This window comes from Sus scrofa, chromosome X (assembly GCF_000003025.6).
Source record: "Sus scrofa isolate TJ Tabasco breed Duroc chromosome X, Sscrofa11.1, whole genome shotgun sequence".
NCBI lineage: Eukaryota > Metazoa > Chordata > Mammalia > Artiodactyla > Suidae > Sus > Sus scrofa.
Window position 1 is genome coordinate 63,275,908 of NC_010461.5, and position 72,089 is coordinate 63,347,996.

Sequence of the window (72,089 nt, forward strand, 5' to 3'; positions counted from 1 at the left end):
AGCTATGTAAGCTTGAACAGTCCTCTGAAGTCTTTAAATCATTTGTGTTCTATTATCATTATATAAGAAGAGTATAATAACTGCTCTACTTAAACAAGACATATGGAAGGCAGAGGGAAAGAAATAGCAATGAGACTCATGGGGAGACTCCTAAAAGGGAAGATGGATTGGAAATCATTTATTGGGTATTTGATTAATTACTTCAGAGGAACAATGGCTTTTTCAAATGGAGTACCAGCAACTCAGCTACTCCCTACATAATGGTGAGGGGAGCATCTGATCACTACCACATCATTTGAATATTGCTAAGCTAATGGAAAATGGGCTTGAGGTTATAGAAATTCAGTTGATGTTATGATGATCTGGAAAGGTGACCTTTGTTAATTAAAAGGTCCAAGCAGAAATTGACTCAACACTGTAAATCAACTATTCCCTAATAATTAATTTTAAAAAAGGCAATTGCTGGTAAATACTTTCAAGTACCTTTGAGGTAACACAAATTAGAAAGCAGGTCAATAGTAAAGACTTTATTTGTTGCTGAGTATAATTTCCAAAGCAGAACAACTGGGAAAATGGACTCAAAACATGTAGGCACATTGCAGATTGGATATAGTCAATACAACACATGGAATCTGCACAGCCTAATTAAGAAGAAATATAAATAACCCATTTGGGTGTGGACATTTTGCTCTGATAGATTGATTCGAATTAATTTCCTGTTCCCCAATCAAAAGGATCTTCAGAAAAACCTTAATGTTAGAAGGAGTGATAGTCTAGTTCCCTAAGCCAAGAGAAATTTTCTCCCTATTTATCATTCTTGATCTTCAACTGTATATGAGTAATCTATGGAGACTACATCTATAAAAGACTACTCCATATATCCCAGAAAATAGAAGCATCTTCATAATCTACCAGCCTCTGCCATTTTAAGTCAGACTGGGGTGCAGGACAAGAAAATAAATCTACTGTGGCCTCCCGTGGCCCCCCAACTAGACCCCCTAGACTACTGTCACCTTCCAGAGTTCAGCACACACACAGATAATATTGCCTATGAACTTCTCATGCTGAAACATGTCTATTCACCAGCTCCACCTTTAATCTACTTTCCTTCTTCCTTTCCCAGCAAATATTACCCTCTTTGTATTATTTCTATACCTAGTACATAAGTATCAATCCCTATTCCATTTGTTCAGTTGTTAATTTGTTTTTACCTCGTTGTTCTTGAACCAGGACAAGATATTCCCTAGCTGTCAGGATCACACCTCTTGGTTCCCTCAAAATCCTGATATCCTGATATAGTAAATTACATATGGAATATATAGAAGTACAGACAACTCCTAAAACAAGCATATCAATTTAAGGATCGCAGACATAGGTTTAGGGAATTTTACCTTTTTGAATATTTATCTTCTTAACCCTATCTGGCTTAAAATAAAATTCCTAAGTGTTTTGTATCACAGCAATTTACTATGAAGTTAGATGGCTTAGAAGTGTTATTAAGGAGTTTCAACATGCTAGTTTTGATTTTAAATTATTCCTTGAGTGACTCTCTTATTCTCCCACCTATCCTAGCCCCCTTTGCATACTGTAGTATAAAATAGTTGACCAGTCTTCCCTTCCATGGAAGATATTCTATGTCAAGTCACCCAATCACCATCCTAACCTCTTTATAGCTTGGCTTCTTGTACTATTAAATGTGGAGAACTAAATATATATGTGTGTGTGTATATATATATATATATATATAAGAGCTAGAAATGGCTATGTAGTGTATAAGGCTAATTCTTTGTCTCTCCTGGAGATCTAGTCATTTATCTAATGATCTTTAATATATTCCTTTTTGCTAAATTGAGTCAATTTTAAAGTGTCTACAAGTAAAACCCTAAATTATATAGCTTAAACTTCCTACCCCAACCACAGTCACTATATCTACTTGAAAATATATTAGGTTAATGATGTGGGGCACAGAAGACTTCCTTGCACTCATTTAAAAAAGCTGTTTTGGCATTCAGTCTACAGAGTTCCTGGTCTTGAGTACATCCGGTCAGGTCTTTCCCACAGGTATGAAATAGGTGAAAGACAAATACATATCTTATTTAGAAAGAGAAGGTGGTGGACAGAGATTATTTGGGTTACAGTATAAAGTACTGAACCAAAGTTGAGAGATTAGATTCTAGTCTTAGATTTTCTACTTCCTAGCTATGAGAACATGCACAAGTCCCTTACCCACTCTGGGCCTTAGTTTCCTTCACTGAAAAAAAAAAATGAAATGAGTGATTTTTATGATTTTTGGGGCCATGGACTCTCAAAACGCTTATAAAATCTATGGGGCCTTTTCCAAATAAAATACACTCTCTCTCTCTCTCTCTCTCTCTCTCTCTCTCGCGCGCGCGCGCGCGCGCGCGCGCACACACACACACACACACACACACACACACATGCACACTAAAAATTTTTCATACAATTTCAGAGATTCTTTAGACTGAAGTACCTAAGCTTTATTCAATATTTCCTTTCCCTTTGCCACCTCTCCCCTTCTGTTATTACTCAGAGATGAGAATACCAGCTTAACCCATAAGTTTACATACCTAGTATACTGAGCACCTTTTTTTCCACCCACAGTGACTCTTACAAAGGAAATATTAAGGGGAACAGAGGTTGGGAGATATTATTTTTCATTAAACCCAGAATAATTTCCACTGAGATCATCCTGATTATACTGTATTGGACAAGATTTGTAAATATCTTGGCTTCAGTTTCCTCACCTGTAAAATGAGGAAGTTGGGCAGATCAGTGGTTTGTAACCATTTGGGGGGTTACTATCTGAAAACCTTCAATCAGTAGGCTCTTCCTGCCAGCTTGCACTTCCTGAGAGCAAATGGTCTGAGGTAGCCTCTGTCCCCTTCAAAAATCAGGTTAAAATAATGGACTTTCTTCCCCAAAGTGCACATGTGATTGCATGAAAAAACATTATAAATGTTTTCAGAGATTCTAGGACTTAAGTCCGTGCATGACTCACTAGTAGAAATTGATGTAAAGAAAGATGTTTAAGAATTATTTTGTTTCCAATATTTTGTGAGTCTCATGTGATTAGCATGTTTGGCCCAGGCAAAATTATGCGGTGGATACTTCTCTACAGCCTTCCCATTCCTCTTCAGCATTCCTTTCCGGTTGATTGTCTTGAAACTGCCATGGTCTCTACTGAGAGTAGATTTACTTGATAAACTTACACTAAGGAAGGGATTTGAGGCTATACATGTTACTCTACTCAACAGAGTTTGTTTTTACAAAAAGGACACAGAAGGGGAAGAAGAAAAACAAACAAAGAAAACACTTTGGAAATGCTGACTTTTCGAACCTGGTGGCAAGTATGTAAGTGAAATTTAGGGGGCTATAACATTTGTGCTGTGTATAATATTGTGTTAGATAATTGACTTTCTAATCTGTTTATGGATAAGGGTGTTTGTTTCTCCCTCTAGTGAATTGTCCAAATGTGTATATCTGAAGCTGTAAAAAGTGACATTTGTGGGATTAAGCTGAATACCCTATTACCAAAGGTCTAGTAAAATAGATAACCTCCTTATTTATGCTAATTATAAGGGCACAATAAGTAAAAATATAGTTACTCTTGCCTTGGATTCTGGTCTGGGCATGTAGAATCTTGGCTCTATTCACTTGAGGGCTATTTTTGATAGGGAAATCCAATGCTCATTTGCACTTACATGATGACTTTTAGTATAATGTTCTTAGACATTTTCGAAAAAACAAAATGGGCTCCCTTCAAGCCCCAAACATGCCCTAATTCATAATAACCATTATTTATTATCTTAACACTGTGTTCTGGGCCATTTATCTATATTTTCTAGATAAATAATAAAAATTCAATAAACAAATTAAACTTTACTATGTTGGTTGTGTAAATGAGTATGGTATTGAGTAAACTGTCTCTTTGTCCACTGGACTATTTTTTTCTGGAATAGAAACAACCTTCCTCTAATTCCTGTCTACTTTCTTCCTGGGTTCAGTAACTTCTTGTAAAGTGAATTATGTTTTCTCACCTTCTTTCATGATCAAGTCAGAGATTCTGCCCCAAGGAAAAATAAAGATACAGCTATAAGATATAAGTGAAAACTGTCAAAGAAAGGAGTTAAGTAGGTAGTCTACCTTGGGACTGCTTGAAAGGTTGGCATTGAGAGATATATCGAATTCCATTTAGGGCTATGTGGCTGTTCCTTAAATATGGAAATTTTCCTGTGCCTTAACCCCATAAACCCAAAACTATTAGAATTTCTCTTTTGGCCCTGAGCATTTCCTGAATATCCATTTATAAGTTCTTCTTTTACAGTCTGTATATTTACAATGATCAATAGATTTAGTTAAATAGTATATTTTACCAATAGGTACCACTATATCCTGAGAATCAATAATGATGTTCTCCACCTTGAAAAATTTTAATTTCTAAACTCCAAATCAATCCTCAGTATTTCTCGACCACTATCAAAGCTTGTAAATTGGGTAAAGTTACTTAACATCTCTGAGCCAGTCTTCTTCAGTTGTAAAGTGGGGACAAATAGTACCCAAAACATAGGGTTGTTTTGATGACTAAATATACTATGAATGTAAAATAAGTAGCACAATACCTGGAGGATTGCCAACTCTCAGGTCATGAAATACCCTCCCCTTGCACACCAAAAAGTGCTTTACTTAAACTAGGAGTGAGTATAATTAGTACTTTTGACAGGGATGGAGTAAGATAGTTACATAGATAGTTGTAGAGGTCCCAGTAAGGGACCATAGATAGAGAGAGAATCCTAGGGAATTTGGGGAGACCACTGTAAGTTAAGAATCACTCAAGAAAACCATTAGAACAAGGCAGGCTTGATTGCCTAGTGGAGGTGCTGCATGAGATAAGCCTTAGGTCATTGGATGGCGAATAGGCTGAGGCCCACATTCAGGTTCAGACCAAGGGCAAGATTTTAAGGACCACTCTTCTGCTGATTTGCATAAGCACTATGATAGTCCTAGTTTGAACATATAGGGTCAAATGCTCTCTTACTGGATATGAAGGAGGAGATATAACTTGAAAAAAGAAGAAGTGGTCTTTTCCCACCCCCACTCCACTTGGATTATAAAACTGTATCCCAACTGATTTTAGGGGCAGAGCCTCCTTGCCTGTCACTTGCCTCTTTCACAAGGGTCTTATCTTAATAAATCTATTTCTTGCCTATCGCTGCATCTTTCACTGAATTCCTTCTGTGGTGAGGTACAAAGAATCTGAAGCTCAGTTAGTCCAGACACTGGGTGAGTGATTCTAATTTAAAAACCATGGGTTAAAATCCCAATCTGGGTTTAGGCTGGTTTCGAGTCCCAGTATGTGGTTTCAAGTCCCAGTCTGGGTTCTGGCTCTATTCAAGTCATAAGTGCTCTCAGTCTCACTTTAGCTGGTAAATCCCTAAAGAAATCAATATAGGCAAGCAATGCAATGTATTTAAATCTGTTAATTGCAGCACTCTGATATTTTTAAAATGATGATGTGTTAATTCTATACAATTACATAAAAATGCACAAAGCATTTTGGAGATTATAGAATGCTAAGCAAATGCTAGTCATGATTAAATCACAACCAAAAAGAGTTAGGGCTATATCAAATTTTTGGAAAGGCAGAATCCCTTGTATTTAAAATTGCAAGCCTGATGTTATAAACATGTTTAGAAAAGTTATAATAATGATAATCTATATTATACCATGTAATATTTTATGTACAACACAACAAATAAGTTGAAACCTAGTAATTTTGGAATCTTGAGGCAAATCTTAGATGATAAAACATTTATTAAAATGAAAATTATCTCCTCAAATTAATAAGAGCTCAAACATTTCCTTAATTTCTACTTTAATATATTTTATATTTAAGAATTAAACTTTAGAGAAAAGATTAAGACTAATATTGATCTGTAGATCTGTATCCTTAAATTGAATGGGATTGACCTTTTTTTTAAGTAGATCTGAATTAAGTCAAATGCTAACAGCCATAAAGGGAGAAATAGAGAGTAACACCATAACAGTGGGGGACTTTTAACACCCCACTTACATCAATGGACAGATCATACAGATAGAAAAATGCAGACCTTAAATTACACCCTGGACCAGATAGATTTAATTGATATTTATAGAAAATTCTATCCCAAAGAAGCTGAATATACATTCTTTTCTAGTGCTCTTGGAACATTCTCCAGGATAGATAACATCTTGGATCACAGATCAAGCCTTAGTAAACTTCAAAAAGTTGAAATTATATGAAGCATTTTTTTTCTGACCATAAAACTTTGAAGCTAGAAATCAATTACAAGGAAAAAAAAAAAAGCAGAAAACAACAACTCCTGGAAACTAAACAGTATGCTACTAAACAACTAATGGATCACTGAAAAAATCAAAGGAGAAATCAAAAATTAGAGACAAATGACAATGAAGATAAGATAATCTAAATACCTATAGGATTCCTTTTTCTCCGCACCCTATCCAGCACTTATTGTTTGTAGACTTTTTGATGATGGCTGTTCTGGCTGGTGTAAGGTGCTACCTCATAGTGGTTTTGATTTGCATTTCTCTAATAATGAGTGATGTTGAACATCTTTTCATGTGTTTTTGGCCATCCATATGTCTTCTCTGGAGAACTGTCTGTTTAGATCTTCTGCCCATTTGTTGATGGGTTTTTTTTTTTTTTTTTTTTGGTATTGAGTGGTAGGAAGTATTTAGCAATTTTGGAGATTAATCCCTTGTCAGTCTCTTCATTTGCAAAGATTTTCTCCCATTCTGTGGGTTTTCTTTTCGTTTTGTTTAGGGTTTCCTTTGATGTGCAGAAACTTTTAAGTTTAATTAGGTCCCATTCGTTTATTTTTGTTTTTACTGTCATTACTCTAAGAGGTGGATCTGAGAAGATGTTGCTGTTGTTTATGTCAGAGAGTGTTTGGCCTATGTTTTCCTCTAAGTGTTTCATAGTATCTGGTCTTATATCTAGGTCTTTAATCCATTTGGAGTTTATTTTTGTGTATGGTATTAGGGAGTGTTCTAATTTCTTTCTTTTCCATGTGGCTGTCCAATTTTCCCAGCACCACTTATTGAACAGGCTGTCTTTTCTCCATTGTATATTCTTGCCTCCTTTATCATAGATGAGTTGGCTGTAGATACAAGGGGTTAATTCTGGGCTTTCTATCCTGTTCCACTGATCTATATTTCTGCCTTTGTGCCAGTACCACATGGTTTTGATGACTGTTGCTTTGTCATACAGTCTGAAGTCGGGGAGCCTGATTCCTCCAGCTCCATTTTTCTTTCTCAGGATGTCTTTGGCTATCCTGGGACTTTTGTGTTTCCAAACAAACTTTAACATATTTTGTTCGTGTTCTGGGGAAAATGTCCTTGGTACCTTGATAGGGATTGCATTGAATGTGTAGATTGCCTTGGGTAGTATAGTCATTTTGATAATATTGACTCTTCCGATCCATGAGCATGGTATGCCTTTCCATCTGTTTGTGTCTTCTTTGATTTTTTTCATCAGTGTCTTATAGTTTTCAGAGTAGAGTTCTTTTGTCTCTCTAGGTAGGTGTACTCCTAGGTATTTTATTCTTTTGGATGCAGTGATAAATGGGATTGCTTCCCTAATTTCTCTTTCTGATCTTTCATTACTAGTGTGTAGAAATGCCATCGATTTCTGTGTATTAATTTTGTATCCTGTGACTTTGCCAAATTCATGGATGAGCTCTAACAGTTTTCTGGTAGAGTCTTTAGGATTCTCTAGGTGTAGTATGATGTCATCTGCAAATAGTGATAGTTTTACTTCTTCCTTTCCAATTTGGATTCCTTTTATTTCTTTCACTTCTCTGCTTGCTGTGGCTAGGACTTCCAGAAATATGTTGAATAATAATGGTAAGAGCAGACATCCTTGTCTTGTTCCTGATCTCAGTGGGAACTCTTTCAGTTTTTCACCATTGAGAATGATGTTCGCTGTGGGTTTGTCAGATATGGCCTTTATGGTGTTGAGGTAGGTTCCCTCTATGCCCACTTTTTGAAGGGTTTTTAATCAGAAATGGATGTTGGATTTTGTCAAAGGCTTTTTCTGCATCTATTGAGAGGATCATATGGTTTTTATTCTTCAGTTTATTAATGTGGTGTATCACACTGATGGATTTGTGGAATTTGAAGAATCCTTGCATCCCTGGGATAAATCCCACTTGATCAATATGTACAATCCTTTTAAGGTATTGTTGGATTTGGCTTGCTAGTATTTTGGTGAGGATTTTTGCATCAATGTTCGTCAGTGAAATTGGCCTGTAATTTTCTTTTTTTACTGTTGGTGGGATTGTAAATTGGTGCAGCCACTGTGGAAAACAGTATGGAGTGTCCTCAGAAAACTAAAATTAGAACTACTATTTGATCTAGCAATCCCACTCCTGGGTATCTATCCAGAGAAAACCATGACTCAAAAAGACACATGTACTCCAATGTTCATTGCAGCACTATTTTTAATAGCCAAGACACGGAAACAACCTAAATTTCCATCAATGAGGAGTGTATCAAGAAGATGTGGTACATATACACAATGGAATATGACTCAGCCATTAAAAGGAATGAAATACCAACATTTTTAGCAACATTTATGGACCTAGAAATTATCATGCTAAGTGAAGTCAGTCAGACAACAAGACACCAACATCAAATGTTATCACTGACATGTGGAATCTGAAAAAATGGGCACAATGAACTTTGCAGAACAGATACTGACTCACAGACTTTGAAAAATTTATGGTTTCCAAACAAGACAGTTTTGGAGTGGGGGTATGTGCTTGGGTTTGGGATGGAAATCCTATAAAATTGGATTGTGATGATCATTGTACAACTAGAAATGTAATAAATTCATTGAGTAATAAAAAAACCTATAGGATGCAGCAAAAGGAGTTCAGAGAGGGAAGTTTATAGCAATAAAAACTTACCTCAGGAAACAAGATGAAGTGCAAATAAACAACATACCTTACACCTAAAGCAACTAGAGAAAGAACAAAGCCCAAAGTTAGTAGAAGGAAGAAATCATAAAGATTAGAGCAGAAATCAATGAAAGAGAGACAAAGAAAACAATAGAGAATATCAATGAAACCAAAAGTTGTTTCTTTGAAAAGATCAACAAAATGGATAAACCTCTAGCCAGACCCATCAAGAAAAAAATTGGGAGAGGAACCAAATCAATAAAATTAGAAATGAAAAAGAGAAAGTTATAACTGACACCACAGAAATATAAAGGATCAAAAGAGACTACTAAAAATAATTATATGCCAGTAAAATGAATAACCCAGAAGAAATGGACATAATCTTACAAAGGTAGCAACTACAATGACTGAACCAGGAAAAAATAGAAAATATTAATAGACCAATCACAAGTACAGAAATTGGAAATGTCATTAAAAAAACTTCAAAATAACAAAAGTCCAGGACATGATGACTTCACAGGGGAATTATACCCACTATTCAGAGAAGAGTTAACATTTATTCTTCTGAAACTCCTCCAAAAACAAACAACCCAATCAAACAAAAAAAGGAGGAGAAGATATAAATAGATATTTCTCCAAAGAAGCCAGATGGCCAAAAAACACATGAAAAGATGCTCAACATCTACAATTATTAGAGAAATGCAAATCAAAACTACAATGAAGTATCAACTCATACCAGTGTAGAGAAAAAGGAACCCTCCTACACTGTTGGTGGAAATATAAATTGGTGCAGCCACTATGGAGGACAGTATGGACATTCCTTAAAAAAAAACTAAATATAGAAATTCCCTATGATCCAGCAATTCCACTCCTAAGCATCTATCTGGAGAAAAAACATAATATGAAAAGATACATGCACCCCCCATGTTCATTGCAGCACTATTTACTTTTTTTTTTCTTTGCTTTTTAGAGCCACAACTGCAGCATATGGAAGTTCCCAGGCTAGGGGTCTAATCAGAGCTACAGCTGCCAGCCTGCACCACAGCCACACTGGATCAGAGCTGCCTCTGCAACCTACAACACAGCTCACAGCAACACTGGATCCTTAACCCACTGAGTGAGACCAGGGATCGAACCCACAACCTCATGATTCCTAGTCGGATTTGTTTCTGCTGTGCCATGATGGGAACACTATTGCAGCACTATTTACAATAGCCAAGACATGGACTCAACCTAAGTGTCCTTCAACAGAGGAATGGATAAAGAAGGTGTGGTATACATATATACCACACACACACACACACACACACACACACACACACTATTACTCAGCCATATAAAGGAATGAAATGTCATTTGCAGCAACATAGATAGACTTTGATATTTTCACACTGAGTGAAGTCAGAGAAAGACACATATATGATATTACTTACACATGGAATCTAATAAATAAGATACAAAAGAATTTTTTTTTAAATAGAAACAAATTCACAGGTTCAAAACCAATATTATGGTTCCCATAAGTTGAAACTGTTGGTGGGAGGAAAGAATTGGGAAGGTGGGAATAACATATACACACTACTGTATAAAATAGGTGATTAACGAGAACCCATTGTATAGCACAGGAAAATCTACTCAATAGTTTGCAATAACCTATATGGGAAAAATAGTGGATATTTTTATATGTATGACAGATTCACTTTGTTGTATACCTGAAACTTATACAAGTTTTTCAATCAACTACACTTCAATAAAATTAATTAAATAATAAAAATAAAGTAGATCTGGGTCAAATATTCACCCCTTTTATATATAAAAACAGAGTCATAAAACTAATTTTTTACTCTATTTCATATTTGACCTTTCTTCTGTAATTAAATAAAACTAAGTCTTGCCACAGATGACATAACTGCAGATATATCAACCATTTCACAGATGACACTAGACATTTCATAGATAGAAATGACTTGGTTAGTACATTATCTTAAAATTCAAATAACCCAGGCTTAGGCTCCAGCTTTATCATTAATTCACTGTGAGACATGGATTGAGTTTCTTCTTTCTTACTATCCTCATATTTAAAATGAGAGCTCAGACTAAAGTATCACTCATTTCTCTTTTAGCTCTGATATCTTATTATTGTTCGACCAATTTGGGGTGGAATTTAATAATGTTCCTATAGGGAGTATTCTTTTGATTCTAATCAGCTTTAAGTTCCTTGACCTAAATAGTAAAAGTGCAGTCTAGCTCAGGAAATCTCAGCACAAGTTGTTTTATTTCAAAATGAAGATTAGCTGCTATGAATTCTGAGGCATCAGGCTGAAAACTCAAGGTGACCAATATGTCTGCACCTAGAGCTTATTTGGTTGAAGTAGACAGGAGGAAAATAACGATACTGAAAGGTGAGCCTGTAGAGCACAGCAAAATGTATGGGTTTTTAGAAATCCAAATAATATCTTTCTTATTGAAATCCTTCCACTCTTAACAGGCCCAGCCCAAACTCTCCTTATCCTGGAATACATGCCTGACTTCCACCCTGAAATTCCAGACCTCCAGAATCCCTGACTTCTGCTATGAAATCTTATAACACCAGATATGACATTCTTAAGCCCTTATCACATATGTATTGCTTTATATTTGAGGCAATTGCATAGTGTCTTATCTGGTTAACTAGATTGTAAAAATATGCTGGGAGGTAGCACCTTTCCCTTTACTATCTGTCCCCTCCCACACTTTCACCCTCATTCTCTCCTCCTCAGCTCTATTTGATCCACTGGTCTTCATTTAGCTGTTATTTAATAGATGCTCGCTGAATGGAGTATGAAGGGAGAGACCATAATGTAAACTCTAGTGAAACCAAAGCAAGTAGGAAATTTTTCTTTAAATAAACTAAGCATTATTCCCATATTTTGCCAGACCTTGGAGAACAGAATAAGAAAACAAAGCAGGGGTGATGCATTTTGATCTGCTGCCAATGTACCCAATAATGCAATTTAGATTACTTTACTCTTTGCCCCCTTATATTTTCCCCAGCTTGCACAGGATTATTCTCACCATAGCTATCCTAGTACAAAATCATTAAAGATTGCTTTTGGCAGCTCGGTTTTCCCACGCTGGGTTCTTTTTAGTTTTCCTTTATGACCAGCTCTCACCATCTACTCCCATCTTTCCAATTCTAATCAACTCATTCACACCAAGTTTGCAAGTAAGTGTATTTTTAGGGGAGCGTCAGGATTTAAAAATCAAGACTTCAGGAAGAATGGAATGCTTACCGCCAAAGGAACTGGAGTTTTAGGCATTAGTAAAGGAAGCATTTTGTAGCAGAAAGCCCTACAGGTGCTCTCTATAATACATCATTCAGGTATTTCCTGGTGTGAAGTTGTACCTGCATACTTCTTTTTCCCAGGGCCTATGTGAAAAATTCCCTCACTCTGATGTAAAGATACTATTCAAGTCTTGGGAATTGCCTTCATCAGCCTCTTATTCATCTTCCAGTGGTGCTGATGGTGATAGTGGTAGTAGTAGTGGGGTGTTGAGTGTAATGCTGGGCTCTGGGACCTCAAGACATCTTGGAACACCATCTTCAGTAGGCTGTGGCTGAGTCTGGGCTATAGAAAACCAGCCTCTTTTCACCCAATCCTCCCTAAATACTGAAAGGAAATGGGTGCTTACCTCCATTTCCTGGTCACAAGGACTCTGAAGGGAATGTGGAGTGGGTGGACAGGATATGGTGGGTTAAGTATTTCCAAATTCCCCTTAAGGAGTAGGGTATTTATTTCAATGCAAGGAGTTGGGGAGTTTAAGCTGAAAGAAATATCCTAGGCAGAAGTTATCCCCACCTTGACCTCCCCTATTGGCAGCCATCTAAGGAATCCTTCCATAGGGTGTGCCCACTTTGGTACACAATAACTAAGCTCTGTGAGAAAGGATAACAGCGAAGATTGCATTGACACACTATCTATGGATGGGACTAGAGAGCACCTAATTTCAGCAAAGGGCTCTATAAACAAATAGGCTGTGTATTACCACAAACTCAAAGCTGGGTGCAACCACAGGATTGAAGACAATTCACTGTTGCCCTATAAATAGAAAAGAGAATTTCTTTGATAAGTGTGAAGATTTGCAGGCTGTATGTACAGCTCAAAGAAGCAAAGCGGTAGCCCTGCATCATTAATCAGAGAGAGAGAGAGAGCAAGAGAGAGAGCAAGAGCAAGATCAAGCTGCCCCCTAGAAAACGGAAATGTTCAGTGTTCACAGAGCGGCTGGCATATTTAACTCTGACATTACACTACCATGTTTTCCAACATGGTAGTAGTTAGGTAATGCTGAAAATTTTATTTTTTTATTTTTCTGCTTCCTTAATTTTTTTTTTGTTTTCTTTTTACTCTTTCCTCCAAACCTCTTTCCCTCCTTGCTTCTTTCTGTCTTTCTTCCTTTCTTTCTTTTTTGCTTTCTTTCCTTCTTTCCTTTTTTTCAGGTGGGTAGTGAAGGGGGACTGGATATGTTGTTCTCAGAACAGGGAGCTGGAATTGATGCATAGATCAGTAGTGTCCTTGTTGGAGTGCATGTTGTGTAAATACTTTGGAGCTCTCTGGAGAAAACCTAAAAGGATTGAAACGGTAAGCACCAGTTTTTAAATGCATATTAGCTATTATCTATGCCTTTCACTTCTGATATCTTGAATTGATCTCTTCACAACAGATTCTGGGTAACCTGTCAAATCTAAGGGTGGTGTTGTGGATATAACAAACCTGGATCATCTTCATATGTCACTTCCTTGGTATTTGCACAAACAAAAATAATTATATGGCTGGCTGCCTGAGGTGGGAGGGGGAAGTCACTTTTGAACTTGGAGAAATGTTAAGTTTGACATGGAGAGGTTTTTCATAATATGTTTCCATCAATTGATAGTGAATAAAATAGCTTTTTGAGTATTCATGATTTAAGCAACTCTGTATTAAGTAGAGTTATTTACATGAATGTGTAGAACACTTTTTATTTACTTTTTTTCTATAACCTCTTTAGATATGATATTTTTATCTGCCAAAAGATTAAAATGGTTGATTTTTTGGTTATTTTCAGAATGGAACTATAATAAAATATATGAGGGTTATGTCTCAGGACCCTTACAAATGTGAATGTGTGCTCCTATTGGACTTTGTTATATATTTTCACTTTAAAATGAATAATAATTAATGTTAGCTATAGAGAGTCTGCTTTCAAAGAAGGCACTATAGAAAGGAAAAAAAAACATGTTTTTAATGAGACAGGAAATAAGAAAGATAATATACACAGTTGTTCATAGATAAGCTGCATCTATCAGAATAATCAGTACATTTTTAAAAAATCAATAATGGATAAAATAACTTTGAATTAAATTCACATTTTTAGATATTCATAACTGACAACTTATTTTGACAAAATGCAAGTGAAATTGTTTTATGGTTTGCATGTTGTTTTCATTCGTGTTCAAAGAGGAAAAATGTTAAGGAAGCGGCCTTCTAACTTTAACCGATGAGGCTATCAATAGCATATAACTACTAAGAACTCTATTCAAAGATTAAAAGAAAGGAAATGATGGATTTCCATGGTGCAACATGACCCAAGATTAAATCTCAAATAACTTTCCCACTCCTTTCTCTACTGTCAACAGTGGTGTGCATGGATTTCACATTATGCTATCATAATCTTTCCAGGCCAAAAAAAGTTATAATTTCATTCAACTAGCAGAGCCACATTTGTTAAAGAGCTTTGTGTCATTCAGCAAAGAGTATATCTGTCTGAATATTTTAGCTGCTTTAAATCTCAGATATGGTGACAAAGAACTAACCTTATATATGGGATTCAAATTTTTCAGCCCAGGGAAAGACTCCACCAGCCACACTAGCAAATATTTGGAATACTTAAATGCATTCCTCCAAGAAGTCTGTGCCAGGGAGTTTTTTTTTTAATTAAAAATTTTCTTTGCACTTGTGAACACATGTGCTACTCTACCTTGCTAATGTTTACAGTAATATTTCTGTGAGACAGGATCCATCTATTGCATCTAGTCTATTGAGGCCTCCATAATATAGTACAGAATATTGTAAAGGTGAATAAATACAAGTGGGACATTGACTTTGCAGGAAAGCTTACTGAATTTTTACCTAGGGATCCCCCTTTTTCTTGGGTAACTGAATGAAAATGAGAAAGAAGCATCCTTTCTGTTATCCTCTGATAGACACTTTTGGCACCAATCACATGCCCAGAACAAAAAAGGGAATTTAACTCCTTTATCTGAAACTCACCTAATCCTGAGAGGGGCCACAGATAGTCCTGTGCCCCTTGCCCATAAAAGTGACCTCCCCAAAGCCTATCTCTTGTGCCGTAAGTCACAAGAATCAGTCACCAGAACCCTTGTCAGAGAACAAGAAATTATGAGAGACAGCTTTGAATCTTGTCATTCACAGGAGCAATGGTGAACATCTGAGACCCTTTTATGCTTTGGGAAGTGATACAGATTATCAGTTTGCATTTTACAATGGGAAAACACACCGAGGCCCAGAGAGTTGAAGTGAATGAGTTAAGCACTTCTGTGAATTTGTGACATAATAAAGGCTAGAATCTAGTGACTCTGTCCAATGCCCATTTCACTTTACTGCTTAACAAGTCTTGTATTGTTGTTGTTGTTAATATTTTTTTCCCCTTCATCCTAATATTTTTTTTAACTCTGAAAGTACAGCAGACTTCTCTCTTTTCTGAGGATGCTAGCTGTAAAACTAGGTGGTAGTGATTTTTAATACTTCACAAAATTAATTAAGTGTAATAAAGGAAAAATTCAGTCATTTGACTTAGCATTAATCTCTCTGAGGAAGAGCTATTGATGATAGAAATATCTGGTTATCAAAATTAGGCAAAGTCCCTGAGAAGACATCTAGCACAGCAATGTCTTTCCCTATGGAAGTCTAAGACCTCCATATTTTATCAGGACTAAAAATAAGTGATTTGTATTAATTTCACTTCAATGGATATAATAAATTCACCTTAGTGATGATCTACCCAGCTGAAGCACAATATGAATATGACAGATGATGAAGTTTCCTGTATAGATAATCAATATAAGTTAATTGGGGAAAGTAGGTTTGAGGTCTGAGTCATCCAGAATGAGTGATCATCCATTGGATTTTGGGCTTCTCAGCTTTGCTCTGGCCACTTGCTGAAAGGTCGTTTGGGTCACAAAAGATAGAGTAAATTTTATTTAATTTTGGACCATGAAATTTGATTAAGCAAAGCTCTGTAAAGATATTTTTTGATCTGCAGAGACAACAATGCTGTTTTTTCCAATTCACTGAGTATGACCTGGATCATATTTGGCATAAAATTACTTGTTAATAACCATCTTGATTCAAAGTTACAGTTGTAATAATTGAAATTTGAGAAATGTCATCTGTGTGTCTGTTTGAGTCTTTTCTAGGGGGAAAAAAATCACTCAGGAAATTTAAAGCTGCCGACCTCTGGGAGTTAGTAAATTTGAAAATCCCTGTGACATCAGTTCAATAGGGAAGAGATATTAAGGTTGATTACCCTAGGTTTTAAGTTGCTCACTGCTGGGACTTAGGCTAAACAAATATAACCAGAATAAAAACCTAGGCTAAACTGGTATCTGGAAAATATTGACGTGATGGGTAATCATGCTGGCTTCTACCCAAACACTGTGGGTTCTCCAATATGCAAGATGCTTTAATATACTGGATAGATATACAGTCTTTTACCCAGGCTTTTCACTTAGTGACACATTTGGAAACTTGTAGGAAATATTTTGGATACTGTAAAATGAAAATTGATGGTGAACCACCCTAATATACCCCCCCACATCCAATACTGTATGTTGCTTTGGAAATTTTAAGTCCAATCTAGTAATGCATTCACACATTAACCCCCTTGTCAAATGGGCCCAACAAATATGAAATATTTTTAAGTAGCAATGATCAATTCATCATCTTTTCCCATAAAATTTTAGCAAATTTATTAAAAAGATGGAATTAATTTTTATGTCTAAAATATGTTTTAAAAATAAAGTTTTAGTTTGCCATACCCTTTTGTGGGTATGGAATTATTTTAGGTTTGAAAAAATCATTTTGGAATATAAATTACTTTTGAATATTTCAGTGTCAATCCTAATCATGTTGGCTTAATTTTCCTATGGAGAATTCTGAGTCCTTGGCCTTGTTCTGTCTCACAACTTTGGGTAACCAGTCCAGTTTTTATAGGGAAGGGAAAATAATCAGAATGTGATTTACAGGTTTAGATCTACATTTAGTGGTTCCATAATCCTCCTCTAAGCTCAATATGTGAACTTCAAGGCAGGGCCAAAATCCTCACCATGGACTAAAGGTCAGCATATATTCAAGCCATCACTGAGCTGTTTTCTCCCCAAAGAACTGATGCCCTAGTAGAAATCAAGATTATTCCTAGTAATGACTCCAGAAAAAGCTATTAAATATCTAAGAACCTACCTTTTAGTCTAGGATTTACCAAGTTTCAGAGCTTATCTACTATAAGCGCTAACTTTGGTTTTGGATTCTCTACTATAAAAAATAATCATGATTATTAATTATTGTGTACTTAATGATGTACTAAGCATTGGTCAAGATCTCCTGCTTCTTGACGATAGCTCTATTATTTTCCATGTTTTATAGGTGAAGAAAAATGTTAAAGAATTTCGATAACTGTTCTAAAATTTTACAACTGTCTTGTCTGAGTTTCAAACCCAATTCTGTTGGCTGCCATAACCTTTTCCATTATGTTATCCTATCTCTATATGATAAAATCACATCTTATTTTTTGGCCCCGTGTGTGTGTGTGTGTGTGTGTGTGTGTGTGCGTGCCAGTGTGTTTTATTTTGGTTTGGGTTTTCTGGCTGTGCCTACAGCATGCAGAAATTCCTGGGCTAGGGATTGAACTGCACCACAGAAGTGACCTGAACCAGATCAGTGACAGTGCCTGATTTTAACCCATTGGGCCACCAGGGAACTCAATACTTTTCACCTTTCTATTTGAAAATCAAGGGAGTTTATAATAGAGGGAATCAACATATTATACCAATTTCAAAATAGGTTGTTCTTTTATTAGGTTTGGGCTGGGTGAAAGAAATAGGGGGATTAAAACACATAAAATGAGGAATAAAATTGGGGATCATAAAATATAGATGAAGTATTTTAATTATCTGTAATGAATCTTTATGGTCTGATTACTATTTTTCCAATGTAATATGGGTAATAATAGGATTCATATAAGATAAAGTCTCTACCCTCATGGAGCTTATATATTTGAGTAAGATAAAGTAAAACTGACTTAGAAGAAGATATTTGGCTCCATATAAATTTTACCAAAAACAGATAATCACCATCCCCATTCACATTTAAGCTCATGTGACACAAAAAGGAAATAATATTAAAGATTTAACAAAAGATTTGCTTTTCTGTCCCTCACCTAATCTGTCATGCTAAGGTCAGAGCAAAGGTTCTGAAATCCAGGGATAAGGCCATATCAGAGAATAGGACAGAATATGCAAGTTAAAGTGAAAGCAAGGAAAGGGCTCAAACAAAAATTTACATAGAGACTCTCCTAAACAGGCCTGGGGAATAAATTTACTTATGTGTATAATTGTTTCCTAACTTCCTATTACAGTTCCTATTGCCTATGGGACATCAGTATTGAAGGGAAAAATATGAGATCACTCATTTTAAAAATTGAAATTATATGCCCACTAACAGAAGAGAAAGTAGGGCTATATTTATATTTGTGTATTTTTTTATTTCCTTGAGACCAAGGTCTTGGATGCCTGTCCCAGTTTCAGAGCACAATCTATGTCTATATTACAGAAAGAATTAACTGGTATCTAACTCACAGACTTAAGTTTAGGAGTTCAGTGTTTTAAACATCTGACTCACCTAGTTATAGAAGTCTGGGTGAAAAACCAAACAAACAGGAGTTCCCATTGTGGCTCAGTGGGTTAAGAACCCAACTGGCATCCATGAGGATGCAAGCTGGATCCCTTGCCTCACTCAGAGGGTTAAGGATCTGTCATTGAAGCAAGCTGTAGTATAGGTCACAGATGCAACTCACACCTGGCATTGCCGTGGCCATGGCATAGGCCAGCAGCTACTGTTCTGATTTGATCTCTAGCCCATTTGATCTATTAAAAACTATTGTGGGTCTGTACTCTAAATGTACTCATAACTTCCATATGAGCCTGGGAACTTCCATATGCCGCAGGTGCAGCCCTAAACAGGTAAAAAAAATAAAATGAAAAGAAAAACTAAACAAACACAAGAACATGAAGTTCCTTGGTGGCCTAGTGAATAAAGGATCTTCCATTGTCACTGCTCTGGCTGGGGTCTCTGCTGTGGGATAGGTTTGGTCCCTGGCCTGGGAAATTCCACATGCTTTAGGCATGGTCCAAAACAAGCAAACAAAACACACACACATGTACACACACAGGAACAGGTTTTAAGACAGTCCATTTCCTGATAAAATTGGCTATTCTCCCATGTTTTCCTGCTCTCTGCAATGTCCCCACCACCACCACCCCATTCACATCTGTGCTTCTTATCCAAGAGGAGACAGAGGAATAAACTTGGGATATCCATCCCAAGTAAGTATGATATAGAAAAGAGTTCAAAATACTTTCAGCAGGCACCAAGTACAGGCTTGAGTTTCAAGTCGTGTTCCTTTGAGACTGGCTTTGGGTATAAACATAAGCAAGGCAGCATCTTTTCTCATTTTTCAGTTTCTCTATTTGTGAAAACAGTGTAATTGAGGGCACCTCTTTCTAAATCTCATGGATCATCATGCTAATGTGTAATAGGTACTTTGCATTTCTTTAGTCAGAGTTCCCCTGTACAATTTGGAAAATGCCACGTGTAGTTGGATTAAAATCACACTGGGAAAATTAAGTTGCACCTGTCTTTCACCTGCCAGATTTCCTTCAGCACATGGGATCATTATGCTTGGTCAGGCTTGCAACTTGAAATGCTTATAAGGAGGGTAATAGTTATAATGCTTGCAGCAGGATAAATGTGAAAGAGAAGTATGAGTTTTATGGATCAGTGAAATCGCTGCTTTTAGAAATGCTTTATGGAATGCCCTAACCACATTAAAAACTATTGTGCGTTTGTACTCTGAATATATGGCAGATTTCTACAGAGCTCGGCATTTGAATTTATCAATTTAGCAGTTAACTTAATCATTTCTCTCTTGTTTTGTCTATTGTGTCACTGCTACCAGTCTACAATTTTTCCAGGAGAGAAGTAATGCCTCCTTTATTTTTATCTATTGTGACATGTAGCATGGTGAGTTGATTTACAACACAGTATTGCTCATCATTTCATCCCTTTGTCCTAGACTGATAATTTACTAAATTGTAGCTGTAGGAAAAAGTACATTTGTCTCATTTTCATTAATTTATTCCCGTCTTATATGCCGGCAGAAATAGATGTCTGAATGTCTGTATTTCTGTTTGGGAGTGGGATTGGGAGGGAGATGTGGAAGAGCTAAGAATAGATATTGATTTTTTTTCACACATAGTATAGAACACTGATTTCCATGCCACTGCAGACAGAAAAAAGGGGCAATTTTTTATGGTGACCTATACACTCATGGTGATTTAGAAAGTTGACAGCCTTAATAAGATAAATATTTCATCCACGTGATTTGACTATGTAAGGGAAGATAAATACATGTGGGTACACAGATATTAGAGGATTTATAGTTGGGAGGAAACGTAATGTAGATAAAGGAACACAAGTCTTTTGAATAAAAATTTAGGTTCTAGTCCTGGCTCTGATGTTAACTTGCTATGTAACTCAGGATGAATCCCTTACTTTCTCTAGCCCTCAGTTACTTTGTTTGTAAAAACTAAAGCATATCTAGGGATTAATTGATTGTTAATAGAGATTTAATAAATATTAATATTCTAATCTTTATTTTAAATCCTCAATCACTTCTGCCAGAAATTGGAAAATTATAATAATGCTCATTGAATCATAATGATATAGTATTTGGACTTATCAATGAAAACAGCAGGCTACCCCAAGTGCTCAATAAGTATTTTCTGTCTGAACTTGAATTACTTACTCCATGTGTAGGCTGCTTAGCAGGCTTCCATGTATGATATGATTAAAACCTCTCCCCTACTCCCTCCTGTTGTACTATGCTTTTCTGTGTTTTCTTTGCTTGGGTCTGCAATAGTTCCCATAATTTATTAAAAATAGGCTGCTGGGAAATTGTTGGCATGCTTTTTATGAAGGACCCAGATGATATCTTCTAGCTCTCTGTCATTAACACATTACCTTAAATTTACTTAATCTTTAGCTTAAAAGTAGAGATACCCTAAAAGTGTTTTGATGAGTAGTAGTCAAGGACAGGAACAAGTCTGTGCAAATTATGAAAGTTTGCCTGAGATTATGGTCTTGAATTGGATATGGAGTCCAGATAGTTAGGGTTTTGATGTGAGAACTCTTGGTCAGACTGAGGGAATGAAGTACTGGAAAGGAAGGACACAGAATTTCTTCATATTTTTTCCAATTTTTATCTAGATTGGGTCTATTTGCCAAATCAAACATTCTACTAGAACCCTAGGGTTAATTTAATTCCTTCAATTTACAGATGAAAGACTGAGTCCCAGAGATGGAAGGAACTTTCCCGAGGTTATACCTCTAATTAGTGATATATCCAAAACTAGAAGCCAGGTTTCCTGTGTCTGACTAGTACCCTTTCTCCTACATCCAACTCTTCTCTCAGCTTAAATGGCCTATTTTAAGAGTTGAAAGCCAGCAAGTAAAACAGAATAATCTTAGGGCTTATGGCTATTCTAGAAGAAATTAATAAGTGACTCCTAAACCAAAAGCCATTTATTAATACATTGCCTGACTCCTGTCCATGAAATACAATAAGTTACATGACTTAAAAAATGTTTCTGAGAATAATCACCATTTTAATAGAATCTGCTTCCAGCCAGCTGGATTTGTCTCATGGAGTTTATGATTTTATCTGTGACCCTGCTCAGACACCGAATTCTATCTCTATGGTTTATCACCATAGTTTGTCCTCAAATATCTGCCTCACTTAAGTGGTACTTGCATATTTCTAGCTCTACTGTCACACACAACAAACTACCAGTAGAGATCATATCTGTAACTTCCTGTCTGGGCTTAATTTCATAGCACCCATGACAGGCTTCTGTGGATTCTGAGATATCTGGGAATGCACTTGTGTTACTCATTCTCTTCTAAGGATTATTTCTTCCACATTGTTACCTTCCTTTAAAGACAAAGCACTTTAGAAAGAACTTTAGTCTATTTTATCCTCAATGCTAATTTTATTCATCTGATCCCTTTGAAACATACATTGAGAGGTTCCTGTGTGCTTAGCACACTGTATACCATGTCTTAAGAGGTAAGAAGAAAATGACAACATATATTGACCATCTATTATGTGCCAAGCATGGTCTTAGTGATTTTACCTGAAAAACCTCATGTAATCTCAACAATACACCTCAGGAGTAGGCTCTGTTTATTGTACAAATTTTACAAGAGGGAGAAACAAAGAGGAAGTGGTTCAAGATTCCGTAAATGAACCTGGCACTTGAATTATAGGCTCTTTGAGAAAATTCCCTTCCCCAAGGAGCTTGCAGTCTAGATAAGAAAAGATTGTTAAAAGGACTAGCTTGAAGCAAACTTATTTAGGTAGTAGCTGCTGTTAGTTGCCTGCTTTCTGTCATTCCTGCCCTCTCCTCCCCTTTGTTGAATTCTCTACCAATACTTATGATATGATCAGGCTTCTCAGGTACTCCTACCATATTGCAACACAAAGGCTATCTGCCTCTATGTCCCTTTACTTCCCTTCATCTACCAAGTAAAACATATGTCTGTTTGAATTTATCTCATTCACTTTTTAATGGGAAGACCAGCTTATCTGATTTATTACAGTTAATGGGTTAATGTGAAAATCCTCCTTTTAGTATTTTCAACTTAATAGGAAATTCTTGAAGACAAAGTGCCTTAAAGATTGAGTCTATAGTGATATATTTCAGGCAAGGTTGCATGACAACAGAGAGGAGCAGCTGTGGAGTGTGTTTTATTGATGCCCACAAATCACCCGACATAGGAAGACATCTATTAGGAATTGCAAGTGGCCAACTGTGTCTCCTTCCATGTGTATTCACTAATCAATTAAGTAGTTGTGGTCCTGAGAACACAGAAAAAGTCCTAACTGAGAAAAAGTCAGTTTCTACATTCCAACTGTATTATGAGTTTGACAAGAAGCTGTGGGGTTTTTCTAGGCTAGCTCATCATAACAAAAATCTCCTTGTAATTCTGGAGCCTGCTACTGATATCTCTACCCACTCTTGCCCTTTCCAAAACCTGATAAGTCAAAGAGAGTTGTCAGATGGTAGTAAATGGATTCTCACTCACATTATTTTGGTACCACTAAGGCCTAGGTGTAACGCTTTCCATGCTGTCCTTCGACCATGACAATCCATTTCCGGGGTCTCAGCATCCACTTGCCAAAATTTCTCAGCCCTCTGTGAGCACGTTTTTCATGCCACACTGATTAATGTCTTTCTATGTTATTTTAGGCATGAATGAACTAAACCATGAAGATTCCTCATGGCTTATTCAGGAGACTCTATGGCTCTGATTAAAGAATTTCACAGCACTGGAGCAAACAGCAGGTACTCAAATGATCTTGACTTATCTTTTGACATCATCCCTAAAAGAGTGCTCTTTCACTCTGTGGGCCCTGGGAAAGCCCTGAGAGCCCTCACTAGTCACCTGTCCCATATTTCCTGGTCCACTTGATAAATTACCAAGTAATGGCCAGGTTCTTAGTCAATAAATGTGATTCTGTAGAACACGAAAGAATGTGGTTTATGGGGAGTTCCCGTCATGGCTCAGTGGTTAACGAATACGACTAGGAACCATGAGGTTGTGGATTTGATCCTTGCCCTTGCTTAATGGGTTAAGGATATAGCATTTCTGTGACCTGTGGCGTAGGTTGCAGACACCCCTTGGACCCTGAGTTGCTGTGGCTCTGGCATAGGCTGGAGGCTACAGCTCTGATTAGACCCCTAGCCTGGGAACCTTCATATGCCACAGGTGCGGCCCTAGAAAAAGACAAAAAAAATGTGGTTTATGGAGTATTTCGTAGAATATGATTTTTATTAATATTGCCTTATTAAGTCATATTGAAGCCTGAGACAAAGTGAAAATCATTTTAAATTATACATATTTAAGTTATATATATATATCACTCAGTACATACTGGCCACCCTGGTAGTACAATAGAGGATAATATATAATATGAGTGTGTTGAAGGTTGAGGAAGGTGAAGATTACAGTAGTTGTAGGTAACTCACATGAACATTAGGCAAGTGTCTATTCACCGACTGCTAAGCTTAAAAGTCAATGAGTCTTAGGTTAAGAACACATTTGAGAGATGGAAAATGTTTGCTTTGCTTGCTTTTGGCTCCTTTGTCTTGATGCCTATTCTTAGAAGAAGGGTATTGCTGAAACACCAGCCTAGACATCTAACAATCAAAAGCGACGTCTAATAATTAAGCTCAGTTTAAAAAGTCATAAGTATAAACCAAATTGACAAACCTTCAGCTAGACTAATCAAGAAAAGAGAGGACTCAAACAAAACAAATGAAAGAGAAATTACAACCGATAGCACAGAAAAACAAATGATAAGAGACTACTCTGAACAATTATATGCCAAAAGTTGGACAACTGAGAATAATAAATTCCTAGAAATGTATAAACCTATAATCGTCCAAGACTGAACTATGAAGAAATAGAAAATCTGAATAGCCTTATTACAGGTAAGGATATTGAAACAATAATAAAAAAAAAAATCCCAACAAACAAAAGTCCAGGATTAGATGCCTTCACTCATGAATTCTAAAAAGCATGCAAAAAAAATTAACACCTATCCTTCTCAAAATTTTCCAACAAATTGAAGAGGAGAAAATACTTCCAAACACATTTTATGAAACCAACATTACCATGATATCAAAACCGGACAAGGATACAGCAACAAAAAAAATGAAAATTATGGGACAATATTATTGATAAATATAGATGCAAAAGTCCTGAACAAAACTTTAGCAAACCAACACCAACATTATACCAAAAATGTTTATATACCACAGTAAAGTATATAATCAAATAGTATTTATTCCAGAGATATAGGGATGGGTCAACACAGACAAATCAATCAATGTGATATACCACATTAACAAAATGATGGATAAAAATCATATGATATGCTCAATAGATGCATAAAATTATTTGAAAAAATCCAAATCCATTTATGATAAAAAAAACTCCTCCAAAAATAGGTATAGAAGGAAACTACCTCAATGCAATAAAGACCATATATAAATAACCCACATATAACATACTCAACACTGAAAAACTTTCCTCTAAGTTTAGGAATCCTCTAAGATGAGGATTTCACTCTCCAGTTTTATCCAACCTAGTATTAGAATCCCCAGCCACACAAATTAGGCAATAAAAAGAAATAACAAGCAAACAAAGGAGCAAAAGTCAAATTGTCACTATTTTCAAAAGAAATAATATGAACAGAAAACACTAAAAACTGCACCCCAAAACTGTTAGAAATAAGTGAATTCACAAAACTCACAAGCTACAAAATCAATAATATAGGAATCTGAGGAGTTTCTATACATTATTAGTGTACTATTAGAGGAATTAAGAAGGAGTTCCCGTCGTGGCACAGTGGTTAATGAATCCGACTAGGAACCATGAGGTTGCGGGTTCGGTCCCTGCCCTTGCTCAGTGGGTTAACGATCCGGCGTTGCTGTGAGCTGTGGTGTGGGTTGCAGACGCGGCTCGGATCCCTTATTGCTGTGGCTCTGGTGTAGGCCAGTGGCTACAGCTCCGATTGGACCCCCAGCCCGGGAACCTCCACATGCCACGGGAGTGGCCCAAAGAAATAGCAAAAAGACAAAAAAAAAAAAAAAGAAAAAATTCACATTTACTATTGCATCAAAAATAATAAAATACATGTGAAAAAAATTAACCAGGGAGGCGAAAGACCTATACACTGAAAAGTGTAAGACATCGATGAAAGAAATGGAAGACAAAATTAAATGTAAATATATTCCATGTTTATAGATTGGAAAAATTAATATTGTTTAAATGTCCATACTATCCAAAGCAATAGTATAGTCCATACTATAGTATGGTTCATACTATAGACTGAATGAAAGACCTATCAAAATTCCAGTGGTGTATTTCACAGAACTAGAACATGTAATTATAAATTTGGATAGAACCACAAAAGATCCCGAATAATCAAAACAATCTTTAGGAAGAAGAACAAAACTGGGGTTTCATGCTCCCTGAGTTCAAATTGAACTACAAAGCTATAGTAATCAAAACAGTATGGTACTGGTACAAAAACAGATATAAAGATCAATGAAATAGAACTGAAAGCTCAGAAACAATCTCACACATAAGGACAATTAATTTAAAGAAAATGGACAAAGAGCATGCAATAGCAAAATGACAGTCTTTTCAATAAATGGTGTTGGGGAAACTGGATATCCACATGCAAAAGAATAACAGTAGACCACTATCTTACACAATATAAAAATTTAACTTTAAATGAAATAAAAACTTGAATGTAAGATCTAAAATTATAAAATTCTATGTTTATATATATACATTCTTTTTTCTCATACTATCTTCCATCATGTTATATATATCCCAAGAGATTTTGTACAGTTCCCTGTGCTGTACTGTATGACTATGTCACTATGGTATACTGCAGAAATTGACACAACACTATAAATCAACATTACACTAATAAAAAAATAAAATTTAAAAAAATTATAAAATTTCTAAAAGAAAACATAGGTGGTCACCTCACTGCCATCAGTCTTAGAGTGATGTTGTGGTTCTGATTCAAAGGCAAGGGAAACAAAAGCAAAAGGTAAACAAATGAACATTAAACTAACAACCTTCTGCACAGTGAAGGAAACCATCTTAAAAATTAAAAGGCAATGTACTAAATGGGAGAAGATATTTGGAATCAATACATACAAAGAATTTACATACAAGAAAACAAACAATCTGATTAAAAACTTGGTAAGGATCTGAATAGATATTTTTCCAAAGAAGACATACAGATGGCCAAAAGGGATAGGAAAAGATGTTCAACATCATTAATCATTAGGGAAATGCAATCCAAAACCACAATAAGATACCATCTTATACTTGTAAGAATGGTTATTACTGAAAAGACAAGAACTAACAACTGTTGGAGATGATGTGGAGGAAAAATAGCACTTTTACACTGTTGGTGAGATTGAAAATTGGTATTATCACTATGAAAATCTGTATGGAGATTCCTCAAACATTAAGAATGGAACTACCATAAAACCCAGCTATTCCAATTCTGGGTACTTATCTGAAGAATATAAAAATATTAATTAAAAAAATACATGGATTCTCATTGCAGCATTATTTGACATAGACAAAATATGAAAACAACCTAAGTGTCAATCAATGGATGAATGGATAAAGAAGATATAAAACTTCATTCTTTTTCATGGCTAACTTTAAATGGAGTATAATCTATAAAAATATTGAATCTCTATGTTGTATACCTTAAACTAATACAATATTGTAAATAAACTATACTTCAATTAAAAAAGATTATATATACATACACACACATATATACACGTATACACACACAATAGAATACTACTCAGCCATATAAAAGAATGAAGTCCTACCATTTCTTACAACATGGATGAAACTTGATGGTATTATGCTAAGTGAAATAAATCAGATGGAAAAAGACAAATACCTTATGATTTCACTCATATGTGGAATCTAAAAACAAAACAAATAAAGAAACAAAATAAAATGAAAACAAAGTCATAGATACAGCAAACAGATTAGTAGTTACCAGAAGGGAGAAAGTTGGGGGAGCATATGAGATGGATGAAAAACGCTAGGTAAGGTAGCCTTATTGTGATGCAAGGTAACTAGACTTGTAGTGGTGATCATTTTGTAGTGTATACAAATGTTTGATTATAATGCCGTACAACTGAAACTTTTATATTAAAAAAAGTGAGTGAAATAACTGGCACAGATCACTTAAAAATGGAGAAAAAAGGCCTTAAATATGATCACTTTCAATTATATTCCTAATAATGAAGTTTTAATAAATAATAAAACACCTTATAGTGAACATATGTTTTGTATGTGAATGTGTGCATATATAACAAGTATTCAATATATTGGTTTATGGATACGTGGATGCCAAACTGGAGCCACTCCATGTTTTCTTTTTGCACTTTCTCATAAAAGGGGGAAGAGGCTCTTCTAAAGACCACTTGAGAATTTTCTCCCTATTATCAGGTTGGGTATAGTTGGAGAGCTCAGTGAGACAATGATAAAAACATTTAGACATCTGCCCAAAACATATAATATTTTTAACATATGTAAGTTAGTGATAATGATAAGTAGAGTAGGCTACACAGCTAATTATATATTTCTATTCTGTAAAATAAATATCTGTTGGCTCAATTTAAGTGCTATACTTCTGTTGGAAATATTAATAAATGAAAGTTCTGGTTGAGCCTGAATTCCAGTTGTGATATAAAATTCAAATTAACTGGGGAAATTTGAATGTACTTTCATTTATTAATAGCCATGAAAGTTCATAGTCAAGATACAACCACAAGCCTAAGAGAGAGAAAGAGAAATACTCAACTCGTACAGTTAGCAAACAAACAAAATAGGCTAAACAAAACAAACAACAATGAAACCTTTATATTAATAGGTATGACATTTCTAATTTCAATTTATATTAATAGGTATGTAATTTATAATCTATGTAATTTGTTTATGTGACTGCTTCCTAATGATAACTTGCCAGAATTCAGACTTTGGCCACAACATTTATGTATACATATAATTATTTTATACAGTTTGAAATTCTAAGAATTTGTTCATTTTAATTAATACATTTATATAGCACTTGCTATAGACTCTTAAAAATATTATCTCATTAAATACCCACTTATGGGTGAGTACAGAGGAAGGTACTGTTATCCTCACATTTTACAAAGGAGGCAACTGAGACATAGAAATGTTTATGTAATTTGCCCAAAGCCACACAGTTAATCAGTCACAGACCTCAGTTCGAATATAGGAAAACTGGTTTCAGAGTCCATTTTCTTACCAGCTACAAATGGTGCCTCATCATTTATAAATATTTGTATATATTCATATACATAAAAACATATATATGACATGGAATGTGAGGGCTATTTAAAACCCAGAAGTAAAATGACAAAATTTTAGAGCTAGCAGTGCTATTAAAAGTGATTAGGTTGCTTCCAAGCAACCTAAATGTCCATCAACGATAGATCAGATAAAGAAGATGTGGTACATGGAGTTCCCGTCATGGTGCAGTGGTTAACGAATCTGACTAGGAACCATGAGGTTGCGGGTTCGATCCCTGCCCTTGCTCAGTGGGTTAACGATCTGGCGTTGCCGTGAGCTATGGTGTAAGTCGCAGACGTGGCTCGGATCCTGCGTTGCTGTGGCTCTGGCGTAGGCTGGCAGCTACAGCTCCGATTCGACCCCTAGCCTGGGAACCTCCATATGCTGTGGGAGCGGCCCAAGAAATGGCAAAAAAATAAAAAATAAAAGAAGATGTGGTACATATATACAATAGAATATTACTCAGCTGTAAAAAGAACAAGATAATGCCAGTTCCAAAAACATGGATGGACCTAGAAATTATCATACTAATTTAACTAATTCAGATAGAGAAAGACAAAAGTAATAGGAGATCACTATTATGTGGAATTTAGTTTAAAGTGATAAAAAGAACTTAATAAACAGAAACAAACTCAAAGATTTAGAAACCAAACGTATGGCTAACAAAGCAGAAACATGGTGGGGAAAGATAAATTTGGAGGTTGAGATTAACATAATACACACCACTATATATAAAATAGATAAGAAAAGACTTACTGTATAGCACAGGGAAATCTACTCAATATCCTATAATAACCTATATGGGAAAAGAATCTGGAAAAGAATGGATATATGTATGTAACTGATTCACTTTTCTGTACACCTGAAACTAACATAAAATTTAAGTCAACTATATTCCATTTTTTTAAAGTTATTTGGTTTAACCCACACATTTCAAAGAAATGGAGTCCCAGAAAAATTGACTTACTAAAGGTCACACAGATATTCAATGGCAAAGATGACAAAAGAGCTAAAGCCTTTTCACTTTCAATTAGATATTATATTCATTACACTGTCACATTTGCTATGACTAATCTAAATAAATACATACAGTTTTGAATAAATGGTCAAATGGTCATTTTGCAAAGCTATATGCTTATTCTAGTGATGCTGTTTCACCAAATATGTGCATAAGTAGTTCTTTAAAATTATCTCTGAGACTGATTTGAGCTAATTAAAAAAATGAGTCTTAACACACTGTGGTCATAACTTATCACACATTGCTTTTGGCCAAAATGGCATTTTTAACTTGATCTCTAATTTCATTGTTCAGACTTAGTGACAAATGGCTTTGGCTATTTCCAAAATTCAGTTCCCCTTAAAAGACAAATATTTATTACTACAGGGAATATTCTAAAGTATGTTAGGCAGACTCTGAGTACAATTCTAAAGGAGAGTGGCAAAATTTTTCTGATCATAGGAATATAACTGAAATAAGCATACAGCCTTTCAAAGTGACAGCTTAGGAAAGAAACCCATTTGGATACTTGTTTCCTAATTAGTTTATTTATTTATTTATTTATTTGACATCCATTTTTCCATTTTAAGCCTGTAAATCTCTCAGCAACATTTTATAAACACCAGTGTACTTTTTTTGACATCATTTGCCAGATATCTTTCTAAATATTTTATATTTTATGGTACAACAAATGTTATTTTTCTTATTTTTTTATATAATGATTTATATTTTTTCCATTATAACTGGTTTACAGTGTTCTATCAATTTTCTACTGTATAGCGTGGTGACCCAGTTACACATACATGTACACATTCTATCTTCTCACATTATCATGCTCCATCATAAGTGACTAGACATAGTTCCCAGTGCTACACAGCAGGATCTCATTGCTAATCCATTCCAAAGGCAAGAGTCTGCATCTATTAACCCCAAGCTCCCCACCCATCCCACTCCCTCCCCCTTCACAAGTCTATTCTCCAAGTCTATGATTTTCTTTTTTGTGGAAAGGTTCATTTGTGCCATATATTAGATTCCAGATATAAGTAATATCATATGGTATTTGTCTTTCTCTTTCTGACTTACTTCACTCAGGATGAGAGTCTCTAGTTCCATCCATGTTGCTTCAAATGGCATTATGTCATTCTTTTTTAAGGCTGAGTAGTATTCCATTGTGTACATATGCCACATCTTCCTAATCCAATCATCTGTCAATGGATATTTGGGTTGCTTCCATGTCTTGAATATTGTAAATAGTGCTGCAATGAACATGTGGGTGCATGTGTCTTTTTCAAGGGAAGTTTTGTCCAAATATATGCCCAAGAGTGGAGTTGTTGGGTCATGTGGTAGTTCTATGTATAGATTTCTAAGGTACCTCCATAGTGCTCCCCATAGTGGCTGTACCAGATTACATTCCCACCAACAATGCAGGAGGGTTCCCTTTTCTCCACACCCCCTCCAGCACTTGTTATTTGTGGATTTATTAATGATGGCCATTCTGACTGGTGTGAGGTGGTATCTCATGGTAGCTTTGTTTTGCATTTCTCTAATAATCAGTGATGTTGAGCATTTTTTCATGTGCTTGTTGGCCATCTCTATATCTTCCTTGGAAAAATATCTGTTCAGGTCTTTTGCCATTTTTTCCATCAGGTTGTTGGCTTTTTTCATTGAGTTGTATAAGTTGTTTGTATATTTTTTCTAATTTTCAATGTACAGTTATTCATTATGAGTACATCAATATGCAATGAATATTCCTTTATTGACATTTTATCCAGAAATATTGCAGTATTCAATTATTAGTTCTGGTAGTTCTCTTTTTTAAGATTCTATTGGATTTTTTAATAAAAAGCCATGTCATTTAGAAATAAAAAAATACTTTTGATTCTTCCTTTCTAATCTGTATGCCTCATTTTGTTTTTCTAGCCTGGTGGCACTAGCAAATTGTACATGTTGCATAGAGGGAAAGAGAGCAGATTTTATTTACTTGTTCTTGATTTTAGAAGGAAAGAATTCAGTCTTTCACATTAAATATGGTTTTACCTCTAGGATTTCCTAGATGTCTTTTATTTATTTTTATTTAAGTATAGTTGGTTTACAATGTTGTGTTAGTTTCTGGGGTACAGCAAAGTGGTTATGTATATATATACAATGTATATGTAATTTTTCAGATTATTTTCCATTATAGTTTAGCAAAAGATATTGAATATAGTCCCCTGTGCTATACTGTAAGAACTTGTTGTTTCTGATAACGTTATTTTTTAAAAAAATATTATCACTGTAGAGAATCCAATATCTTAAATGTTTCAACTCATCGGTGGAGTCTAGAAGTTTAGTGTGTGTGCATGTGTGTGTGTGTGTGTGTGTGTGTGTGTGTGTGTGTGTATGCACATGCACATTTGCATGCTGATTGTATTTCTTGGATGACTTTTCCCAGATAAAGAAATTCAGATAGGGAATAGGATTCATCCTCCCAGGCAAAACAAATTTATTGGAGATGAATCCCTTGGTGTGATATGTAGGGCATGTGGACAGCGTACTTAAAGAGGGTGTGCAAATAAGGAAGTCAGATAGATAACTAGAACTAAGGGGAAGACAAAGTAGATGAGAACAGTGTTACAGAGAAAGTCAGATGAATGAAATGGCAGTATAAATGGGGGGCATAGAAGAGAAGCAGGGCAGAGGGAGAGAGGGGATTAAAGAAAACTTAAAGCTGAAACTTTGAGTTATTAGTTATATCAGTGATGTGCCCAATATTTGGAAGGACAGGGAAAGAGAAAGGTCTCAGTTTTAGATAATTTACTTCTTATGATTGTTACCCATTTGTTTTAATCTTTCTCTTATCCCATCTGCGAAGTCTTGTCAAAATAACCAATGGGCAGTTAGATAGGTGGATAAGAAGCCAATCACAGAACAAATGATGGAAGCACATTACCATTTGTTGGTCATCTTAAAATAAAAAAAAACTTTACTTCTCATATATGCAATTAAATTGTCACTGATGTCACTCACTGAAACAGTTGGCCCTCCACACTGTCAAAGAGTTGTTTCTCCAATCTCTTTACATCTGACATATACTTAAGTTGGTAAGTATGGGATGGGAAGAGGGCATCTGAACTCAAGTTCTTTTTTGACCTCTCTTAGAGCTAAATGTCATTGTTCTAACACTTTTCAAAATGCTACAAAGAAAACAGGAAGAAATGCAATGAACTCAATCTAAATGAATCTCAGGAAGTGACTAGTCACTTAGTTTTCAGACAAGTGATATAATGTCATCAAAAACCAACCAAATACTGCAAGTAATGCCATTCATTTAAAAAATATTTGTCTTTACTGTCACCAGTTTTGGTTTAGAAGTATCTTCTCTCTTTATCTTTTCACAAGATAAATTTAAAGAAATTATAAATAAATAAATAGCAAGCTTATGCCTAAATTACTTCTAAGCTTTCCCTAAACCTATAAGTATCCAGAAGTTCAGATTTACTCTCTGAGTAGATAAACACAGAAAGGTAAGCAATTGTCCTATGTCAGAAATAAAAGTGAGCAAACCAGCAGGTGAATTTAATAAGAAAAAAATACAATCTTTTCTTAACTGCAGGTTTTGGAAAACAGTGCCTTTTCAACACACTTTCCATGTTTGGTGAGTCCCATGGCTGTGGTTGGGGAGGGACCTGTCATTTCCTGCCCTAAGAAGGCAGCAGATGGTTGTTAAAAAAAAAAAAAGTAAAAATAGCTCCACATTACCACAAATAAGTGTGCTGTACTCCATTTTGCTGTGTGTGTGTGTGTGTGTGTGTGTGTGTGTGTGTGTGTGTGTCTATGTGTGTGGTGGGAGAGTAATACTTTTTAAGCCTGGCTGGCTTTTATTTGCATGTACCTTGATTGTAATAAAACTTAGCTATTTAAATATAAGTTAAAAGCAGATATTTTTTAAAAGGTAGTAAGTGTGTTTTATGTCAAGTACTCTGTCTTAGTTCAGATTTTACAGATAAAGATGGTAAAATTGTAATTGAATGATTTTTTTCAAATGTTAAATTGGCATGGAGCTTGTAGGGGCCACTGTCGATGTGTAGGAAGTGTTTTCTTTTTGACTCCAAAATTTCTTCAATTTTATTCCCAAACACTCATGTGCATACATACTGATTGTTTGGAGGAAACCATGGAGGAAATTATAATCCGTTCAATGGGATGGCATTCAGAGCACTTATTTTATCCATTAGCAGATGACCAATAAGGAAGAGTTAATTTTCCTGTTATAAAAAAGATAATTTTATACAGAAGAAATCAGATGTAATTATCAGTAACTAAAAAAGAAAATTCATTTAAAAGAGGCTTTTGTAATCTCAAAGTGCTTTGTGGTAACCAATATAATGAGTAAAATAATAGCTAGAAATTACTAAATATGTTTTTATATTTTATCACTTGAAGAGCCTTTAAGTGACATATTTCAAAAATTATACAGTATTGGATAATTGAAAAAAAGATTCTACAAACTCTTGTAGGGACATTTGTGTTAAAATTTTAACAGTTCTGCCAAGGAATATTTAGTACAGTCCTGTTCTGAGTGTTGTAAGATATACACAGATGATTAGGACAGAATTCCTACTCTCAAAAAGCTTACAATGTAGTGGTTATATGGACAGTTAATGATACCATCAGACAGGATGAAACACATCATACTGTAATAGATGCACCAGCATTATGCTGTTGGAAATCAAAGGAAGGAATTAGCTTTCCTTCCTAATTCCAATTTGAATGACTCAAAAGAATTTTGGAGGAAGAAATGAGATTATCAAATTTCTCCTTTCTATCAATAACTATTTTTTTTTAACCAAAGTGGGAAAGTGGATATAGAGGACTGGAACTTAAAGACATTCAGACTAAATTAAAAGAAAGAGACATGAAAATGTGCACAATGCATTCAAGTTCAGCCTGGCATGGTGGAAACCTAGGGCATTGGAAGAGTATAAGAGATCAGAGTCATGGAGAAAATAGAGCTTTGAATGACAGATTTTTAGGCTATCACAGGTGAATACTTGAAGGATTTTGCACAAGGGCTTGATATGCTTCAATCTGTATCTGATGAAAGCATCTATAGAAAGATGTTAGTCTAAAATAAGGAAGTTGTTCTATTTAACATAAGGAAATAGGGCTATTGCACATGTCAAAATATTGTAAACAGAGATAAAATATGAATGTTTGTCCCTCTTTCTGAAATATTGTTGAGTGTTACTGACTGTGCTGGGAAGGTGCAAAACATTTTCAATTGCTGGTAAGTATTCCTTATTTGCTTACCTATTCATTTTAGGTAGAAGATGACACTCTATCCTTTGAGTCAAGACAAAATAGAAACTCATAGTCTTTGTAAGAACATCTGCAAAAGACTTTAGAATAAGGGGTTTTCTGGGGTTCTTAGCTATTTTTCAACTCATAATACAGACTGTAAGAACAAGATAATAAAGGGCAACATTGGCTTGTCTTTCATTACATGTCAATCTCTTGAAATATACTTTTCACTCCAGTGAAATAGGAGTCATCAGAAATGAGCCAAATATTATAAACAATGCCAGGCACTGAAAAAGTACTTTATTTACTAGCAGAGCATTATGCAGTGAACACAATATACAAAATTCCAGTCAAATATTGTCCAAGCATCAAGCTTCAGGGGCTGACATAATTCCAGACTTGACTTCAGATGGGGTCTTTGTTCTTTTAGGACACTTCATGCCTGTCCTAGAGAAGAGTAAAATTTTCGATTCTTTGTGAATCTACTGCCTAAAAGACTGGTGTGGGTTGAAGACAGTGTCATATGAAATGATACCATAGGACCTAATTTTCACCACCTCTTTTCAATCAATATATATGATGCCATATCATATAAATGTGACAACAGTTCTGATGAGGACCTACAATATAATTTGATGTTTGATGTTTCATTCCTGGAGCATCCTTGTTCCAGAATTGGTGTAGAGTCAACATCCAAGTGAACATGTTATCACCTGGTTTTTGGATCATGGGTAGAGTAGATTTGGCACAAGTGTCGACTCTTCCATCTTCATCCCTGTAACCTTCCTTTTGGAGACAGATTCAGGGAAACTGATATTTTGTCCCTCTAATACTTTACTGTCATAACACTTTTCTCAAATATGGTGACTTAGAAAGGAAGAAGAGTCTGGGTAGGAGATGCATTAGCAGTGACATGCAACTCTCTTTGCTTCTACCTAAGCCAAGGTGTACCTGCCACACAGTTTCCATAACTGCTTAAAAATTAGTCAAGGAATCCAGTCAGCTTATTTTTTTTTTTATTTTACCACTGTACAGCAAGGGGGTCAGGTTATCCTTACATGTATACATTACAATTACAGTTTTTCCCCCACCCTTTGTTCTGTTGCAACATGAGTATCTAGACATAGTTCTCAATGCTATTCAGCAGGATCTCCTTGTAAATCTATTCTAAGTTGTGTCTGATAAGCCCAAGCTCCCGATCCCTCCCACTCCCTCCCCCTCCCATCAGGCAACCACAAGTCTCTTCTCCAAGTCCATGATTTTCTTTTCTGAGGAGATGTTCATTTGTGCTGGATATTAGATTCCAGTTATAAGTGATATCATATGGTATTTGTCTTTGTCTTTCTGGCTCCTTTCACTCAGTATGAGATTCTCTAGTTCCATCCATGTTGCTACAAATGGCATTATGTCATCCTTTTTTATGGCTGAGTAGTATTCCATTGTGTATGTATACCACCTCTTCCGAATCCAATCATCTGTCGATGGACATTTGGATTGTTTCCATGTCCTGGCTATTGTGAATAGGGCTGCAATGAACATGCGGGTGCATGTGTCTCTTTTAGGTAGAGTTTTGTCCATATAGATGCCCAAGAGTGGGACTGCAGTGTCATATGGAAGTTCTATGGATAGATTCTAAGGTATCTCCAAACTGTTCTCCATAGTGGCTGTACCAGTTTACATTCCCACCAGCAGTGCAGGAGGGTTCCCTTTTCTCCACAGCCCCTCCAGCACTTGTTATTTGTGGATTTATTAATGATGGCCATTCTGACTGGTGTGAGGTGGTATCTCATGGTAGTTTTGATTTGCATTTCTCTTATAATCAGCGATGTTGAGCATTTTTTCATGTGTTTGTTGGCCATCTGTATATCTTCTTTGGAGAAATGTCTATTCAGGTCTTTTGCCCATTTTTCCATTGATTGATTGGTTTTTTTTGCTGTTGAGTTGTATAAGTTGCTTATATATTCTAGAGATTTTATTTTTTGATGACACTTCAGGGTCAATAGCTAGAAAGATACCTCTAAGAGCCAAGAGTTTCCAGAAGACTCAGTTTGCTTCTACTAACCAGAAGGTCTATGCTGCTAGAAGAATTATAGGAATACAGTAATTGTTCCTGGAATGTGGTCACTCTTTGGACAGTGACTCAAAGATTTTGAGTTGTTTTTGAAGTGAGGGATAAAGTAAACTCCTTTAGAATCTTGCTTAATTTATAGGATCCATTTTCTAAGCATAGAAAACATGGTAGAAGATTGAAAAGTATCCAACCAAAATCCTGTTCAGAGAAGATGTGCTACCAAAAGCCAGAAAATAAGATAGGTTGAACAAAGACAAAACTGCCACTAGAAGAGGCTTATATTTAATCATCTGGGAGAGCAGTGTCTAGTGTCTTGCACCCTTTTGCCCCCCCCCAAAGCCTGATTGAAGCACAGTGCATATTAACTGCCACTTAAAATCCAAGATTAAGGTCCCCATTTATTAGATTAATTGCTGTGTTCTTGGGATATCAAATTTTCTTTGGGAGTTGTTCAGAGTAATTGCTGAAGGATCTATGAGTAGTTTTAAAGGTAATTCCTAAGGGTTAAACAGTTCCTTTTTACCACTCATATTTTAGTATTTAAATATAATTTTAAATAAATTTCTTTTTTAAAAAATTATGGCTGCATCTGTGGCATATGGAAGTTCCTGGGCTAGGGATTGAATTGGAGCTGCAGCTGAAGCCTATGCATCAGGCAAGTTAACACCAGATCTGAGCTGTATCTGTGACATACGCTGAAGCTTGCAGCAATGCCAGATCCTTAACCCATTGACCAAGGCCAGGGATTGAACCTGCATCCTCACAGAGAAAGTACTGTGTCCTTAAACTTCTGAGCCACAATAGGGACTCCACATTTTAAATAATTTTAAGTAATTTTCATTATGCAGTTTCTGAAGACCCTAGTGTCTGTTGAGAGGTTTCCATATGTGGTTTTATTTTTAAAAACAAAATGCTATTGCTTTGTATACTATACTGTGGAGAAAAATGACCCCAAATTACAAGTAAAACACAAATAACTATGGGGTAGTGGGAAAACTACTAAGCACCAGGAGTAGAAAGAGCAGATACATTGAGCTGAAAGGCAAAGGATGCAAAAGCTCTGATGTCTATTACATATATTTCAGAAATTATGAGTTTGTGTGAGGTACTGACATTCCAGAAGTAAAATTACCTGGTTTAAATTACTGGACTCCATCTTTAAAGGTGGGAGTCTAAAATTCCAAGCCTAAACTTTCTCTATAAGACAAAAGGCTTATCCTTAAGAAAAAGAAGTTTGGGCCCCAGCCAAAAAGAGGGAAATGATTTTTTTTCCTTTCTTTTTTCTTAAAGAAGGGCTTTTGGCAATCCATGAAATTACACCACTTTAGGTAGCCACCTACACCCCCAATCAAGGCTAACCCTGGTGTGAGGCCCTTGAGACAGGTTTAATTTTCCACTTCACTCTTGTTCTTTCTACCAGAACCCATAAGGTTGGTTTATTCCTCCACTTTCACAGACTATTAATCCTGTGAAGCAGTGGATAGGGCACACTCTCAAAGAGAAAATTGTAAGAAATAGAACAGCAAAAAAGTTAAAAGGGCCAGAAGGACCTGATTATCTTGGACCTTAGTTTATTTTATGTGAGCATGGAAGGTTATAAATTTCCTTTTCTTAAAAAAAAATCCCCCTTCTTGTCCAAATGCTCATGTCTGTCTGAGACACAAGGCAAACATTCACAAAGAGCTGAGGAAAATCCCCACAGCTGTGTCAGCACTGAGAACAGGAAATACATACAGTTTTCCCACTGTAACATAACTTCTGATCTTCTCGTCACTTCTTCAAGTGAAAATATTTTAAATGGAACTTTTAAAATGGAACTTTGTAAAATTGTGACTAATGTTTTAAACAGAAAATTAATGTATATACCACATGTTAGCCCTGGCATCACATTTTGAGAAGCCCTGATTGACACCTATAAATCATATGTATAAGAGAAAAAACCTGAGAGGTAGGAGATATATAAGAATGAACTAACATTTTTTAATGGATTAGGGGATCAAGAAAGTGAATAGCAGCTAAAGTAATTGCTAATTATCAGTACAGCTTTCAACAGCTTCTGCAGTCACCCAATCCCAATATCAATTGGTGTGCCCTGGTCTCTAGGATATGAAATAATTGCAAACTAAGATATTTGAGGAAAGGCAACATGACTGGGTCTTATTCACTGGTGATGTGAGATTGAGTGATGGCCTTCCTTCTTTCTGTAAGTAATTAAAAGTGTACCACTCAGAGTAGAGGGAGAAGGCATACAAACTACTGAGGAGGAAATGGGCCTCAGACCCCAGCAGAGACAATAAGACTCAGCTAAGTGAAACTTACTGGCAAAATAATAACCAAATAACTGCTTTGTCCACACGCAGGTATTTCTTCCCCTCACGAAGCTGTCTTATCAGGGAATGGTAGATGTCAAATATAAGATGTCAAATATAAGTTGGCAGCCTAACTGGATGTGGCATCTATGCAGAACACCAATCTTTAAAATAAAAATTCTAATGGAACATTTTTCCTAGGAGAATTAATAAGGCAAAATCTTTCTAAAGTATTTGCTTATTCAACTGTAGTCAGCTCTTTACTTAGATACAGTTGTTGGACAGCTTTCCTGGAAAGACTGTAAGCTATTTGACTTTAAAGATTTCAAATGGAAAAAGAAGCCCTGAGATTTGCTGTGTGCTGATCAGAATCGGAACAAATTTCTTCTGCCCTCTTCTATTCAATATTTGTGACTCCTCATGTATCATAAGGGTATTATTGCCTCCCATATAAAGGTACACTCCTTATTCTGCCCCACATTATTTTCAGTCACCTGCAGCTATGTCTGATTTTTCTTGGCTTACTAAAGTGTGTACCTAACCAGAATTCTAAAATAAATTTGGCTTTTGAGCAAGTGGTTGTCTTTGACTGCTCTGGGCAAAGCTCCACATCCCAAAATATAGTCTCTGCTTGCCACTAATAAATCTCAAAGACCATCATTATAAATTAAATCTTTTAAGAATCTAGTATTTTAAATAATTCACTTTCCTTTATTAATATACAGAAATGCATTTTGATGTGGGAAAGTCTAACATCTCCATAGACAATAGCAACTTATTCAAAAGAAGCTCAGTAAAATAACACAGAAAACTATCCCCAATATTCATTTGAAATAGTTTTTCCCTGAAATAAACAACTAAAGACAAAATATTGGTTGAAAACACTCTTGAACCATATCATGGGTACAATTTCGTGAAGCTTCAAGTTCAGATAAACTGATAATACTCATAAATCAAAATATAACTTCCAAGAAGAACTACACATGAAATAGTTTCTGGCCTGGAGATTGTTGGGAATAAGGCCGAATTCAGGCCATCAGTTTTGTTTTTTTCTCTTATTTTTTTCCAGTTCTCAAAGAGAAAGGTCAAGTAAGAATAAGCTCTTTAAGCAAGAAAAAAACTTTCCTGAAAGAATCTGACATGATCCTACAAAGAAATATATCATTTTAAACTTGGAGTCTTCCAACATCTACTATAATGGATTCTTTCCTGAGAAAGAGAAATCTGGAAAAAAAAATAATATGGTCTGAAAAAAAATGCCTCCTTCATCTTTTGTCTCCATTTCTCTTAGATAATAGAGTGTTTATGTTAATTATAGCACAGTTAACTAGGGTTTTTCTTTCCATGTTTAAAAGCCTTTTTAATCGTCTTAAGCAAATTTTCCTAGTAGAAAATAGTGTTATCTAAACAAAGGGAAACTATTATTTAAGTTCTCTCAGGAGGAAGCCAGAAAAAAAATCTTAAAGGAGATGCTCTATTCAGGAGCATTTCAAGGTCACAATTTAGGATATACAGATAAAATGCATTAAAATGTGGCCAATGAGGAAGTGATCAAAAGGAAAAATACAGACTTCAGGAGGGTAGTCTTTACTTTAAGTTCATGTCACTTTTGCAAACATATTCCTAATATTTAGTTGGTTCCCCTCTTCTGCTTAAAAAATACACTGTACATTGCCTATAATTACATTTTTCATATTGTACAGCAATTATCATTGTCCCTCACTAGATGATAAGATCTAAGAAGACAGAGATCATGTGCCTTTTCTCACTGACTATATCTTCAGTAGAAAGCATGATGCCTGGCAAATGAACAACTCTGAATAAATATTTGTTGAATAAACATTAGATGAGGCCAACACATTCCAAACATGGCTCTAGGAGTTCCAGGGTATATAGAAGTATATAAGACTCAGCCTCTGACTTCAAGGCCTTCTGGCCTAGTTGTGGTGAGGTGGGGGTAAAAAGGGAAGTAGAGACATAAATAAGACACAGACAGAAGTTACTAACCAAAAAGTAGAAGTAAATGCTTTAAAATAGGTATAATGTAATTTTAAAAAGGGGCTTGGATAACAGTGTTGTGTTAACCACAAAAGTTTTCATGAGCAACAGGAAATTGAGAAAGTCTTCACAACTAAGTAGGACTAATATGCAAAAAAGATATTCCAAGCTAAGGTCGCAAAATGAGCAAGTGCTATTTGTGGGGGAAGAAAAAGTCAGTTTGAATGATATGGCACTCTTTTGGCTGGAGTTCTGGACATGTTAGGAGAGCAGTGGAAGACAAAGCCCTAAAGGTAGATGTCACTGTATTCAAGCAAGCCACTGGTTGCCAAACTATGCATTTTGTGATTTCTTGGGCAATAGAAAGCTATTAATGATTTTTAAAGAGCATATATTAAGGAAAAAATCTGACAGCATTATATAGAATGGAACAGGAAAAATAAGAGACAGGGAGATTAAGTAATAAGGTCCTGAACTAGAAGAGAAACAATACATAATACGGTTATGAGAAATAATGCAGTAGCATAAAATAGTATTAATAATATTAGTTATAATACCTAATGTTTGTGAGCACTTATTATATACCATACACTCTACTAAATGAATCACATACAGCAGCTCAATTAATCCTCACACTGACTCTCTAAGTTAGGTACTCTGATTATTCTCATTGAGAAATGAGAAATTCAAGAATTTCTCAATGAGAAATTCAGGAATCAGAGAGGTTTAGTGAAATACTGGAAGTCACAGAGCTATTAATTAAAAGAGCAAGAATTTAAACCCAGGTAATTCTGACTCCTAAGCATACATTATTTCCCTCTCTAGTATGCTATCTTCCCCTTAGGAACTTATTTGAAAGTTGGAAATAAATAACCAAGAGTCAATGTCTCCAAGACTTTGAGAAAACCTGGGAAAACATTGGTGAACTTAATAGCAATGACAAAGTCAGGAGCAGAAACTTGTTTGAAGTTTTGAAAGATTATTTTTGTATGAGATATGTTGATATTTATGGTCAAATGATTTTTATTTACTGAAATTATTTCATTCAACAAATACTAAACACTTTGTGTCTTCTACAGTCCTTAGTTCTGTTATACAGTGAGGAAACAAAACACACAAGAATCCTTGTCATTATGGACTTTACATTTTTGTAGGGAAAATATATAAAAACAAAATAAGTAAGTAAAAATCAAAGAGTATAGTCGTTAAAACTGACAATGGATAGAATAAATACTGAAAAGAAATGTGGAGTGTTCGAGGAGACCTGCAGTTTTAAGTAGGAAAATCAGGAAACACCTCATAAAAGGCGCCAATGGAATAAAGATCTGAAGGCGATGAGGGAGTAAAACAAATAAATAACTAGACTAAATCATTTCAGGCACAGGAAACTGCCAACTCAAATGCTTGAATATTCTTGGTCTATTCACATGACAGAAAGAAGCAAAGTTGCTGGAGCAGAGTACAAGGGGGAGAATCTTAAGAGGTAAAGTCAGGAGAGTAACCAGGAGCTAGATCATGTAGGATGATCTGTAAAGACTTTGGATTTTTCCACTGAGTGAAATGAAAAGGTATTAGAATTTTTTTTATCAGTGAGACAACATGATCTGACAAGATATGACATATTTTAAATAAATAGAAAAGATAATTTTAGATTCATATATTAAAATTTTGAAGTGATGATGAATTAGCTCAGAGAAAAGGTTAGATAGACATAGATATAGATATAGATAGATATAGATATAGATATAGATATAGATAGAAAGAACCCTTCAGCTCAAGATGGACATATGTATTTAAGAGTCATTGGCTGCAATCGGAGAGGTGAATGTTCACTAAAGGTTGATTGGATATATATTTGTAAACATGATTTCCAATCAGTGACATTAGCAAGTGATGACTTTTATTTAAATAGTTAAAGGAAGCTTAAAACCCAGGGCTTTTGACTTTTTGGTCTGCCACCTAATTTTGCCTGTTACCTAATCAAAATAATTTCCTGTAGGACTATTTCAAAGATTTATTTCAGTTTGGGAGCTGAACAACCTCTAATTTTAACCACTCTTTCACTGGTTTATGTTCTTTACAGTTGTGTCTCTTTGTATTTTAAAACACCATCTCTCTGCTTCCTTATCTGAGAAATTCCAAGTATTTAACCTCTTCTATATGAAAGCATAGTTTACATAATTTATCAGGATGTTATTAAAGTGTACACCGTATCTTTGAACAAAATGTGCTACTTTACTTACCAGGCAATTGAGGCCAAATAATAACAATGACAATTTCTTCAGGGGCTGAATCAAGCCCAGTTCAAACCAAACAGATCTGTTAATCCTCATGGATTTGATAATCCAAAGCAGGTGATTTTATAATTCCTAGTTCTTTTTGTTTTTTTCTCACATATCTTTCATCAGTTAAGTCCTCCTGGATTTCAACAACCTTGGGACAACTATCCAGGTCCTTAAGTTAAAATTTGTTTTAGAACAAAGGTCATAGACCTAGCTGAGTCAGCTTTCTGGGGATTTTGATTCTCTGTACTAGTGCCATGGTCTGTTGTCTTGGATAATTGAGAGGGGACTAAATGACCCATGTTAATGGGAGTATTTAGAGAAGCTGATTACTTACTTATTTTCAGACATCTGGGAAAGATTTGAACCAAATAGGTGGCTCCTATCTGATGGCTTAAGGACAAATATTAGGTTGGCTATATCTGAATCATATGGGGAGCTTTTTAAAAATAAAAATTTCAGACCCTACAAACTCAATCAGAATCTCTAAAGGAGCTATCAGAAAATCTATGGAAAGCTATATTTTTAAAAATTTCCCCAGATGAGTCTGATAATTAGTGATGTTTATAAAACAATGGTCTATATCAAAGCCTCTCAAATGTTAATATGCATAAGAATCGCTTGTGGTTCTTCTTAAACTGCAGATTGTGATGCAGCAGGTCCCAGATGGGACCTGAGATTCTCCTTTTCTAATAAGCTCTGAAATAATGCTGGTTCATGGATCACATTTTGAGTACTAAGAGGCTAGATTACCTCTCAGGTTCTCTCTAGTTATACTCTCTTGTGATTCTAAAGTGCCTTATGGAAATTGTGACTCATAACTCTCACTCATATCAAAACTTTCCATTAAAGATAATAGATTTTTCTACACATAGGATTTTTTTTTCAAGAAGTGCTAGATAATAATTGGCTTAATATTTTTCACTTGCAGCTCTGCCTTTGTTTCTCAAATTTTAATTTTCGACACATAACTGAAAAAAAATCTCAGAAAGCTGACCCATCCAAGTTAATCACCTCTGAAGAGTTGTGGACCCACTGAGTGCTAAAGCAAACCTTTCTTATATGTGAGCCAAAAAAAAAAAAAAAAAAAGAAAAAGAAAAACAGCCTGCCAACCACTGGTAAAGAGATGGCTATCATCATATGGGAATTTGAAGAGCTTCTATATGGCACATTCATGATTGAAATGGGAGAGGATCAACTGTCATGATGTCCCCAAAGACCATTTAACTGAGTAAACAAGAAAGGAAAATTATAAAGACTTGTCAGCTATGTTTGCACATGAGACTTCCATAAAGTTACTATAGACAAATCTAAAATAAATATGCTGATAATTCTTTGAAAACCCCCCAAATCATGGAAAGAGTCTCAGACCAATGCAGTAAAAAAGAGGTTATTCTATACTCAATCTCTCCAACCCATCAATGACTAGTCTTTTAGAAAGAGCAGCTGTAGATTATAAATCAGAACCAACATTTGGTAAAGATAGTTTCTCTGGAAAGAAACATGTCTGCTAATGATACATGTCCTGGGACAGATGGAGCAAATACAGATTTTCGATACTTTATCTATGCAGTGACATACACTGTCATTCTTGTGCCAGGTCTCATAGGAAACATATTAGCCTTGTGGGTATTTTATGGCTATATGAAAGAAACCAAAAGGGCTGTGATATTCATGATAAATCTAGCCATTGCTGACTTACTACAGGTCCTCTCCCTGCCATTGAGGATCTTTTACTATTTGAATCATGACTGGCCCTTTGGGTCTGGCCTTTGCATGTTTTGTTTCTACCTTAAATATGTCAACATGTATGCAAGCATCTATTTCTTGGTCTGTATAAGTGTGCGAAGATTTTGGTTTCTCCTATACCCCTTTCGCTTCCATGACTGTAAACAGAAATATGACCTATATATCAGCATTGTTGGCTGGCTGATAATCTGCCTTGCCTGTTTGCTGTTTCCCCTCCTCAGAAGCAGTGATGACACTCCTGGCAACAAAACCAAATGCTTTGTGGATCTTCCTACGAGGAATGTCAATTTGGCCCAGTCTGTTGTCATGATGACCATTGGAGAGTTGATTGGGTTTGTTACCCCTCTTCTGATAGTCCTATATTGTACCTGGAAGACAGTTTTATCACTGCAAGATAAATATCCTGTAGCCCAAGACCTTGGAGAGAAAAAGAAAGCCTTGAAGATGATTCTAACCTGTGCAGGTGTTTTCCTAATTTGCTTTGCACCTTATCACTTCAGTTTTCCTTTAGATTTCTTGGTCAAGTCCAATGAAATCAAAAGCTGCCTAGCCAGAAGGGTGATTATAATATTTCATTCTGTTGCCTTATGTCTTGCTAGTCTGAATTCTTGCCTTGACCCAGTCATATACTACTTCACCACTAATGAGTTCAGAAGACGACTTTCAAGACAAGATTTGCATGATAATATAAAACTCCATGCAAAATCATTTGTGAGCAACCATATCACTTCTACTCTGAGAAATGAAGTATGTTAGATGGAAAAAAATCTGAATGTGGGCTGAAATGTAAGAATATCAGAACAGATTTGCATACCCCAAGCCACTGGGCAGTAATCACTGGAAGAACTCACAGCTTTTTAGGTATGCTATATCTTACCTATATGACAAATTCACATCTTCATAATACAGCCTATGTAGATGTGGAGATATCCATGTAGTAATTTGTCCTCAAGTCTTTAGGACTATAAAATTCCAGTGACATCCTATGCACATGCTCTCAACTATGGTCAGCAGTTTTATCTTTGAACCTAGGACACAGAGATACTATTAGCTTGGAGTCATTTTAAGCACTTAGTTTTGTTACAATGGTCACTGTGTTTCTTTGTATTTAGAGGCAATGTAGTTGTCTCTTTATACTAGTAATCACAGTTTATATCAAAATATCATATTTTAGTTGCCTTTGAGTAGGATGGACAGTATATCATTCTGTGAAGATAAATGTTATAAACATTGGACTCTTTTTTATCTCCCATATGTGATTACACTCCAGGGTTTGAAGACTAGAATAGCTATTTCCTTCATTTCAGAGTCAGTATGAAAAATCATTTGTCACATCTATTATTAGAATGGAAAATATGAACTCAGGCCTCTGGTATGTTTAAAGTAAGAACAAGAAACAAATTCGCATACTCTCTATGACTGTATAAAATGCCGTATTTAATCTACCCATGGAAGGTGGTTCAACAAATGTGGCTCAAATTGTCTCTAAGGGTCCAGGAGAAAGCAGATAGGTGATAATCATAGTTTTGGTTCTCTTAAATGATATCCAAAGAACACCTCTGGAGATATATGGATCTGCCTAGTAGGAGAAATGTCCACCATGCTTCTAGAGTGACGCTGAGGTACCTCTGACATGTTATTGCAATTTTTGAGCCTATGGAAAAAGTAATGCACTAGGTTTAGTCCATAGCAAAAAAAATGAAATTATTTCTTAACTTTAATTTAGGTGGCAACTGTCAAGCTACATTCACAAGCCAGATTAAGGTTTGGAGGCAGCTAGGCATGTGGACCCTAGAGTCTTTAGTAATATTTATGGTCCAGGTTTGCCCTAGTCATATGATTCTAAGGCCGACACATCCTTCCTCCCAGCATCTGGGGAAGTCAATTCTTTCCCCTTTTGAGAAAAGTATAGACAATTAATTTTGGCCACAATGGACACCCGTTACAATGCCTTACCTGCTACAATTTAGTACTAATATGCAGGAAACAGGATTGAGTAGTAACTAAACCTGGGGCCTTAAATATTAGAATACCTTGAAACATGTTTTAGCAAAAATCTTTAACTTTTAAACCATGCTCTAATTAAAATCTGTGTGCTATATAATGAAGAAACATTCTATTTTTTATCCGGAACAAATGTGAAAATCAAAAAAGAGCTCCATAATGTTTATAGGAAGGGAATTGATTTAGGCACACTGTTGTGATACCAATATGTTTAGGGAAAAACTGGTGAAATCAAAATGAATTCTAGTATCTAAGATGAGTGGAAATTTTTATAATGTTTTCTCTTGATAAGTGGTGATTTTGTTTGTACTTTGTTATTAAAAAATACCCTATTAGAAGACTGACTTTGTGCTGCTAGCAGTAGTGTATGTATTTATCTTCTAATTATTCATTGTAAGGTATGTATTTTGATGTGTTAAGTGAGTTCTAAGTGAGTGTTAATTTTTTTCTTAAATGGGTAACTGTAACTATGCCTGGTCTGTTTGCTTTAATTTGTGTTTGAATAAAATTTGGTATTTTAACAGGATGGGAAGTAATAATTTTGTGGGTAATTGTAATGAAAGAGACTTATCTATACTGTATGTTTTTACTACTTTTTAGATTAACATGAATTATACTTCTTAGGATCATTTTGGAGACCAATGTTTTAATTTCAGAAACATAATAATTTCTCTTTAAAAACATCTTTTTTTTTGAGGGGAGGGAATATTTCCAGGAGATTACTGAATGTCTTAGAGAAGATGTTGAGGTTCTAGCCTAACATTTCAGATAGCCCTTGAAAATAATTTATAGCATTTGAGGAAAGGACAGAGAGCACAAGTGTCCAGTATTCTTATACTGCTTAGCTAGGACCTCCCCTTCTCTTTAGGCCTGCCCATCTAAGTTTGTATTCAGTGCTGTGATTTACTTTATCAGCCCCATGTCCCCACAATATGTTTTGTATTCTGTCCTATTCTCATGTTCTAGTCAGTAATCTGATAAATTTATTCACACTAAATACTAGTGATTAACGTTAGCTTAATATTTATTTGCCCAGGAATATCTGAATTCTAGGCCTTAAGGATAAACTTTAACTCAAAATATAAACCCCTCACTTTTAATGGAGGGATGAAAGACACTGAAGCAGACTGGAAAGGAAGATATTTTGAAGAAAGTGGATTTTACAGCCGTGTCTTTCAGATTACATGTAGTAAGAGATCATCTACTTTGCTTACCATAATGGGGATGCTAAATTCTAAGAAATATATCTTACAAGACAGCTATTAGTTTCTCAGATCTCTGCTGGTTTTATTTTTTCTTTTTGACTTTTTCTCCTTCCAACTCTGGACCTGATTTCTAGGGAAGAGTATAAACTAGAAGAGAAGTACTGTTGCAGCTGCCATCTGGACAACAGCTTCCTGAGTGTGCCTTTCCTTGGAGAATCTTCCATTTGTCACTCTGTGGTTTTAATGAAAAAAGTAAAACCCTCAAAAAGTGTAACACTCTTAACTGCAGTAATATGCAATTCAAGATAAATAAACATATTTCCTATGCGAAGTTATTTGAGTTCTGATTGCAAAATATACGCAAAATTATTCCAACAGATATTTTAATAGGGGGTGATTTCCATGTTATTATTATTGTTATTACTGTTGTTGTTTTCATATTTAAATGGTTTGTTTTCATTGTCACTTGCTTAAGTAGATACTTCTATTAACCTATAATTCCATGAAAAAGCCATCTGCCCTAGGAACAACAGATCAAACTACCTTGGTCAGGGAGTTCCTGTTGTGGCTCAGTGGAAACGAATCCGACTAGTATCCATGAGGATGTGAGTTCGGTCCCTGGCCTCACTCAGTGGGTCAGGGATCCCGCATTGCTGTGGCTATGGTGTAGGCGAGCAGTGGTTTGACCCCTAGCTTGTGAAATTCTATATGCCCATATGCCCTGGGTGTGGCCCTAAGAAGCAAAACAAAACAAAACAAAGCACCTTGGTTTGAAAGGATGCTTAGGTAGAACTCTTATGCAACTTTTTTTTTTATGTCATCTTTTGGTTTTTATGTCATCTTTTGGTTTTTATTCCAAATACACTGTGAAAATGTTGCACTTGTATTTATGTCTGTAATTTATAATATGCATTTTAATAATAAAGATGGTGTCTGTAATTACATAGAAATTTTTGCTTCCAGAATTCAATGTATATATATGGTCTCTTTTTCAGCAAACTGATATAATTGAGGATTTTTGTCAGTGTTCTCACATACATGCACTAAAGTCCCACGAGGCTTTACTCTCCCTTTCTCTCTGAAGTGGTACATTCTATTCTCAGATGGAAAGATAAACCACGTCCCAATCCTACCTTACCCTGCAATCCACTTTTCCCATAGACTCTTTACTATCCACACTCCTTATTAAAATTATTCTCCATCCTCATTTGCTGACTAAGGTTATCTGAATGACTTAAATACCTTTACTTGCTAGAATATAGTCTGTGGGTAGAAAAAGAGATGACAGAGGGAATGTTTTCTCTTTAGTCTTAAGGGTTTTTAAGATCCAGCAGTCCAATTTTTCTTATAGACTAAATAGGAGTAAACTCATCCTTCACTGTCCTCCTCTGCTTTTCCCCAAATAAATCTATACAAACAAAACAAAACAAAAAGTGAAAGTCAGGGCAATTGTCTTTGGCTCCCCTCTCATCCTAGATATCTTTGTTCTTTCCATTTTAGCAGCTCCCTCCTCATCTCATCTATATTCCTAGTGCTTTCAGGAGGCCCACGTATCTATTTTCTGCAATAACCAAGTTGCTATGAATTATACATTTTGGCTGTTCCAAAAAGATTCTACTAGGAAGTGGTAAAGGATTTCCCAAGGAGAAATTTCTGATGTTTTGGTAGACCTGAAGAAAATTATGTGATTTGCCCCCACACATCAAATAATATACATCCCTCCTTTGTGCCTTCCTGAAGCCACCTCAGATGTAATTTGACTGCCTTCACTATAACATATTTTTAGGGGGATGAAGTGAGAGATAAAATCTCAAGTTAATGTGGCTCTTTCAACTTACTTATTCCTCAGTAATTAAAGGATATGATGTGTATTTGGGGGCAGACAGTGAGTTATAACTCCCTTGATCTTCACAGACCATTTCTTCAGCAAAAGTTCTTCAGCCTTAATTACTTAAAATTTTCCCAAGATCATATTTCTTCTATTGTTTGCTAAGTACTTACTTCTCTTCATCTAACTCCTTACTGAATGTACGCTGATTCATTTATTGGCATAGCCTTTATTTAAGTCCTTATATTTGCCTTCTTGGTTCTCTTCAAGGAATAATAGAGTAATTGCTTCTTGGTGGGGGGTGATGGGTGGGATGTCATTAAGTCTATAACCCTAACCTCAGTATCCTCTTTTTTGCAGGAGCTTCAGAAACAGAGCTGAGAGGCAGATCTAGAATCTTTGTTCTTCAATTTTAACTCTAGCCCAGAATAAATATTTTTCAACCTTTTCTAAATAACATTGAATATGCACAACTTGAACAAAGACCAGTATCACTTATACCTTTTAAAATGCCAATCTAATAATAATAATAAAAAAACAGCTTGAAACAATAATGAACCACTTTTGGAGCTCAGAGAAGGAAAAGGTCTTACTATAAACTCCCTGTATCATGCCTGCATAAAGTAAACTTTGTAATACTAGGTTTAAAATATTGCAAAGTCACATTACTACCTTATGTCAATAAATAAGTTTAACTTTTTAACTTAGATGCATATAAAGATTATATATGTATGTATTTGACTATGAAAATTCAAGTATATTTAAAAGAAGGAAAGGAGATAAATTAGTATAATAAACCCTTATATGCCCATTAGTCAAATTCAGCCAACAGCAACACATGGCTAATCTTTCCTCTATGCCTGTACACATCTCTCTTTACCCCAGATTATATAAAAGTGCATTTCAGACATTATATAATTCAATATTTCAGTATTTTAACAAGTTATTTTACCATCAAGTGAACTACCCAATATATGATATAAAGGGGTAAGGAATAATTACTGGGTTTATATTTTTTTCCTTAATGATATCAAACAGTAAATTGCAAGTATAAAAATTTACTTTTTATAAATCTGTGCAAGTTCCAATTCAGATAAAATCATCCATTAACCTGATCTTGTATTCTTTAGCTAAACCTTCCTTCTACAGCAAAAATGTGGTGCAAAATAATTTTGAATTCAGTTCATGTATTCCTCAGTCCACATTTATTATGACTCCCATGGGAAGGAGTCCAGCACATTCAACTCCACTAAATGTAAAAACACCACCACCAACAGCTTAAATTTCTACATTTTCATCAAAAGCATTCACTAAACAATACTTCTAGAGCAGTATTAGAATGCATTTATGTAAATGTATACTCTGAAACTTTTCTGAGACCTAGGTCATAGTTATGTAAACTCTATGAATACTGCTCATATTTAGATAGCTAGATTTCTCTAAAATTTCCCTCTGATATTTCAAATTTTCTTCCTTTGAATTCTATTTTTATAATCTGTACTGTTTGGGCTATGGTTTTAGCTGGGATTAATAGAGCTGTGGTTTGAACTAGATAGAAATGTATTTCTCTTTCATGTAAACGTCTTAGACAGTTGGTGGCTTCTTTGCAAGATATTTTGATATACAGCCTCCTGTCTTATAACTCCAACATTTTTGTGGTGTTTTCTTAATCTGAATGATTCAAGTTTTCCTATCTCATTCATATAATACCTAGTAGGATTGGGGAACTGGGGAAAGGGAAACTTGCTTTTCCTTTTAATGGGATGACTGGAAATTGTGAAAATTCTTTCTTTTTGCAACTCACTGTCTAGAAATCAGCTACGTGACCCTGCCAAGCTGCACTGGAGACTAGAATACATAGTCATTATTCCAAGTTGACATATATTAAGCTAAAAATTATTTTATAATAAAAAAGAAAACCAATATAATGTAACATTGTGAATCTCTGTCATTCCATGAATATCAGAAGTACTAGGGATATCATTTGGCCCTAAGGATTCCATACAAATGATAAAACCCAGCAGTCTCTTGCATCCTAATTCCATTTTATAAAACCATCATTTCCCTCAAATGGAGTGGCAAATTCCCTTTCCTATTTGGGTTATTTAATTCATCCAATAGCACCTAAACCTACAGCAAAAGGAGTGAAAACCTCTAAAAAAATTATAGTGGTGGTGATCTTGGAGTATATGGACAATACATAAAATCTGAAACATGCGGAATCAAACAGAAGGATGTGGGAAATGACTACATTGGTCAGTGTCCCACCTATACATTCTTTACCTTGTTCCCAGAGAAGAAACAACACTTCCTTGTACTGACCTCCCATCACTGAGTCAACTCAAGTGCAGAGCATAGACTTTCCCTCAAACCTGTTTAGTCCAAGGAATTAAAATTCCTTAAAAAGTGTCTTGCACTACCTGTTCCTTCTGCCAAAATGTTCTTCCAACAGTTTTCATGTCCCTTTCTTCAGTTAATGTTATTCAGTTCTCAAAGTTGAGCACCCTAACTTCCCATCCCTGTAGGTACAAGTTCATTTCTAATAAGTTATCTTGATTTTTCTTCATGACTTCTTATAATTTGTACTTAGTTTATTTGTTTATTGTATGCCTGCCCTACTCAAATATAGGATTTTTTTCACTTTTGTGTCTGCAATGCCTACTTTATTACTTAACATTGCATGCAATCAAAAAATATATGTTGGGAGAGTGACATAAACAACATGACAGCATAAGACATTCCTCCTTTTTATATCACTTTTAAATCAACAAATTAGATATCCATACACCAACAGGACCTCCTTTATGTGAGCTTCTGGACTTTATAATTTGTTCTAAAGGACCTAAAAGGAATCTTATACACCAGTGTAGATAGTGGGATATAGACAAACCACCATATGGGCTGCAGAACTAGCATAACCAGTATGACTGTCTGGTTTGGCACACACTCCCAATAAAGAATTTGCAGAACCCCAACTTCCCAATGGGAGAATCTAAAACAACTTTGGATAAAACAAGAAGAAAATATGAGTTTTGTCACAGTGTAGATGCCAAAAGAAACTTTCTCAGTGCTTCCCCACCCCCCAAAGGCACTAATTTGTAGCTGATTTAGCTGGTGGAGGTGACCTCTCCTGTGGGGAAAGAGAGAGCTTCTTCTTACCTCAGCTAAGTGGTGTGCTGGTGGAGAAATAAATTTCTCTCCACCAGCACACAGAATACAAAGATATAGGGGTAGGGAGCATATGGAGAAACAGGTAGATTATTCAAATGGCTTAGATGGGATTGGGCTCAGCAGAAAGTTCATCCACATGTCTCTGGATGTGTCAACCCTGGAGATTTATCTACTGAGTCCTTAGGGACACAATATACATGACACCAAGTGATAGACCCAGACCTCTCTCCACTCTACTCCTGGCTCCTTGTTTGTGCTCCCAAGTATATCATGAAGAGTAAGCTCAGGGCACAGAGAGTTTGCTTAGAAAATAAGCATCTGTTTCTTAAGGGAGAAATCATGAATGAGCTATAGTACTATGCTCTGGAATAGAAAAGAGAGTTTTATAATAGCCAGACTGGTTAATTATAAGAGCCAAAGAATACATAAAAGCTTAATTAAGGACACATCTTCTACTTCAAATGTGAAAAAATAAACACATAGCAACAGATAATGGCAAAATTCAAGGAAATATGACATCACAAAAATTGATATTTCTCCAGCAACCAGAGAATTAAAAATAGCTATTATACAAATATTTAGTGAGCTACAAGAAAACTCAAAATTCAATAAGTAGCAACAAAAAACATAAGGAATTATCTACCAAGGAAATTAAATTATTTAAAAAATAGAGACAAATTCTAGAGCTGAACAAATCAATAAATGTATGGATAAAAAAACACCCAGAAAAGCCAAAACAATCTTACAAAGATAAGCAGATTGGAAGTAATATTTACCCTGACATAAGACTATACCACAAAACTACAATAATCAAAAGAGTATGGTAGGGGGGGTTCTCACTGTGGCTCAGTGGTAATAAACCCAGCTAGTATCTATGAAGATGCAACTTTGATCCATGGCCTTGCTCAGTGGGTTAAGGACCTGGTGTTGCTGTGAGCTGAGGTGTAGTTCACAGATGTGACTCAGATCTGGCATTGCTGTGGCTGTGTTGTAGGCCTGCAGTTGTGGCTCCAATGGGGCCACTAGCCTGGGAAAATTCCATATTCTGTGAGTGTGGCCCTAAAAAAAAGTATGTTAATGGCACAAGAAATATAGATCAATGTAACAGTATACAATTCCAGAGATAAATGTACTCATCTATGGTCAACTAGTCTATGACAAAGGAAGCATGAATATACAATGGAGAAAAGCCTTTCTCTTCAGTAAGTGCTGCTGGAAAACTGGACTGCTACATGTAAAAGAATGAAATTAGAACATTTTCTAATACCATACACAAAAGTAAACTCAAAATGAATTAAAGACCTAAAAGTAAGACCAAATACCTTAAAACTATTAGAGGAAAACAGGCAGAACATGTTGCAACATAAATTAGAGCAATATCTTTTTTTGATTAACCTCCTAGAGTAATGACAATAAAAACAAAAATAAACATTTTGGACCTAATTAAACTTAAAAGCTTTTACACAGCAATGGGAACCATAAACAAAATGAAAAGACAACCTATACAATGGAAGAAAATATTTGCAAATGATGTAACTGACAAGAGATTTATCCCCAAAATATGCCAACATCTCAATATCAGAAAAACAAATAACCCAACGTGAAATGGGCAGAAGACCTAAATACACATTTCTCAAAGAAGACAGACAGATGGCCAAAAAACACATGAAAAGATACTCAACATTACTAATTATTAGAGAAATTCAAATTAAAACTATAATTTGTCACCTCACACCAGTCAGAATGGCCATCATTAAACAGTTTACAAACAATAAATGCTTGAGAGGGTGTGGAGAAAATGGAACCCCTCTTACACTGTTGGTGGGAATGTATATTGGTAAAGCTACTGGGGAGAATGGTATGAAATGTTCTTAAAAAACTAAATATAAAACTACTGTATGATCCAGCATTCCCACATATCTGGAGAAACCCTGTAATTTGAAAAGATACATGCACCCTAATATTCATTACAGCACTATTTACAAAACTGAGACATAAAAACAACCGGGGTGTCCACTGACAGAAGAATGAATCAAGAAGAGGTAGTGCATATATATACCATGGAATATTACTAAGCCATAATAATGAACAAAATAATGCCATTTGCAGCACTATGGGTTGATCTAGAGATTGTCACACTAAGTGAAAGAGGTCAGAGAGAGACACAAATATGTGATATCACATATATGGAACCTAATAAAACATGACACTTATAAACCTATTTACAGAACAGATCTCCAAGTCAAACTTAACTGTTGCTATGGGAGAAATGTGAGGGGAAGGGATAAATTGGGAGTTTGGATTTGATATATACATTTTACTCTATATAGAATAAATAACTAGCAAGAACACACTGTAAAGCATGGGGGACTCTGCTCAATATTCTGTAATAATTTGGATGGGTAAAGACTCTGAAGGAGTGGATATGTATATATGTATGGCTGATTCACTATTCTCTATACCTGAAACTAACACAACATTGTAAATCAATAATTTTTTGGTCTTTTTAGGGCTGCACCCTCAGCATATGTTGGTTCAAAGGCTAGGAGTTGAATCAGAGTTTCAGCTACTGGCCATAGCCACAACAATGCAGGATCCTAGCCATGTCTGCCACCTATACCACAGCTCATGACAATGCCGGATCATTAACCTACTGAGTGAGGCCAGGTATTGAACCTTCATCCTCATGGTTACTAGTCAGATTCGTTTCCACTGAGCCATGATGGGAACTTCAATATATATATATATATATATATATATATATATATATATATTTTAAAGTCTGATATTGGTCTGAAAACAGACATATAGGCAAAGAAACAGAATAGAGGGGCCAGAAGTAAAGCCATCAGTATATGGTCTACTGATTTTTGGCAAGGGTGCCAAGAATACACAATGGAAAAAAATCATCTTTTTAATAAATAGTGCTGAATAAACTGGATATTCTCATGCAATTTAATAAAATTTGATCCCTATCTTGTACCATACAGAAAAAAAATCAACTCAAAATGGAGTAAAACCTTAATTGTAAAACCTGGGATAATAATACTCTTAGGAGAAAATGTAGAGAAGCTTCTAGACACTGAACTGGGCAAAGATTTCTTAGATATGACAACAAAAGCACATCCAATAAAAGCAAAAATTAACAAGTGGGACTACATCAAACTAAAAAGCTTCTGCACATGAGATAAAACAAAACAACGAAAAATATAATGGAAACAGAGAAAATATTGAGAAATAATATATCTGGTAAGGGTTAATGTCCAAAATATATAGTGACATCTATACACCGAGTGAGAAAAAATAACCCAATTTCAAAATGGACATAGGACCTCAATAGTCATTTCTCCAAAGAAGATGTACAGAAGACCAGCAGATACATAAAAAGGTACTCCAGTTCAGTAGTCACCAGGGACATGCAAATCAAAACCACAATGAAATATTAGTTTACACCTCTTAAAACGGCTATTATCAAAAAAGACCAAAAATAAGTGTTGGTGAGGACGCAGAGAAAACATTTATACATTGTTGATGGGAATGTAAATTTGTATAGCTAATATGGAAAACAGTATGGAGGATCTTCAGATACTTAAAAATAGAACCATATGTTATAGCAATCACATTTTTGGGTATAATAAAAAGAATTAAAATCATTACCCTGAAATGTACTCCCATGCTCACTTCCATTGGAACAACATGAATGAAAATGGGAGGCATCACTCTAAGTCAAATAAGTTAGAGAAAAACAAATTCTTATTTATGCGCAATATAAAAAAAAGTCAAACTCATAGAAACAGAGAGTAGAAAAGTGGTTGATGGGGCTTGGGTTGGGGGAAATTAAGAGAATTTAGTAAAAAATTACAAACATTCAGTTATAAGATTAATAAAGTCTGGGGATGTAGTATTGATGGCTGTAGTTGATAAAACTGTACATGTTGAAATTTGCTAAGAAAGTAGAACTTAAATGTTGTCACTAAAAAATATGAGGTGAACATCTTCATCTTAAAGTAATACTTTGAAAATGTATACATACATTGAATCATAGTATTGTATATCTAAATATCTTACAGTTTCATTTGTTAATTATATCTCAATAAAACTGAAAAATCCATAAAAAACAAAGCATTATACCAGCAATTCTAAGCAGGGTAATTAAGCATGCAAAAAATAAGTTATCTATATTGGAGAATAATAAGTAAAACTCTATTTCTCAGGGGATGACATAAACTTGTACATAAAAATCCCAAGTAATAAAAAAATAACCTTTAAGGTAATTAAATATTCAGCCAAGTTATGAAATACAAGATATATGTGCAAAATTTAATTTTCTTTCTATGTCATAGCAATGAAAAATCTGAGTACAAATTTAGGAAATAGTCATAGATCATCAAGAAGAAAAGTTTATATATATATATGTATATATATATATATACTTTAAAGTTTATATACATACACACACATATATGTATATAGAGAGAAAGCATGCAAAAGAATTGCAAGATTTGTACACTAAAAACTAAAAAAAATCATTGAAAGAAATTAAAGAATGCCTAAATAAATGGAAATATATTACATGATCTTGAAATGGAAAATTTGAAACTGTTAAGGATAGTAATACTTTCAAAATTAACCTACAAATTCAACATAATTCTTATCAAAAATCACAGTTTGCTTTTTAAAAAAAAATAAATTTTGACAAGCTTAGCCCAAAATGAATTTAAAATAAATCAGGTACCCAAAATATCTAAAACAATCATGAAAAAGCATAACATGGTGAAAGTCTTATATTTTATGATTTCAAAACTTAATATATACCTATAAAGGTAAAGAATTGTGGTATAGATATATAGATTAATGAGTTGTTATTGAGAATAGAAATAATCTTATACATTTGTGGTCAATTTCAAATTTGTGAAATTTCAAAATCGTGACAAGACAATTCAACAGAGGACAAAATAATCTTTTCAAAATAACGGTACTGGGACAATTGAATATCCACATTCAATAGAACGCAGTTGAACCTATAACAAATACAAATTTTAAAATATCTTATTAGAGTATAAATACAGCATTGTGTCAACTTCTGTTGTACAGCATAGTGACCCGGTCATATCATACCTAAGAGATTGGAGAGAATTCCCCTGTTATATAGTAAGAACTCATTGCCTATCCATTCTAAATGTAATAGGTTGCATCTACCTACCCCAAACTCCACATCCATAACACTTTATCCCCTCTTCACCCTGGCAAACACAAGTCTGTTCTCCCTGTCCATGATCTGTTTCTCTTATGTAGCTAGGATCATTTGTGCTACACTTTAGATTCCATACATAAGTGATATCACATAGTATTTGTCTTTTTCTCTTTTTTTTGGTATTTCTCTTTCTGACTTACTGTACTGAAAATGAGACTCTCTAGGTGCATCCATGATGGTGAAAATGGCATTATTTTGTCATTTTTATGGCTTAGTAATATTCCATTCTGTATATGAATCACTTGTTCTGTATTCATTCATCTTTTATAGACATTTGAGTTTTATCCATGTCTTGGATATTGTGAATGATACTATAATGAACATAGGGGTCCATATATATTTTTCAATGAAAGTTTTGTCCAGATATATGCCCAGGAGTGTAATTTCTGAGTCATATGGCAGTTCTATATCTAGTTTTCTGAAGACCCTCCATACTGTTTTCATTAGTGGTTGTACTAATTTATGTTCCTAACAACAGTGAAGGAGGGTTCCCTTCTCTCCACATACTCTCCAGCATTTGTTGTTTGTTGACTTATTAAAGATAGCCACTCTAACTGGTGTGAGGTGGTACCTCATGGTAGTTTTGACTTGCATTTCTATAATAATTAGTAATGTTGAGTATTTTTTCAGGTGTCTGCTGGCCATCTTTATGTCTACTTTGGAGAAATGTCTATTAGGTGTTCTGCCCTTTTTTCAAGTGGGCTGTTTATTTATTGTTGAGTTGTATGAACTGTTTGTATATTTTGGAGATTAGGCACATGTCAGTTGCATATTTTACAAAGATTTTTTCCCATTGTGTGGGCTGTCTTTTTATTTTTATAATTATTTACTTTGCTGTGAAAAAGCTTTTGTGTTTAATAATGTCTCATTGGTTTATTGTTATTTTTAATTGTCATTATTCTAAGAGGTGGATCAAAGAAGATGTTGCTGTGATTTATGTCAAAGTGAATTCTGCCTATGTTTTCCTCTAGAATTTTTATAGTATCTGGCCTTACACTTAGGTCTTTAATACATTTTGACTTTGTGTGTGGTGTTAGAGTGTTCTAAATTTATTATTATATATGTAGATGTCCAGTAATCGTAGCACCACTTATTGAAGAGACTATCCTTTTTCTGCTGTTATGTTCTTGCATCTTTTGTCATAGATTAATTGACCTTAGGTGTGTGGATTTATTTCTGGGCTTTCTATCATGTTCCATTGTCTTTCTATCTATTTTTTTGTGCTGGTATCATACTGTTTTGATAACTGACTATAGCTTTGTAGCATAGTCCAAAGTAAGGGAGCCTGATTCTCCAGATATGTTTTTTGTTTGTTTTGTTTTTTTGTTTTGTTTTGTTTTCAATATTGCTTTGGCTATTTGGGGTCTTTGGGTTTTCATACAAATTTTAAAATATTTTGCTCTAATTCTGTGAAGAATTTCCTTGGTAATTTAATAGGGATTGCACTGAATCCGTAGATTTGTGTTAGGCAGTATAGTCATTTTGACAATATTGATTCTTTCAAAAACTTTCCTCTGTTTGAGGTGTCATTGATTTCTTTCATTAGCATTCTCAGAGTACAGGTCTTTTGTCTCTTAAGGTGGGTTTAATTCTAAGTATTTTATTATTTTTGATGTGATGGTAAATGGGAAGGTTTCTTTAATTTTCCTCTCTGATGTTTAATTGTCAGTATATAGAAATTCAAATAACTTCTGCCTACTGATTTTGTGTCCTGCAACTTTAACAAATTCATTGATGAGCTCTAATGATTTTCTTTCTTTTTTTTTTTATTTCCCACTGTAGAGAAAGGGGGTCAGGTTATCCTTACATGTATACATTGCAATTACAGTTTTTCCCCCACCCTTTCTTCTGTTGCAACATGAGTATCTAGACATAGTTCTCAATGCTATTCAGCAGGATCTCCTTGTAAATCTATTCTAGGTTGTGTCTGATAAGCCCAAGCTCCTGATCCCTCCCACTCCCTCCCCCTCCCATCAGGCAACCACAAGTCTCTTCTCCAAGTCCATGATTTTCTTTTCTGAGGAGATGTTCATTTGTGCTGGATATTAGATTCCAGTTATAAGTGATATCATATGGTATTTGTCTTTGTCTTTCTGGCTCCTTTCACTCAGGATGAGATTCTCTAGTTCCATCCATGTTGCTACAAATGGCATTATGTCATCCTTTTTTATGGCTGAGTAGTATTCCATTGTGTATGTATACCACCTCTTCCGAATCCAATCATCTGTTGATGGACATTTGGGTTGTTTCCATGTCCTGGCTATTGTGAATAGGGCTGCAATGAACATGCGGGTGCATGTGTCTCTTTTAGGTAGAGTTTTGTCCAGATAGATGCCCAAGAGTGGGACTGCAGGGTCATATGGAAGTTCTATGGATAGATGTCTAAGGTATCTCCAAACTGTTCTCCATAGTGGCTGTACCAGTTTACATTCCCACCAACAGTGCAGGAGGGTTCCCTTTTCTCCACAGCCCCTCCAGCACTTGTTATTTGTGGATTTATTAGTGATGGCCATTCTGACTGGTGTGAGGTGGTATCTCATGGTAGCTTTGTTTTGCATTTCTCTTATAATCAGCGATGTTGAGCATTTTTTCATGTGTTTGTTGGCCATCTGTATATCTTCTTTGGAGAAATGTCTATTCAGGTCTTTTGCCCATTTTTCCATTGATTGATTGGTTTTTTTGCTGTTGGGTTGTATAAGTTGTTTATATATTCTAGAGATTAAGCCCTTGTCCGTTGCATCATTTGAAAGTATTTTCTCCCATTCTGTAAGTTGTCTTTTTGTTTTCTTTTTGGTTTCCTTTGCTGTGCAAAAGCTTTTCAGTTTGATTAGGTTCCATGGGTTTATTTTTGGTCTAATTTCTATTGCTTTGGGAGACTTACCTGAGAAAATATTCATGAGGTTGATGTCAGAGAGTGTTTTGCCTATGTTCTCTTCTAGGAGTTTGATGGTATCCTGTCGTATATTTAAGTCTTTCAGCCATTTTGAGTGTATTTTTGTGCCTGGTGTGAGGGTGTGTTCTAGTTTCATTGCTTTGCATGCAGCTGTCTAACGATTTTCTGGTAGTGTTTTTAGGATTTTTCAGGTATAGTATCATGTCATCTGCAAACAGTGATAGTTTTACATCTTCATTTTAAATTTGGATTCCTTTTATTTCCTTTCCTTCTTTGATTGGCATTGCTAGGACTTCCAACACTATCTTGAATAACAGTGGTGAAAGTGAACATCCTTGTCTTGTTCTTGAACTTAGCAGAAATGCTTTGAGTATTTCACCATTGACAATTATGTTATCTGTGGGTTTGTCATATATGGCCTTTATTATGTTGATATTGGCTCTTTCTATGCACACTTTCTTGAGACTTTTTAATCAGAAATCAGTGTTGAACTTTGTCAAAAGCTTACTGCATTGTATTGAAATGATCTATTGAGATCATCTCTATCTATTGAGATGACCATAGTTTTATTATTTTTCAGTTTGTTTATGTGGTGTGTCACACCAACCGATATGCAGATATTGAAGCATATTTTCATCCCTGGAGTAAATCACATTTGATCATGGTTCATGATATTTTAATATATATTTACACTTGTTTTGTTAGTATTTTGTTGTAGATTTTTCATCAGTGACATTAGCCTGTAATTTTCAATTTTTGTGGCATCCTTGTCTGGCTTTGATATCAGGGTGATGGTGCCATCATAGAACTAGGGAGTGTTCTTTCTCTGCAAATTTTGGGAAGAATTTCAGAAGAACAGGTGTTAACTTTTCTCATAATGTTTGGTAGAATTCACCTGTGTAGCCATCAGGTCCTGGACCTTTTTTTTGGGGGGGGGTTAAATCATACTTTCAATTTCATCACTTGTGATTGGTCCACTAATATTTTCTCTTTATTCCTGGTTCATTCTTGATAAGTTGTACCTTTGGAAGAATCTTTCCATTTTATCTATGTTGTCCTTTTTAATTGGCATATATTTGCTCACAGTAGTCTCTTATGATCCTTGTATTTCTGTGGTGTCAGTTGTAATTTACCCTTTTTCATTTATAATTTTATTGATTTGAACCAATTCCCTTTTTTTCTTTATAACTTTGACTAAATATTTATCCATTTTTTTATCTTTTCAAATAACCAGCTTTTGGTTTAATTAATCCTCTCTACAGATTTTTTGTCTCCATTAATTTCTGCTCTAATCTTTATGATTTCTTTCCTTCTACTAACTTTGGGTTTGTCTTTTCTTCCTTCTGTAGATGTTTTAGATATACGTTTTGGTTGTTTATCTGAGCTTTTTTTTTGTTTCCTAAGATAAGATTATTTTGCTGTAACTTCCCTCTCAGAAATGTTTTTTCTATATCCCATAGGTTTTGGATTGTCATATCTTCGTTGTCATTTGTCTCTAAGTATCTTTTGATTTCCTCTTTACTTTCCTCAATGACCCATTGGTTGTTCAGCTTCCAGGAGTTTGTTTTCTGTGTTTTTTTTCCTTGTAGTTGATTTCTAGTCTCATAGAATTGTGGTCAGAGAAAATATTTGAATTAATTTCAGGTTTCTTAAATTTACCAAGGTGGGATTTGTGGCTTATGATGTGATACATCCTGGAGAATGCTCCATGTGTAATTGAGAAGAATGCATACACTGCTGCTTTGGGATGGAATGTTCTATAAATATCAGTTAAGTCTATCTGGTCTAGAGTGTCACACCTGTGTTTCATTGTTGATTTTCTGTATGGATGAACAGTCCATTAATGTAAGTGAGGTGTTAAAGTATTCCACTATTATTGTTTGCTGTCTATTTCTCCTTCTATTGCCATTGGCAGTTGCCTTATATATTCTGGTGGCCCTATGTTGGTTGCATTTGTATTTACAATTGTTATATCTTCTTGGATTGTTCTTTCGATCATTATATGGTGTCCTTCTTTGTCTTTTGTGAACTTTATTTCAAAGTTTATTTTTGTCTAATATTATTATTGCTACTCCCACTTTCCTATGATTTCCTTTTGCAGGTAATATCTCATTCCATTCCTTCAATTTAAGTCTGTATGTCTTCATAGAGCTGAAGTGGGTCTCTTGTAAATGGCATAAATTTGAATCTTGTTTTTGTATCCATTCATCCAGTCTGTGTCTTTCAGTTGGAGTATTATTCCATTTACAGTCAATGTAATTATGGATAAGTATGTACTTGTTGCAATTTTGTTGTTTTGGACTGTTATTTTAGGTCTTTTTCCTTCCCTTCTTCTTTTGATTTCTTCTCTTGTGATTTGCTGACTATCTTTAGTGTTATGTTTGGATTGCTTTTTTGTAGTTTTTTGGTTTGTGGTTCCCATTAGGTCTTTTTTTTTAATGGCCAAACTTGTGACATATGGAAGTTCCCAGGCTAGGGGTCAAATTGGAGCTGCAGCACTCAGCCTGTGCCTCAGCCACAACAATGCCAGATCCAAGCTGCATCTGCCACCTTCAGCAGATGCAGCAATACCAGGTCCTCAACCTTCCAAATGAGGCCAGGTATCAAATCCACATCCTAATGGATACTATTTGGTTTCTTAATCTGCTAAGCAACAACAGGAACTCTTTCCATTAGATTTTCATATAATTATCTGTATATGTACAGGATTGTTTAGGGTTTCTTTTTTTGTTGTTTGTCTTTTTCCCTTTTCTAGGGCCACACCCATGGCACATGGAGGTTCCCAGGCTAGGGATCTAATTAGAGCTGTAGCTGCCAGCCTATGCCAGAGCCACAGCAATGCAGGATCTGAGCTGCATCTGCACCCTACACCACAGCTCACAGCAATGCTGGATCCTTAACCCACTGAGCAAGGGCAGGGATCAAACCCACAACATCATGGTTCCTAGTCAGATTCATTAACTACTGAGCCACAATGGGAACTTCTCCTGTTTAGGGTTTCTATTCACTTATTTTCAAATTCATTTTCAATGTTCTGCATTTGTTTTCTCTTCTCATACTTGCTATTTTTGCTATCATATTTGTCAATGGGTGACTTCCTACTTTTATATTATCTTTCAATTTCCATTGAGCTTTTTCATTTGTAACTATCTTGTATCTAACTGTGACTTTTTTCATTTCTGCCAAGAGAAGTTCCTTTAATAGTTGTTGTAGAGCTGGTTTGAAGATGCTGAATTCTCTCAGCTCTTGCTTAATGAAAAGCTTTGCTTCTCTCCATCAAATCTCAATGAGAGCCTTGCTGTGTAGAGCATTCTTGGTTCTAATCTCCTCCCCTTCATCACCATAACTATATCTTGCCACTTCATTCTAGCTTGCAGAGTTTCTGCCAAAAAATCATCTTTTATCTTTATGGGGTCTTGCTTGTATGATTTTCATGGCTTTTCACTTTTGCCTTTTAATATTTTTTTCTTTATATTTAATTTTTGTCAGTTTGATTAGTATGTGTCTTTCTGTGTTTCTCCTTGGGTTTATTCTGTATAGCATTCTCTGTGCTTCCTCAACTTAAGTGAGTGTTTCCTTTCACATATTAGTGAAGTTTTCAGCTGTAATCTCTTCAACTATTTTCTCGGGTCCGTTTTCTCTCCTTATGGAATCCCTATGATGTAAATGTTGGTATTTACATTTAATGTTGTTCTAGAGATCTCTTAGACTCTCCTCAGCTCTTTTCATTTATTTTTCATTAGTCTTTTCTGTGTAATTGATTTACACCTGTTTCAACCTCAATTATTCATTCTTCTGCCTCTGTTATCCTGTCATTGATTTCTTCTAGTGTATTTTATCATTTCAGAAATTGTGAAATGTATATAGTGTATAATATCATTTCATATTGGTTTGCTTGCCCTTTAAATATTCTAGCTCTTTGTTAAACATTTCTTGTAATTTCTTTTTTTTTGTCTTTTTGCCTTTTCTAGGGCCACTCCCATGGCATATGGAGATTCCCAGGCCTAATCAGAGCTGTAGCTGCCAATCTATACCAGAGCCACAGAAATACAGGATCCAAGTCACATCTGTGACCTACACCACAGCTCCTGGCAATGCCAGATCCTTAACCCACTGAGCAAGGTCAGGGATCAAACCCACAACTTCATGGTTCCTAGTCAAATTAATTAAGCACTGAACCACGACAGGAACTCCTCTTGCAACTTCTTGATCTGTATCTCCATTCTTTTCCCAATATCTTGAATCATCCTTACTATAATCAATCTGAATTCTTTTTCAGGTAGATTTCTTATGCCCTCATCATTTGGCTGTTCTTGTGTTTTTCTTTGATCCTTTGCCTGAAAGCTATTTCTATGTCATCTCATATCACCTACCCTTATGTTCTTATCTTTCCCTTGACATCATGTAGGTAGATGCAACAGCATGCACCAAGTCCTGGAGTTCTCAAGGGAAGTATTGGCTCATGTGTGTCCAGAGCAAGTTATGGGAGCAGCAGTATAACACTACTTCCCCTCGAGCTGTGTGGCTGCTAGGAATGTATTCTGTGAGATAGGTGGCAGTGATTCACAATTCATGGGATTGCTTTTTTAGTGGGTGGTGGCAGCAGTGGCTCCTGAAACCACTCTTGCTACCAGGTAGATCTCAGGACAATTTCTTATAGCTAGCAATGTCAGCACCTGCTCCTGGTGAGCCTCCCTTTGCCAGGGAAGCTCTAGCTTCAGGGGCATGTGCCTTTCAACAGTTACTCTCAATTTTGGCCCCTCTAAGGAAGATTCTCTGCAGCCCTAAGGGCAGTGCTACTCCCTAACTGTTGCTAAAAGGCTCTCTCTATATTTGAAGGACCTACTTTTCCAGTTGTCTCTCCCCCTGATGGCCTGATGGCAAAGTTCCCCTTCTGGAGAACATGTGCTTGTTGGCCATTTGCATCTCCTTTGGCCTTCCATGCAATGTACACCCCTTCTGTGATCCCCTGCCTGGCCACTGGTAGAGGTCACAAAACTTGTGCTGTTGCTGAGTCAGTCTTACCTCCTACCTGACTGTTCATGGCTCCTAGGACCATTTGCACTATTTTCACAATCATTTCGCCCAGCTTCCTGGCCACTCTCAGCTTCTGTGATTAGCTGCAGGATGTACACCCCTTCCACTTCCCCTGCCCTACTAGCAGGAGTTGTAGGGCTTGTGTTATCCCAAGGGTCTCTCCACCTTCTTCATGTTCTCTGTAGCCCTAAGGATGGGGTCCTGCTCCCAAGCTGTTACAAGGCAGTAGCTGCTCCAGGGTGATTCCCGGAGCTGGATTAGCTGCTGTCTTGCAGCCTAAGAGTGTGCATAGGGGAAAGGCTATGGAGCCCCTTCCCTACAGCACCCCCCAAACAATGGCACTTAGCCTCCATGCAACCAGGTTTCCTCAGCTCACACCGTCAAATGTGGTCGCCCTAGACTCCAGTCCCTCCAGGCTGTCTCCATGTGGACAATCCCAGTTTTTTTCCCATGTATCCAGGTCCAGCTCTCTCTCTGAGTCTGAGTCTGGTCCTCAAAGCTGGAGTTTCAATTCCCAACCCCTTCCCACATAAGTATATGGTTGGAAAGTGCAGGTGGTAGCACTGACCATTTTTCTCCATTTTAACTGCTTCCATTTTAACTGCTTCACACCAATTGCTGTGTTCTTCTCCAATACTCTAAAGTTCCTCCTCTGTCCAGGATGATCTCTTCACTGCTGAGGGAAGTTTCCAGGATTCAGGAGCTTTTCCTTTTTCCACTTCCTCCAAAGGGTGCAAGTCTTATTCCACTTCCTTTCTCATTTTCTCTCTATTTTTCTTTTTTCTTTTGTCCTACCCAGATTTATGAAATGTTTATTGCTCTATTAGAATCCTGGGGTCTTTCGTCAGTGTTCATCAAATATTCTATGTGACTAGTTCCACACCATAGATGGATTTTCAATGTATTTGTGGGAGTAGTTGTGCCTCACATCTTACTCCTCTGGCATCTTCATTCTGCTCCTCAAATACAAAAATTTAAAAAGGATTAAACACTTACATGTTAGACCTCAATGTATGAAACTCTTATAATAAAACATAGAAGTAAATCTTTTTTTGCCTTGTATTAGGTAATAGTTTCATGTGAGTGTTGTTTTTTGTGTCTTTGTTTTATTATAAAATGCCATATAAGTTTCAGGTAGGCAACATAGTGATCCACAAATTTTAAAATTATATTCAATTTATACTTACTATAACATACTGACTATATGGCCTGTGCTGTACAATATATCCTTGCAGCTTATTAATTTGTACCTATTAATCCCCTATCCATACCTTGCCCCTTGCCCCTTCCCTCTTCCCACTAGTAACAACAGGTTTGTTTTCTATATCTGTGTTTCTTTTCCTTTTTTATATATTCACTAGTTTGTTTTATTTATTAGACCTGGCATATAAGTGACCTCATATAGTAGTTATCTTTCTTCTGATTTATTTTACTAAGCATAATACTCTCCAAATCCATCCATATTGTTGTATATGGGAAAGTGTCATTCCTTTTTAAGTTGAGTAGTATTCCATTTTATGTGTAAAACACATCTTTATCCACTCATCTTTTTTTTTTTTTTTTTTTTGGTCTTTTTGCTATTTCTTTGGGCCGCTCCTATGGCACATGGAGGTTCCCAGGCTAGAGGTCCAATCAGAGCTGTAGCCACCGGCCTACGCCAGAGACACAGCAATGCGGGATCTGAGCCGCGTCTGCAACCTATGCCACAGCTCACAGCAACGCCGGATCATTAACCCACTGAGCAAGGGCAGGGATCAAACCCACAACCTCATGGTTCCTAGTCAGATTTGTTAACCACTGTGCCACGACGGGAACTCCCATCCACTCATCTTTTGATGGACAGTTAGGTAGCTTACATATCTTGACAATTGTAAAAAATGCTGTTGTGGACATTGTGGTGCACGCATATTTTCAAATTAGTAGTCCTGACTTTTCTGATGTATACTCAGGGCTGGAATGAATTGCCGGGTCAAGTGGTAATTCTATTTTTAGTTTGTTGAGAAACATCTACACTGTTTAGACTGTGACTTCCCCAATTTAAATCCTTACCAATATTGTACAAAGGTTCTTGATTTTCTACATCCCCACCAAAATTTGTTATTTGTGTTCTTTTTGATGATAACTGTTCTGAGGACCTCAAGGCCTCTTCAGGAAGATAGAATTTAAAGCCTCTGGCCAAGACAAGAATCTCCAGACCCTTATTATTGCCCCACCTGTCTCATTGTAAAGCTCCCCCACCTTGAGCAACCTGGCCTATTCCTTCCTGCCCCTACCAACCAGCAAGTGTATGATAAGACCCCTCTTTCCCCAGCCAATCAGCAGGTCAGCAGCTATATTGCAAGACCTCTCCTCTTTCACTGGGATATGAAAACAGGCATGACCTTGCACTCAGCTTTGGCTCTCCCTGATCATTGAGAAGTCTTCCCACTGTGTTTGCAGTGTCTCTTATCTCAATAAACTTTTCTTACTCTTCTTCACCCTGCCACAATGGAAATACTTCTGCTGACCTGCATGGACAGACCACAATATCTCACTGTGATTTTAATTTACATTTGTCTGATGATTAGCAAGTAGGGCATTTTTTCATGTTGCCTTTGGCCATCTCTATGTCTTTCTTGGAAAATGTCTATTTAGGTTTTCTATCCTTTTTTTTTTTTTTTTTTTTGGCTTCTTGCTATTTCTTGGGCCACTCCCACGGCATATGGAGGTTCCCAGGCTAGGGGTCGAATTGGAGCTGCAACCACCAGCCTACGCCAGAGCCACAGCAATGCTGGATCCGAGCCGTGTCTGCAACCTACACCACAGCCCACGGCAATGCTGGATCCTTAACCCACTGAGCAAGAGCAGGGATCGAACCCGCAACCTCATGGTTCCTAGTCGGATTCGTTAACCACTGCGCCACGACAGGAACTCCTCTATCCATTTTTAAGTGGATTCTATGTGGGGTTTTTTGTGGTTTTTTTTTTTTTTGATGTTGAGTTGTATGAATGATCTCTCTCTATATATATATACACATATATGAACATTGCATATAGATGTATATCACATATATGAACATTGCATATAGATGTATATCACATATATGAACATTGCATATAGATGTATATCACATATATGAACATTGCATATAGATGATATGAATTCCTTATCAATCATATAATATAGAAATATATTCTGCAATTCAGTAGGTTGTATTTTCATTTTTTTTCATGGTTTCCTCCTCTGTGCAAAATGTTTAAGTTTAATTATGACATTTTTGTTCATTCTTGCTTTTATTTCCTTTGCCTTGTGGAAAATTATCAAAAAAATTAAGCTACAATTTATGTAGAAGAGTGCTCTGCCTATGTTTTCTTCTAGGAAGTTTTATGGTTTCCAGTATTACATTAAGTCTTTAACCCATTTTGAATTTAGTTTTGTTTATGTTAGAGAAGGTTCTAATTTCATTCTTTAATGTTTAGTTGTCCAGTTTTCTCAGCACAAAATACTGAAGTGACTGTCTTTTCTCTATTTTACATTCTTCCCTCCTTTGTCATAGATGAGTTAACCATAAGTGGATGGGTTTATTTCTAGGCCCTCTATTCTGTTCCATTGACTTTTGTGTCTATTTTTGTGCCAGTACCATAATCTATTGATTACTGTGGCTTTGCAGTATAGTCTGAAGACAGAAAGTATGATTCCTCCGGCTCTGTTCTTCTTTCCAAAGATCATTTTGCCTATTTGGGGTCTTTTTTGTTTCCATACACATTTTAAAATTATTTGTTCTAGATCTGTGAAAAATGCCCTTAGCATTTCAACAGGGATTCCATCAAATATGTAAATTGCATGGTAGTATAGTTATTTTAATATTATTAATTCTTCCAATCTATTTACATGGTGTATATTTCCATTTGTTTGTGTCATCTTCAATTTCTTTCATCAGTTTTCCAGTTTTCTCTAAGTTTCCTATAGTTTCTGTAAGTGTTCTATTTACCGCCTATTTAGATTTATTCCTAGTTAATATTTTTTCTTTTTGATGTGATGCTAAATGATATTGTTTCCTTAACTTTTTTTTCTGATAGTTTGCTGTTAGTGTAAAGAAATACAACAGACTTTTGAATATTAATTTTGTATCTGCAACTTCACCAAATTCATTGATTAGTTCCAGTAGTGTTTTGGTGGCATTTTTAGGATTTTCTTTGTATAGTATTTTTTCATCTGCAAACAGTGACAGTTGTACATCTTTCCTTCCAGTTTGGATTCATTTTATTTCTTTTTCTTCTCTTATTGCTGTGGCTAGGACTTTCAATACTATTTTTAATACAAACATATTTGTCTTGTTTCTGAACTTTGAGGAAAAATTTTCAGCTTTTTAACATTGAGTATGATGTTAGCTGTAGGCTTGTATATATGGCCTTTATTATGTTCAGATATATTCCCTCTATACCCACACTTTCTGGAATGTGTTTGATTTCTTTGCATATATTGAACCATCCTTTCTTCACTGGGGTAAATCCCACCTGATAATGGTGTATAATCCTTTTAATTTATTATTAGATATAGTTTGCTCATATTTTGTTTAGAATTTTTACACTTATGTTCATCAGTGGTGTTGTCCTATAATTTCCTTTTTTTGTGCTATCTTTGTCTGGTCATATCAGGGTAATACTGGCCTAGTAGAATGAATTAAGAAACATTCATTCCTCTTTAATATTTTGTTTTATTTTGAGAAGAATATGTGTTA

General features: G+C 35.5%; 1 protein-coding gene across 10 annotated transcripts; it reads left to right on the forward strand.

Moving 5' to 3' along the window:
* GPR174 (G protein-coupled receptor 174) lies at window positions 13,041-51,714 on the forward strand. Of its 10 annotated transcripts, none has more exons than XM_013986261.2 (5): window positions 13,052-13,297; window positions 13,456-13,597; window positions 23,599-23,694; window positions 33,880-33,921; window positions 45,159-51,714. In XM_013986261.2, exon 5 carries the CDS (start codon window positions 45,732-45,734, stop codon window positions 46,731-46,733), a length of 1,002 nt encoding a protein of 333 aa, XP_013841715.1. In that variant the 5' UTR covers window positions 13,052-13,297; window positions 13,456-13,597; window positions 23,599-23,694; window positions 33,880-33,921; window positions 45,159-45,731; the 3' UTR covers window positions 46,734-51,714. The 10 variants fall into 10 exon arrangements, 7 of the variants coding, with proteins under 7 accessions (XP_013841715.1, XP_013841716.1, XP_013841713.1 ...); XM_013986262.2 differs by having other exon boundaries at window positions 13,493-13,597; XR_002340893.1 differs by having other exon boundaries at window positions 13,041-13,597; window positions 49,321-51,714.

Bases quoted from the DNA above. Each gene is read 5' to 3' on its own strand.
- GPR174 (XM_013986259.2), top strand. From the start codon at position 45,732: ATGTCTGCTAATGATACATGTCCTGGGACAGATGGAGCAAATACAGAT.